Genomic DNA, 60,948 nt, shown 5'->3' with positions numbered 1-60,948 from the left:
CATTATATAAGCTCAATCTGCTCCATACGTTTTCCTGATTGAGCCCATGTGCTCTATGGATCAGTCTTCTGTATCCGCTTTCTGCAGGATTTTGTTCCCCAATATCAACACGAGTCAGTGTGAATAACAGATCAAACCGCAACAAAGAGGGAGTGAAATCCTCACCGCATGAAAATGCAGCTGACAAACAAATGCGTTTGGATGAGGGACAGGAAACGCTGATGAGGATGTCAGAGAGAGTGTTGGATATAAGATCCTTTATCGATCATACTCTGCAGTAAACCAGACAGTGGAAAGTACATTTATGCAACAATTCAGGTATTTAATCGCCCCACTTCACTGTGCAGCTCAGATATTGATTTATCAGAATATTCCTTTCAGGCCCATTTGGTGAAGATAATTATTTTTTCCCGTCCCATTGTGTTTAAAGAATTCTCATTATGTAATTTAGTGTTTGAGCTGGTGTGCTCAAGCTGCAGTCAATGGGAGGAGTTTATAGTTCTGTACATGAAGCAACAATTTGTGTCACAGCTAAACCATTTTAACCCTTACATGAGAGTCAAAAATGACCCGGAGAGATCGTTTTCTTGCAACATCTTTGTAGTTAAAAGTCTTTATCGATTCACATTCCAGCTATTCCTCAAAAAACATGTTTCTGATTTCAGTCCATTTAAAGTTTTAGGTCACCTTTCATACTTTTAAAGAAACTGCAATATTTGTATTCCTACCCCATGCTCTTTATCACTGATAAACACAGGAGGTGATGAAGTGCACAGATTTGTTGGGACAGAGAGCAGCAATCGTTGGAGGAAAAGAGTGGAAAAATGTTAACAAAACGGATACTGACATTCTTTATTCTATTCCTGTTCTGTGTAATCTTCTTCATTTTCAATGATCAAAATCTGTTATAAAGTGAAAAAATAAACATGAAATCAATCTTGTGCGGACAAAAATGTAATGCAAACAATAATCCAAATGATTATTCCTAACCAAATGAGAGAAATGGAATAAAAACACACTGATTCTTATATGGGTCATTTTTGACCCACTTATGGATGACTGTAAGCTCCAGTCAGTCGTGCACCTAAGGGTTAGGACAGGAAGAAAAACCATTAAATTAATATGTAACTTTAATGCACAAGTTTTAAGGAGTTTAATCAGTCATTGGAGACTTTAACCACAGCTTTCATGTGTGGTTTTAAGATTGACTTCAATAGCTAATCTTTCACTGTTTTGAAAGAAGTTTTGCAGAAGTTGTTGTGTCCATTTGAAACATATTTTAACATCTGCAGTTTACGGCTGAAACCTGAGTGTGTCTTACTAACATGTTGTGTTTTAGCCTTTGGTAAATATGATAGGTTATCTACTTGTATTTAAAGGCATTATGGAGGCTGTTTTTTTTTTGTTTGTTTAATTTGTCTGATTCGCATAAAATGAATATACTGACCTTTAGTGGACTTGTATGTATGGTTTCTAAAAAAATAAAAAATTTAAAAAAATAACTGTGGACATGGCAGGACCTGAAAAACATCAGCCAATCAACGCGCTCGGACCGAGGCGTTTGGTTTGCTCCCTTTCCTGTCAATCAAAAATCTTCCAGCTCAGGCCTAGTGACGTAGATTACGTACGCCTTGGACTTACGTGTTTTCTGTATGTGTTGCTTTGGTATAGCTTCGGAGTTAGCTGGCGACTTGTTTTGCTCATCTTTCTTTACATAATGGCAGATAAAGATCCAGGGGGACCCAGCCGTAAAAGACAACTTCACGAGTCCTACGCAAGTTTCTGGAGGGGGGCGTTTCTTTGTAAATGTTAAGAGAGGGGAGGTTAGAGGGGGGTGAGGGAGAGGTTGTACATGCGCATGCGCACGCTACGATCAAAGTCGTAGGAAATTAAATCTCCTCTAATGCCTTTAAATTGAGAGTCATTTTTTTCCACCATGATTTACTGACAATGAGCTTTAACTTTGAAAAACCTGAATTTCATTCTTATGCAGACGCCTTTTTGCAAGAATTTATTTATTCAAAGCTTTGAAAATCATCTTTGCTCTCTGGCAAACCATGCAAACAAAAGACATTTTAGTGTTGGAGGCTGTAAAGTGCTAGACGTGATCACCATGGTTACCGAACAATTACACATTTATAACAAAACAGCTTCACAAGCAATCACACATTGTGGACGTTTATGATTTGTGGCTTTGTAATTGCAGTGCTGTCCATGAACACATCAGTAACCACAATGAGTTTCAGATCCTGACCTCACTGTTACACTTCACTACAATGAATACCGATGAATGTCCATACAATAAGACACAGGTAATAACCGATGTAGTTGTGACTGGGAGTAGAAAAATAGTCCTCTTCATGTTGAAATTGCATTAATTACACTTTACAACAGTCCACAGGTTGTGCAGCAAACTTAAAATGCTACTTCTTTCTCTCTAAATAAAGCACTCAAATGGATTTTCTACAAACCTGAGAGAAAACAATCATTTCCCTTATACAAATGACGATTCATAAAGGTTATCTGTGATTTAACAGAGCTGAGATGTGAGTTTAACTTCTACAACACAGAGTCCTGTTGATCGGGAGCAGCAGTTAGAAGATGGATCTATTTGTCCACGGTGAAAGACTGCAGCCCTGTGATGGCTCTGCCCAGGATCAGGGCGTGGATATCATGAGTACCTGCAGGAGGAGATAAACAAAGTCAGAGACAATAAACCAATAAAAATCTAGAGAAGGTAGAGCTCAGGCGGCTGTTAGCAGGGATGGTATACTGATTTTAGGCCTGAAAACAGCAAAAATGTCAACTATGATACAAAAAGTCCTGCAATTATACATTGACCCTGTTAAAATAAGCATTCTTAACTTAATCTACTCAAACATACCGGTGTCATTTTACTTCATATGTGTGTGAATAAATCTGAACTCTCTTCTGCTCCCTCCGCCTCACCTTCGTACGTGTTGACAGACTCCAGGTTCATGGCGTGGCGGATGATGTGGTACTCGTCTGAGATGCCGTTCCCTCCAAGCATGTCTCTGGCCTGTCTGGCGATGTCCAGAGCTTTACCGCAGTTGTTCCTCTTCAGCATGGAGATCATCTCTGGGGCTGCTCTGTTGGAAAAAAAGGCAGTATATTTGCTTAGCATTATTTTTCAGTGACGAGAGTACAGGGCTGTCTGTGCGTCTGAATTACACCAATCAGGGAAAGCGGGAAACTCTGGCATTCATTCTGAGTGTCACTTAGATCTTTCTCAGCTTCTTGACACCTCTGAGAAAAACTGAAGGAATGTTTTGTCTTGACAACCTGACTGAAAGAAGTGTGAAGTATGGAGCACTCAAGACACTTCACTGAGAAGATCGAGTTCCTTTACTTTTTCTCATCAATCAGTCTGCCCAGCCGCAGACAGGACTGAAGGCCGATGGTGATGTCTGTCAACATGTCTGCCATTTTCTTCTGCATCAGCTGATTCCTCGCCAGCGGGACACCGAACTGGATTCTGGTTTGGAAAAACAACAGCACAACTAAACATATCGCTGCAACAAAAGTAAATTCAGGATAACAGTATAATCTGTACAAAAGTGTCAGAGCAAATGATCCCACGTCAGTTTTCACGTGTTCCATCTGACCTGTCGAGTGTGTACTGACGAGCTGCATGGAAACAGAACTCTGCAGCACCGAGGGAACCCCAGGCGATGCCATAACGAGCGTTGTTCAAGCAGCCAAAAGGACCCTGGAAACAACAAGAGAGGTGGGATGAGCTGTTACTCGCATTTGTAATTTCACATGAGAAACTGTGCAATGACAACTCATTTTATTTTGGAAGAACATTATAAATGTAAGAGGCACAGTGGTTTGGTGGTCAGCACTGTGTAAACGTGGGGCGGCATGGCTCAGTGGGTAGAGTGGCCGTCTTGTAACTGGAAGGTTGCCGGTTCGATCCTCGGCCTGCCGTGCTCGTGTAGAGGTGTCCCTGAGCAGGACACCGAAACCCTAATTGCTCCTGGTGGGTTGTGGTTAGCACCTTGCATGGCAGCTCCTGCCATCAGTGTGTGAATGGGTAAATGTGACATGTCATCATGTAAAGCGCTTTGGATAAAAGCGCTATATAAATACAACCATTTACCATTTAAACGTGCATCAACAATGTCTATCTTCTTACTCTACCCACCCCCAGGCCGGAGACGTTCGGCAGCAAGTTCTCCTCAGGGACCTCCACCTCGTCCATGAGGATCATGCCGGTGGCCGAGGCCCTCAGGGAGAACTTTCCTTCGATCTTGGGTGTGGAGAAGCCCTTCATGCCGCGCTCCAAGATGAAGCCACGGACCTTTCCGTCGTCACATTTGGCCCAGACTACAGCGATATCTGCCAGAGGGGAGTTGGTGATCCTGAGAGTGAAGCAAAGCAGCTGTCAGGCAGAGAACTTCACATTTAATAAAGACTAAAGAAGACTGATTTACTGGTGGGCACCATACTCAATCAGCCAGACACACCTGTATTTACCAGTTTGAGAAAATATACGGGCTTGTTTTAATCTTTCTTGTTTTTACTGGAATTATAGGAGAACTTTTATTGATAGCATTCAGTAAATACAATAAAAAAGGATAATTGTGCCTCTCAAAACATCAAATGTGTAAAGCACTTGTAAACTTAAGCAGGTGCATGGTGTCAAACAGGAATTTGGCTGTAAAGAGCTCCACCTTGTGGACAACTAATGGCAGAGCATAGATGCCAACATTAATACTGTGTGTCCGTTCTGCATTTGGGCTGCACAGTGAAGTAGTGGTTAGCACTTTCACCTTGCAGCAAGAAGATCCCCGGTTCAAATCCCGGGGTGGGCCTGGGATCTTTCTGCATGGAGTTTGCATGTTCTCCCTGTGCATGTGTGGGTTTTCTCCGGGTACTCCGGCTTCCTCCCACAGTCCAAAAATATGCTGAGGTTAATTGATGACTCTAAATTGTCCGTAGGTGTGAATGTGAGTGTGATTGTTTGTCTGTATATGTAGCCCTGTGACAGACTGGTGACCTGTCCAGGGTGTCTCCTGCCTTCACCCGAGTCAGCTGGGATAGGCTCCAGCACCCCCGCAACCCTAGTGAGGATAAAGCGGTGTATAGAGAATGGATGGATGGATGTTCTGCATTTACTCATCAGCTCTGTGTGAGTTGTTTAACTGAACTGTCTGCTATTTTTAAAGTTAACAATGCCCAAAACACAGCCTGGCTTTTTAATGTTTGTGATTCTCTGTCATCCAGGTCATGACAATCCTAAGAGCTCACCTTCACTTGGACAAAATAAGGAAAGCAAGTGAGTAAAATTCAGAACTGCATGGAGGGCGACCAGGGCAGAGCTGTTGTAAATCAGAGAGGTTAAGGCTCAGAGTGACTGGCCTGGACTGAGTATTATTAGATGGAGATCCTGCACCAGCCTCATGTACATCCTGACATTCAGTCCATCAGCTGCTGGGGTGGGATGCTGAGAGTGAGTCACTTAGATGGAGGTGGTGGGTGTCTTAGACCTGCATGGCAGCTGTGGGATAACATTAGAGGGCAATGGGCTCCATTACCATGGTATGATGGACTGTTTCTGAGCCTCAGAGTCTGTTAAACTTTAAACTTTCTATTTTGGTTCTGTTGATTCATGGCAGTCTGAATCATTTATGTGAAACCATTAGACGTTCTATAAAGCAATCTTCTTATTGTACTGATGACGTTTCTTCATTCAGAAAAATATATTTAACATCACGCTGTTTTGCAGACATACAGACGTACCAACTCTTTGAGCCATTCAGAGTGTAGGTGCGACTGGATGGATTGTATTTGGCTCTGGTCTCCATGCCAGCCGGGTCACTGCCGTGGTTCGGCTCCGTCAAGCCAAAGCACCCCAAGATCTCTCCACGAGCTGTGAGAGACAGAGGGAATGACTCAGTAAAGAATACGCCACAGAGCTCAGTCACTCATCTTTAGTTTTTAACAGCTGAAGCATTAATGTGTGACAACAGAATTCTCCATTTATGGTTGATAAGTTAAAACAAATGCGACCGACTGCTGATAGATAAAATGCTGCTGTTTTCTCTTCTTACCCAGCTTGGGGAGGTATTTCTGTTTCTGTTCCTCCGTGCCATAGGCGTTAATGGGGTGCATGACCAGTGACGACTGCACGCTCATAACTGAGCGGTAGCCGCTGTCCACTCTCTCTATTTCTCTGGCAATCAAACCATAGGCCACATAACTGGTCCCAGCACAGCCGTAACCTTAAGATCAAACACAGCAAGAGGAATTACCTGAAGTGTTATTCTAAACAGAATGTAAGGCGCTAAATAAGAATTCAATGAAAGTTACTGGGTGGTATCTGGCCACACATCAGAAATTTCTGAAAACCAAACAGCACACAGGCCCAGAGTGCACAGGGCCAAAGTCCTTCCAATGTCATGTAACTGAAAGATCTGTGGCGGTTATACAGTAGGATAAAAGTTAAACTATAACATAAACAATCAGCTATCATAAACACACATCTGTGGCTGAGAAATGTCCTGACTGACCTTTAATAGTTGGGCCCAGGATACCCAGCTCTCCCATCTCAGAGATAATTTCTCTGTGGAACACTGAAAATAAAAAACAGCTGTTATATTCCAGGAGTTTCTCTGTTTAAACTAAGATTACGCCAAGACGTTAGTTACCCGATATGTGTCAGTATCCCATTAAGAAACTGTGATTAGCATAAACAATCATCTGTTTACTCTCCTTCAGTTCATTTTCTGTTAATGTTTCTAGTTTTTAGTATTAGTATACAGTCACTTTACACACTTAAGACACTTCACACAAACACTTTTAGAAACTTACATTTTGTACTTTACATTATTTGTTATTTTCTATTTTACTACTAACATCTGTGTAATTGTGCATATTCCACTAGCCTTTGCTTTTTGCTTACTCTACTCAAAATAATTTCTTCCAGGATGTATAAAGTAGATCTTATCTTAACAGAACATCACAGATTTGAGTGAAACATGCTAACTCACTTACACTGAACAGAAAATTGAGCTTTGAATTAAGAACTTAAGATCCAGCATGTTAGAAAATAGATACAACTCTCTCACCTTCATGTCTGTTTGCCATCAGGATGCGAGGCATGAGTTTCTCTTGGCAGTAGGTCCGGAAGGAATCTCTGATCATGATCTCTTCCTCTGTCAGCTGGCCCTCCAGATCCAGCGCGTCACGCCAGTTGAACTGGACCTTAGCTGATAGATGTAATGTAAGGCCATTAAAAACATTCTAAAATATATTTACTGATAAGATTTTCAGTTTCAAAAATATGAGAGGTTGTCAATACTTACGTGCTTTAGACTTCTGCTGAGTCTTCTCTGCATCTGTGAATAAAAATTATATTATTATATTGCACAAAATTGAAGGATTTAAGTTGTGCCTATTTAAAATGTTATAAAACATACACAAACAAAATAAAACTCTGCTTGTCCATTGAAAATAGCAAAGGAATATGAAAGTGTCGTTTTGAGTTATAGCACTGTCTAAGACTAAGGTACTTCCTTAAATAATTAAATGCAGTTTTGACCTCTTTTTCAAACTACAGACTGTGCTATAACTAATGCAGTTTGTAGAATGATTCTTCAAGTCAGACACAAAGAAAATATCAACATTCACACTTGTTGACACTTGCTGTAGCGCATCCAATATGCAATTTTATGTAAATTTGTGATAATCAAAATGCCCAACAAATGAATTTTTTTTCATGTCCGCTACCAGTCAAAAATTTGGACACACCTTTTCATTCAATGCTTTTTATTTATTTGTATTATGTTCTACATTGTAGATAAATAGTAAAGATTAACACTTCTTTGTTTACAACATAATTCAATGTGTATTCTTGTATAGTTTTGATGTCTTCAGTATTAATCTACAATGTATAAAATAATAAAATAAAAACCACTGACTGAAAAGGTATGTCCAAACTTTTGACTGGTAGTGTATGTGCAAATATCTTTTTTGCACATGCTGCTGATTGTGTTGTGCTGCTGTAGGCTAATGACGAATGGCATGACGCCACTGATTGTGGTGAAACAACTTCTTAAAACATTCATATCTCTGCAGCTGCTGTCAGTACTAACCGTGTCTGGCAGGCGCTGCAGTTCCCTGCGATCTGGAAGCAGAGACGATGGCACATCTGTGAGGGTTTATCAGGAGACGGCCCACAGCGCTTCTCAATGCCATGATGAAGATCAGTCTATAAAATGATAAGGCAGTTATGATGCACAATCATTAACCTGGTGATGTCGAGTTTAACAATAAGTCACCCATGCAGCTTACAGTAGAAGAACTGGCAGCAACTTTGACAACTGTCTTTCTAAACTGTAAATAAATGCTTTAAGAGTTAAACTGGTGCTATCAGAAGACGTTGTAAGTGTGTTATATGTCAATGCAGGACTGAGTGAGTTAAGAAGTGCTAATATAAGCAATCGTATCTGTCAAAATGTACAATGTAATGACATCTGCTGCTACTGACGCGTTATCTCTTCTCTTCTTCTCAGTGTATTGAAATGAAGCAAGCTGTCAGTGTAAAGAAAAATCCCTGGCCAGCTGAGATAACCTGGGTGGCCTCAGATAACTCCACTGTAGCTACAAGCTAATAGCGCTAGCTCTCGACAGCTAGCTCACAATTTGGTTGTTATTTACATATTTTTGTCATAGCTCTAACACCAGTGTACTGTCCGTAAAACTTGCGTTGAAAATAAGAATTAAAAGCACAGTGATAGCTATGTAAAGTGTAATTACCTGTGATAAAACGCTAGCCCTGCTGCTGGTATCTCTTGGCTCCGGTTCACACTGACGGCCAACGTCAAAACATGAACATACGTCATCACGTAGAGCACGCAAAACTTGGGCGCCATGTTGAGTGTGGAGTCCTCGCTGTCTATGGCTTAAACCAGTCCCCCAAATGAATGAACCGAAGTCAGTTGTTTTTGTACGCCGTTGCTTATTTTCTGTTTGTGAAGGCTGCACTGACACAATCTGAGACTAAGACAGGAAAACTATGAATAAATGCCTTGTTTGTGTTCGTTCATCATCACCAAAAATGGCTGCATGTAGAGGACACTTTAGATGACTCTGATTGGTTCATTAATGGGGGAGTGAAGTTGGCTTTGTTCATGTTTATGTTCTCAGAAAAAAATGATTCCAGTTAGAAGGAAGGATGCCAGTCACTGCCAACTTCTCAACATGTAAGCATCTTATTTCTCGACAGTACAATAAGTACTCAGCCCAAATTGTTCTCATGCTAGTCTAGTGCTTCTGTCTACTGGGTTTTTTGACCATTAACAGACATAATTGAGCTTCATGTCTCAGATTTTCTAAAATTAACTTTTCCTCAGATGTATTTTTTTAAAATTTCAAATATTTTTAAAAAAGCTATACTTTCTTGTTTTTTTCATTTAATTTCAGATGAAAAATATTATACATTTTACTCCAACTATCTAAATAACTGTCAAGTTAAAAATATACGAATGAGCAGGTGTTATTGTTACACAGTCTGTATTGTACACAATTTTACAACATATATACACTACCTATCAAAAGTTTGGACACACCTTCTCTTTCAGTGCTTTTTAAAATTTCGTTGTATATTTTTCTACATTGTAGATTAATACTGAAGATTAACTCATTTTTTGCTTAAAAAAATTCCATATGTATTATTTTATAGCTTTGATGTCTTCAGTATTAATCTACAATGTATAAAATAATGAAAATAAAGCCACTGAATGAGAAAGTGTATCCAAACTTTTGACTGGTGGTGTATAATTAACTTACTTTATATATGAATACTTTTTAAAGTAAATTTTATTATTTTCATTTTTTTGACCAGTGCTTGAAAGTATTTACTTAAGTAAGTACCTAACCAGAAGTGGGTGACGATATATGAATTGATATATTTACGGGGAGTAACTTGTACCAATTCAGCTGCAGACATGTAGTAAGACAACAGTTGACATATGACACTAAAAACAAGAATGCCATACAAACAGTTAATGCTGGTAAACAGTGGTATCTAGTGGTGGAACTGAGCTAGTACATGTACTCAAATACATACTATCGAGCACTACAAGCGACATTATGTTGCTAAAATTAGTTTAATCAGCACCAGCTACATGTTGTTTATATGTTCAAGAGAATTTTCTGTTGCACTTTCATAAAGACATGGTTATAAAAACAGAAAGATTTTTTCCCCCCATAAAACGGTTAAAATCAAAGCACGGACTGTTAAAATCAAAGCATGGAATGTTACCTTTAAATACCTTAAAGCTTAAAAATACCAGCTCCTAAATTCTCCACTAATGCCACCAGACAGTGTTTCTCATTTCACAGTGGACATTAGAAATTCCCTCCAGTGCCACAGAAGCCATTATACATCTGTTTTTATGTGTAGATCTAAAAATAAGTTGAATTTAGTGTGTTCAGAGGGCCTCCATCATGCTACAGTAGTGCATAATATCATTTTATTGCATCTATGCACTCCAATAGGGTTATTCTGTGTGGTGACTTTTTTAATCTTTTGATAATATACTTTACTTTTGTATTTCCACAAATGTGTTTTTTGTTTTTTTTTTACAAAGTATTATGTTTACTTTTATTTGCATGAAGCAGTGATTGTCACCTTACAGCCTGTAGGTTAATTCATGTTTACAATAGGGTGCCAGCTGGCCTGCGGATCATGTTCTGATTCACAATAATGAAGTCACAATGAGACCCATTACTCATCTTTCTGCCTTATTGTACTGTACTGTATTTTTTATTAACAGACCCTTCTCCTCCTGTCATTTTACAGAAGTGGCTCTCAGGCAAACCATCGTCCCTGGGGTAAAGGATCTTCATACCTGGTCCACATGCAGCAGCTGCAGTGACTCAGGGAGTGCAGAGTGAGTCAGACCAGGCCATGTTTTGCCTGTGATCTGAATTATGAATGAATAGATTGCTTTTATAATTAATGTTGTCTTGAATTTCATCAGGCAAATAAAAGTTATGCTATGTCATTGCTTTGATGCATTCTTGGCCATGAAGACATTTTTCCCCCTGGGAATGAGTACTGGTGGCCTAATAAATCATCTAAACCTCGTCATGTTTTAATAAGTACACAGATGAGCTGCATTGCCGTTGCTTATTAGATATAGAGAAATAAACATATATATATAAGTGATGTGATTTTAGAGTGTTAAACAGCTTATTGGACAGTTAAAGTTAACGGTACTCCAATTAATCCAGACTGCAAGATATGGTCCCCGCCTTCGCTCTGTGATTAGCTCCTCACCTTGTCACTCACCGCGTCCCGTATTCTCATTGGTCGGCCCCTTCCTCGAAGGAATACCCCTTTAAATGTTGGCAGGACAGTCAAGATTTTGGAGCGGACTTGTACGAAGTGCACAAACTGACAGAAGTGCCGCACAACAACCCCTGCCAGAGCTGGAAATATGCTGTAAAGTCGTCGCCTGTGAGAAGCTGAGGTCCAGAAGAAACACTCCGTAATCATGGAACTGGAGGAGAAACCTAAATATGGTAATTATTTAAAGCCCAAACGGACACGCTGCACTTCATTTGTTCTGGGACCTTATCGTCGGTTACATCTACAGCTGAGCTGCTAGCTTTGTTTTGACGCACGGTTGTGTCGTTAATCTCTGTGAAAGCGTATATTGAAGTTATTTCAGAGATGTAATTTAATTTTTGTCCTGCCTTTTATTGTTTGAAGTTAGCTGCGACCACTTTCACTCGGACCTCGTGAACTTTTACAGACACCAGCTAGCTAAAACCCACCTCTTCAGTCACAGTTTCAGCGATTTTTAGTATTGTTTTGAAAATTCAGGACGCCTTTAAGTAAGCTGCTGGTCCAAAGTGCCACATTTATTGGGGGTGAACGAAGTCCCAGTTTGTCCTGTGCTTGTCCAGTTGCTGCCACATTCCTCAGACTGGTATGGAAGGCAGCAGGAGCTTAGCTGACGCCCAGCTATGTATAGAGCCCAGCTTATTAGAAAATACCTCAATCAAGTGAAGAGCGTCTCCATTTGTCTCCTAAGTGTGTTCACTCTTAGTGTTCTGTTTCGTTTCATCCACTTTTGCTGAATTGGTCAAAAATGACCACATGTTCAGTTCCTTAATGTGGTTGTAATTACGCATTCCTTCCCCAAAATGCTAGATAAAATATGTTATTATTCAGTGGTGAGACATACAGCTGTGGGATTGTTCACAGGGAAGTGCAATTCATGTCAATAAATGATTAACACATCATAAAGGAGGAGCTTGTTTACTCCCACATGGGCTTGTTTTGCTCAATAACCTAGTCTTTTGTGCCCACTTAATTAGTCTATTTGAGGTATATTTTGCATTATTACTTCACATTTCAGCAGCGTGTGGAGCTTGAAGTAGAGATCCTCTTCGCTGGCTTTCATAGTGTTTTCCTGCACACGGCCTTTTCCACTCTGCTTGCCACATGATGCCTAATTGATTCACTTTACCAACCCTCCGACAAAGGCAGTGCGTACCATGAGTGTGCTTGTTTGTCAGAAAGAAAGCGAGCTTGTCAAGGATTTGGAAATAAAACACGGAGTCAGGAATAAACAGTGGACAAACTAGTCGCTAAACAAGAAACCAACAGTGGTGTATGTACTTAACCCTGTAAAACCCACTATTGCAGAAATACAACATCAGTTTTTTAAAATATAATTTTCTATTTTTGCTCATTTTTTCTTTATATATATATATATATATATATATATATATATATATATATGTATGTATATATTCTTTTTTCTCATTTTCTTCTAATATTATTGCTATTATTATTGTTATCGTGTATATTTTTGTTTCATTTTGGTTTGCAGATATGTATATATATATATATATATATATATATATATATATATATATATATATATACACACACACAAATTTATATATATATAATTTTTGTTTATTATATATTTTTTTTGCTTTTTTATATTTGTTTTATTTACACACATATATGTAGTTTCTTTTTTGTTTTTGTATTTTTTTTCTATATTTCGGTTTATGTATTATTACTATTGTTATTATTTATATTTATATATTTTATTTCAGTTTATGTACATATATATACAGTTTTGTTTTTGCTCATTTTCTTATATATATAGTTTATTTTATTTATTTATTTGTTCATTTTTTCTATATTTGGATTTATATATTGTTACTATTATTATTAGTATTATTCGTATACTTTTTTTAAAAAAAATTCTATATTTATCTATTTTCTATTTTTTTGTTGTTGCTCATTTTCTTCTACATTTGCGTCTTACAGGCTAAAGAAATGCCTGATTTGTTAGCAACAGCCTCTAGAAACCTTTAGTGGAGCACACATGCTAATATTCCTCACTGCGTCTTGAACTTGAGAGCAGCTAAAAGACAGCTATAGGATCTACCACACTTTTACATGTTGGGAGTAATTTCAGGCTGAGATATATGAAGAAACCTAAATGACAGGATCTGGAGCAGCCGTGCAGCCTTGCCCCGGTGCAGATGAGGGGTTATTATAAGCCATATTTAGGAGGGTGTTTCTTCAAACCTTACCCTGAGACCTACTGGGTTTGTTAAAGCTACATTTGCACATTTACTCCTTGTCCTTTTCTGCTAGTTTCCAGCTCAGTTTCTGGACTGTACAGTTTTTCCTGCTTAACAAACAGCCAAAAACATCTGTTACTGCAGCCACTCGTTTCCACTTAAATGTGCCTGATCATACCCTCACAGCCCAAACCGGATCATGTGACTCTGCTAACTTTCTTGTGGTTCTGCCAGTTTGAACACAGTCTGAAATACAGAGACATGTTCAGAGCAGTACAAGCCTGACTGGACCCTACACTCTTCCATAAGTGGGTCAAAAATGGCCTGAATAATGTGTGTTTATGCCATTTCTGTCATTCTAATTAAGAATATGAATCTGTATTATTATTTTTGTCCACACATATGTTTATTTTTGACTTTATAACAGATTTTGATCACTGAAAGAAGAATATTACAGAGAACAATAATAGAAGCTCCGTTTTGTTGCCAATTTTCCACTCTTTTCCTCCAAGTTAGTTCACTGCATCACCTCTTGTATGGTATTATGAGTGAAAAAGAGCTTGCTGTTGTACCACAAATATTACAGTTTCTTTAAAAGTATAAAAAGTGACTTAAAGATTTAAATGCAGTGATATCAAAGACATGTTTTTCGAGGAATAGCTGGAAAATGAAATGATAGAAGCTGTTCATTACAAAGATACAGCAAGAAAACGACCTCACTGGGTCATTTTTGATGCATCTAAGGGTTAAGATGAGACAGTTAGTCTGGAGAGAAGAGGAAATATAAATGGAGAGTCATTACGCAGGTCTGCCACAGTGAGCTCTCCTCTTTATATATCACCAGTGTTAATGGGGTTTCTCTACTAGTCAGCAGCTGTCTTTGTAGGTCAGGTCTAAGCTCACTGGCCTCTACAAAACTACTACTAATTTTTCTCTTCTTAAAGCTTTTTAGAGATAGTAGTCCCGATTATGTCCAAGTAGCGGCGTCATTTACTCTAAAGATTACGTCCAGAAAGTATCTTTGCTTCATTTTTTGCCGGTGTTTGTAAAAAGTTCCTGGAATTTTGCCTCTTTCTCATACTTTATGTGCTTTAATTGGAAAGTTCTTGGTTTCACTTTGTGCCATAATGACAGGAAGAGCTGCTGTGTGTGTAACAGCAGCGATAAGAAGTCAGTGTGTTTTGAGTCGACTTAATATTATTAGAAGTGAAAGCGGAAATTCCCTGAAGAGTACAGATTGTAGAGGGTGGTGTTGTGACAGGAATATCTCAGCGAGGTGGACAGAGGTCATGTTTAGATCAATTCCAGCTGCTGTGTGAAAATATTACATGTTCTTTTCACAGAGAAATCTTTCTTACAGATGTTCACAGACAGATGCATCCAATTTTGAGCACAGATTTCCCCAAAGGATACATACTGTAGTTTTTTTCTTTCTGTGATTGTTGTGCAGCTTCCTTTGTAGCACCAAAAATAGGCTGAACTTGGACTTGAAGCGCTCCACACCCTCCTTCTGTAATGAAAGACATGTGGGAGACGTTCAGGGAGGGCAGCAGCTGTAACCTCCACATGTGATTAGAGTCGGCCTACTGTGCTGCGCTCAAATAATAGTGCAGGTAAAATGCTATTTTTGCGCAATTCCTGAAGCATAGCAGAGGACATAATGTTGCCTGGTCATAAAAAGTACAGTTACATGTATGTTTCTGTTGTAGCAGCATGTCAGAATGTCTCGATGTCTCAAGTAAAACCGAGGCGAGATCCTCATTTCTGGCTAACCGTAGCATGTTCAGAACTACAAAAAGACTCTAAAAGCTGCATCCCTGATCTTTATATTTATCTGTTTCTTGTGGCATTTATTTTAGGGCTGCGACTTTAACGCATTCATTTTGATTAGTTCAATAAAATCCATCAAAATGACACCATTTATCAGACCCAGAAACTATGAAAACAGAATGAATCTGTGGATTTTCAACTCTTTGAAGCTCCTCAAACTACTTATGCTCATGCTGTGTGCTATTCAGTGGGAAAACTGAACTAAATCAAGGCTTAAAATCATCAAAATCACTTTTTTCTTTCTGTCCCATTTTATAAAAATGTATAATTTTTAAATTATAAACACTTCTGTCTATTCATTGATTCATCTGCCAACCAAAATTTATTTGAATTGAAAAACTTTACTTATTGTGTCAAAAAAAAAGCCGTGAATCACAGTTAATTACTTACAAAGCCTCTAATTAATCAGATAAATGTTTTTAATTGGGTCTCACCACTAATTCATTTATTTAATCACTCATTTTGTCACTACATTTGTTTAGTTTGCATGTATATTTACTCATTTCTGTAATTTACGAATGAAAGAACTCGTGTTGTTTCCACATCAACATGTAAACTGAAGCCTAGCTGGATGTGAATCACTTTCCCATGAACAATGATAAACATCAGCATTGCCACACACTCTGTCTTCGCTGAATATGCAGGGTCCTTCGCTAAAGCAGGACTCTGCATATTCACTTTTAAAGGGAATTTCGTGCATCTAAGAGCTCTGCTTCCACTCAAAAAGGACCAATCGTGTGCCGCCTACTTCAGTCAAGAGGAAAAAGCTGTTTTATTGGAGAGCAATACAGAATGTAAACTGTTTATATTGTAAAAAGTGCTGTGACTGCCAATGATCCAAGAGAAAAATGCCGGCAGAAAACTTTTTCTAACGTAGCGGCTGCATGTTGGAGATCTGAAACGATTTTCACAGATTTAAACTTTTTCGTTCACTGTCCCAGAGAGAAGGATATGTGGTTATAATTTTACTTTATTGCCAAATCAAAGTGAAATGAATGTTCCTGATTTAACATTCTACATCATAAACAACCCTAGAGTCATTTATTTTCTAATCTAAGTTCTATTCATTGCGATGGCAGCAGTGTAAAGATTGAGCAGTAAATCAGAACCAAGCATAAGCACTTATTTACAAAGTTTCTGCATCATCCGTTCAATACATGCTGTTTTTAGTGACATGTGCCTGTTGCAGCTCATTTAAATAGGACATAACCACTTCCTAAGCAGGTTAACTGTACAGCATAACTTACCGCAGCTTCAATAAAATGCCACGTCATTGACACTGAAAACTCTGCTGTATGACTCACATACCTTGCTGACACATTAGTTTTGCTTCCTAGTACAGTCCTCTGAAATCTCATTAGACACAAGTTCGAAGCAACTAGTTTACCTGAAGATTAGAGAAAACAAAGGAGGACTTTGGGTTTAGTTTGAAGGACAACGCTGATACAGATTGTTTCTTTGTAAAGTCAGTGTGGCCTTTCATAATTAAATCAAAGCTCTTACACGTGTAGCAAACGTTATTGTATTTACTAATGATGTTGGGAAATGCTCAAGAGTCGTCTGGTTGCACATTGGAATTGGATTAAATTCAGTGGAGAGCTTTTAATAGATTAAAACAAAAATCTGGTGTCACCGCGTTGCCCCGCATGCCGCGCTGTCTGCCATGACATGCTTTTCAAAATACAGGGTCGGGATTAGTTTCACATGAGCGTGCTGTGTTGCATCGTACTGCGCTCTAATACATCCAGTTCCTAAGAAACTACTGTCCTCGGTTTCCCTCGAAGAAGAAGTTTACGGTTTGGAAAGTACAGCAAAGACAAGACTCTCTCTGGTAGTTTCTGTGTGCAGCAAAAAAAAAAAAAAAAAAAAAACGAGAACAGAATGGAAACTTTCAGTCATTCCAGCTCTTTCTTTTTTTTTTATTTTCCAGAGTGTCTGTTGAAAATATTTGCAGCGTTTAGTCTGTCTGTGGACTCTTTGTTAACGCGATGAATTCATTTAGCATGCTCTGATTGCTTCTGGCTGTCGAACAGAAACGGATCCAGAATATTCAGGCGCCAAGAATGAAAGCAGAAAAGAGTTGTGGCGTGCAAGATTTGTAATTTCTCTCGTTGTGTCCCATGCAGCGCTGTGGTGTTGGTCCAGTGTTGTTTGTTGATGATTGCTTACATATTTCACTTCCTGTGCTACAGATACTGTTATAGATAAATAGACAGACAGGCAGACAGATAGATAGATTTTCTCCATTTTGAAGTTGAAGAGTTCATTTGCAAAAACAGATAACTCCGTTTTGATACATTTTCAGAAAACTTTTTTTTTATTGGTTACTTGAAATAATATCAATCAAACTGAAGTTGAGTGGATTTGACTCAGTAGAAAAATACATGACAAAATAGAGAAAAATTAAATTATTAGTGTTCTTATTATGGGCTGTACAGTGCCGTAGTGGTTAGCACTTCCGCCTTGCAGCAAGAAGATCCCCGGTTCAAATCCTGGTCTGGTCCTGGGATCTTTCTGCATGGAGTTTGCATGTTCTCCTTGTGCATGCGTGGGTTTTCTCAGGGTACTCCGGCTTCCTCCCACAGTCCAAAAACATGCTGAGGTTAATTGGTTACTCTAAATTGTCCGTAGGTGTGAATGTGAGTGTGATTGTGTGTCTGTATATGTAGCCCTGTGACAGACTGGTGACCTGTCCAGGGTGTCCCCTGCCTTCACCTGAGTCAGCTGGGATAGACTCCAGCACCCCCCACGACCCTAGTGAGGATAAAGCGGTGTATAGAGAATGAATGGATGTTCTTATTATTATTATCTCAAGTAAACAATTTTTAAAAATGAGTTTTCTGAAAATAGAGTTGCCTGTTTTTGCAAATGAACTCTTCAGTTGTTCCCCCCATTCCCACATAAAATTTTACAGATTTTTTTAAACAAAAGGAGACCTGTATAGATGCATGAATAAATAAACCCATCAATCAATAACCAACCCTTCCTTTTTAACCCTTTGATGCGCAACATGGGTCAAAAGTGACCCAAATCCAGTGGAAAATGGGCATGTCCTGACTCACACTGCACACCAAAGGGCTAAAATAGTGTTTCAGTTGATGTTAACATGCAGAATGGCTTCACTGCAACTGATTTCAAATGTTAAAGTTTTGGATTTACAGGGAGGCCTTCAATGTTGGCTGCTCATTTCCCCTGCATTGTCTTTACTTTATCTACGTATTTAATCATAGTGCTCCAAACAGAGTCAGATTTTTAGTACGACCCCTTCAATCTGCCCTTAGTTTTCTAAGTTTAACAACAGATTTTCTTCAGATTTCCCTCGTTGTCTGCTTTGGTCACCATGATTTTCATGAATCTGCAGAATCAATGCTCTCTGGTGGTCTAGTGGTTTGGATTCGACACTCTCACAGCTGCAGTCAGGGTTTGGTTCCCAGTCAAGGAACTTGCATTTTACAGAATTTCCTTCTAGGAATTAGTAAAGTCAGTCTAAGTCGATTGTCTAATAACATCTGAGGGATGTACTATGAAGCAAGTTCAACACGGCCAGGCTTTCGTTGCATGAGCTGGCTGAACGAAACCTAAAACCCAGATTGATGCTAATGGGATCAGCTTTCTTTGTTAAACCAGGTTTGGATCCCTTTAGAAGATGTGGCGATTGATGCATTATTTGACTCATTAGCAAAACAAAATGGACAGAAATTGTGTTCTGTCTACTTCAGCCTGGTGGAACAGATTTTTATAATAGAAAGCTACGAGGAATGCAATTATTTTTATGACACAAACCACTGAGAACAGAAGAATGCTGTTAGAAGACTGTTAATCATGAAGTTGTGGTATTAATTTTCACTGCTCACTTATTTCTAATATGACAGCTGCACATTCAAGCTTTTAAACTTTAAACCTAAGTTCACTTCAGAGTCAAATTATTCTCATTTACTGAATATTCTCATTGATAAATACCAAGAAAATATTCCATTTTCTAAACTGTGTTCTATTACCTACGTTAAAAGCAGTGTAAAACTGACCTGGCAGCAGATTTGAACCAAACATATAAACAAATTTATGCATTTTCTGCAGCAGAAACGGACTGAATCCATGTATGTAGGTTCCACATACAGTTTGCTGCTCTAACTGCTGATGAACATGTGGCTCCAAGTCAATTTAAATCTCAAACTCTGCACATATCCTACTCCGGTTCAGGTCAGCTCAGCAGCATAAGTCACTGTGGTGGTCCAGCAGGTTAAAAACTCTTGATTTTTTTGCTCAACATACCTCACAAGCTTGTCAGTTTTAAATCAAAACCCCGCTTTGAACCGACATATGATGGAATCAATTCATTTTGAGCCGCTCTACAAGTCTAATTGTACAAAAATAATCGATTTTTATGCCTGATATTGTGAGCCGTCACTTCAAAGTTGATGGAATTTGCGGTGATAAACATCCCACACACCTGAATCCAATCATCCCTCCTCCACAGCAGCTTCACAAAGCACCACCAGAGGCAGAATTCTCCCTTGTTTTCTGCAAACACATGTTTCTCATAACATCTACACAACTTTAGTTTTCCACAGACTTCAGTCTCCACCCTCTTTCACATGCTCACACCTCCTCGTTTTCTTCAGAACCGTCCTGTCGATGACTTTACTTGGGCGATCCGGATGGCTTTTTAGGGACCGAAGCAGAGTACAAAACCAGCGGATCTTTTGGAGGAGGCAGGAAATAGTGGGAGATGCACAGGTGGAGCACAGACTGGAAAGAGGCAGTAGTTTCAGGATAAACACCGGGGGGGAAGTGTGGGGTTAGGTGGAGCTTTCCTGGCTGCACAGGCTATTCAGGGACAGGTTGGACTGGTTTCTCCCTCCACAATACCTGTGTCTCCCTCACTCTCAATCATTTATACCAGCAGAGAGGGAAGAAGACGTGAACCAGATAGGGAGGCTGTGGAAAGAGTAGAGTTCTCCGTGCATTTCAGCGTTTGGCCCAGAAAGGAATTTCAACATGCCCGAGGATGGAGAGTTTTACGGAAAGAACGGTAACTGCTCTGTTTAATCTTCACTCACATCTTGTTTTGTGATTCTCTGTTCACATCAGAAACAGTAAACAGGCCAAGGATTGTTGGTTGACGTCTAGGCTTTGTTTTCCTCACTGCTTGGAGATAAATCTGTCTCGTTAAGCGGGTAAATAGTGAAACTGGAGCGGCAGTATCGGCTTGTCAACACTGCAGAGTTAAAAAAGGTGTGTGTGTTTGTGTGGAACCTTTGCTGATTGTACAGGTGTGTGGGAGCAGGGAGCTCTTATCAAGGTTTCTTTTCAGTGCAAATGTTACTGGGCTGAATGTAGAACATGAAGGACAGGGCTTTCTTTTCCTCTGAAGCTGAATCTGTTGCTACAGTCCCATATTCGTGATCTTCTTGGAGCATGGAGGGTTGTTTGTTTGTTTGTGTGTAATTGTGACAATGTACAGTTGCTATTTATGTGAAATAACAGTCTCTAGATCTCAGAGGTGACAGCACCAAATCACTACATGTCTGTGAAACCCAACGCCCATTCTCTTTCTAACAGGAAGCTGTGACTTCTGTAAAAGCCTGTCTGGTAAATGCTTACTGCAGCATTATCCCACTGACCATATACATAATTAATACGTAAAGACGTCACAGTGAATATCATACATTGGTCAAGACTCTAAGGTGTCAGGATCATGCTACTATAGCACATATTCAAGCTTTGTTGGTAGTGTGGACAGTGGCATCAATGATTTGAGTGATTCAGTGCCATAACGAGGCAGCTGTGTTGCTATTTTGAATATGAAACCACTATTTTTGTGTTTGGGAGGTGTTCATGCTGATCTGTGACTAGGCTAAGATGAATTTGCTTAGATATCAGATGCTCTTTCTTTTTAGCCTAGCCACGCTATACCCATGTTTCTGACGGCACAAGGGTCGAGGGAAGCTCGACAGGGAGGGAGGCGGGCTAAAAGGTTGTCTATCAAATCCCTCTGCAGCAATTGGGTAGGTATACAACCAATCAACGCAACGAATAGGCTGACGTGGTTCCTAGAGCGCCGGCGGATTGTGGCTAAGTCCCATTAGCTTCCCAACCAGCGGAGCCAACTGGTATATTAAGGATTTGCCATATCCCGTCGGCATAAGTCCAAATACGTCTTTCTTCTCAATGAAACACTTCAGTGCCGTCCTTTGTTTATCTTTCAAGTTGAATTTTGGCTTCAAATCTTTAAGGGCTGTGGCCAAAGCCGAGTCGAAAGATAACTGTTTATTGTGCGCCGGTTGTTTCTGTCAGAATCGTCGCGCCTCTGTCATCACTTAGTTACGCCCGCCTTCTGACTCTACACTTCATGGTGATTGGTCCGGCCAGTTTTAGGAGCATCCAACCTCGAGCCTTATGGAGGGTAACTAGACCCACCCTGGCAGAGAATTAAATTCGTTGCCGGGGGTTGTCTAGCGCGGCTAGGCTACTTTCTTTTGCTTCGGACACACTGACCTCAGATAACCTGCAGGAAACCGAACTGTGTGCTTGAGCAAAATCCACTGGAAGAAAAGCATTCCTTATTAGTCAGAATTCACCTTTCATGCTGATGCCAGGCAGAGACTGCAGGAGTTATGATTTGATTTACCCACGTTTCACCTTGAACCCAATAGTTGGCCCAGATTATTTTATAATGTGAGAGATTCACAGATCCAATAATAAACATTCCAACTTGCTCACATTCACTGGGTCCACCCCGAGTAATATCAACCATGTTTGATGTTTTGGAGGTAAAATCTGGATGGTTTGGATTATGATTCTACTGAACGGAGCTGTGGCCCTTGAGGCTAATGATAGCTACAGATAATACAAGTGATAGTTACAATCTCACCGTCACATCTAGCCGAATAACAAAACATGTGCTGATCAAAATGATTTTCCACATCTTTTTACATTTCCTGACTTGTCTGGCCTTCTGCTTTTGTTTTTTCTCGCTGCAAATGATTAATAGTATCACGGCAAGTTGTTACACCACAGTCTGCATTTCGTTTCCATCTGTTTTCCCATGAGATCACGTGAGGTGGTGCTCTGCTCCCTGACTGCTCCTTCTGGCACGATAACCTTTACTGTATCCTGAAGTGTGTGATGTGCCACTAGAGTCAATATATAGTTGTGGGACTTTATCTAGCATAGATGACGGGTATCATAGTTGACATTTTTGCTGTTTTCTGACCTAAAATCAACATGGCCGCCTATAACCAAACACCACATGACATTTTTACACAAAGATTCTTCTAAATATTAGATATACAATTCAGTAAAATTGAAAAAGAAAGTTATTTTATAAAGATATTGTCGTAAACCTGGTGACTTCTTTATATTAAATAAGTCAGAAAGCCTTGGAGTCTGGCCAGTCTTTTCTTCAGGAGGAAATGACATCATGTGGAGCAGGTCATGTGATCTGGAATTAACACATTCATTGAGAGGGGTTTTTGTAATGGGGAACTTAGTTGAAAGTGACTTATCAGACACAGATACAATCAGCTATTTTCCATATAAAATTTGATATATTGCCAAAAAAGAAATATCTGTCATGATTATCTCAACGTAATAAAAAGAACACAATCCAAACTATTTTTGAATAATCTCATTTTGTTTTTATTTAGCTCATTAGAAAGTGGTTGTTGTTAAATTGGGACGGTTATTTAGTTGACATTTTAGTGATATCCAGTCATTTTTTTATTAATAAGTGATTGTTTCCATCCTAAATAATTATGGAATTTGTAAAGACGTGATCATAATGAACTTAAAAAGCATTGGGTTTTTAAACGCATTGTAATAAAAATGTATCCAAGAGATATCCCATGGGCTTCAAAAGTCCCTCAGTTATAGATTGACCCACTATTTTTCTGTCTTGTAGTGTGTGAATGTCTGAATTTACAGAGAAGATTTATGATCGTGATGCATGCTCATTTCAAAATCTGAATTATAATCTCCTGTCGCCTGAACCCACCGTGAGGCTCACCAGTCCTCAGCATCCCCTTATGTTTTGACTTCATGCAGTGCAAACCACAGAGTGTGTTTAACAATAATAATCAGACAAATGAATTTGCTCCTTCACTGATAAATTATTTCAATCCACAGAATTGTAGAACATTTCCTTTGACATTGGCTTGTCAGAGTAAATGTACTACAGTAAATGATTTAGAGCTCCTCTGGTGGGTTTCCTCAGTTGTGCTGGCTCCTTCTTCCTCATGGGTCTGCTCCTGCTTAGTCACGAGAGAGGAATTTGTTGGACTGCCAGGCGTGTCTCGCCCGAAGGGAAAAGTCATCTGACAGAAGAATGAGAGGAAGACGGTGGCGCTCTGCTCCCTAACCATAAAACAGCCTCCCCCTTTTTTAAAACTTAATCCTGGTACACGGTGCATCTCCATTTTAGACATGAATTAATGAGCAGTTAACATGAACATGTCACCTTGAACCTCTCACCAGGCACAATGCTGAGAGCTCAGAGAGTGATAAATGCACTTCTTCCTTCTTTGTAGGCGAGCCGAGGAAGTATGATCCAACCTTCAAGGGTCCAATCCAGAACAGGTGAGGCAGAGATGCAGTTTTACTCCAGGTAGCTGACTAAAAAAGGACGTCTTTTAACCCTTCAAACTTTCTCTGTCTGTGTTTCTAGGGGCTGCACAGACATCGTGTGCTGCATCCTCTTCATTGTTGCCATTCTGGGTTACATTGCGGTGGGGATACTCGGTAAGGAAACACTTTGCTATTTGGATCACCATAACGAAACCAAAAGCTATCTAAAATAGACATGTAACCTTTACCCTTTATTTCTTTTCTCCCAGCCTGGTCCCAGGGCGACCCCAGGAAGGTGATCTATCCTACAGACAGCCGGGGGCAGTTCTGTGGGCAGGCTGGCACGCCGCTAGAGTGAGTAGCTGTCCGGGTATAGATGGAACTGTGACTCTGTTGGAAAGCTGGAAACTCGGTTACACAGTTCCGCTTAGTGCATCAGAATGTTAACTGTGTTGCGTTTGTCAGAGTGGAGTCTGACGCAGATAAATAGTCTAATCATGTGTCATGTGACCGATTAATCACCATTAATCGAAAATATTAGGGCTGGCCCGAATAGTGGTTTCTGGCCTCCGAATATTCGGGCCCTATTAAAGACGAATATTCGAATATTCGTTCCGCTCCCTAACGTCCGAAGGGGGGGGGGGGGCTTGTGGCGGAGACGGCCCGAATATTCGGATCCGTTCGTCTGGTCTCCCGGGTCCAAATTTTGCCTTCATTTTGTCTTCAGTTAAACTGAAGAATTCCCAAACAGCGGAGGTCTTCAGCGTCTTGTCCTGTGTTTATGCAACGAAGTGAAGCGTGACGTCAGAGTCAGCAGCAACCCGGCCATTCTGGTGGTAACAAACACGAATGGAGGAGCCGAGATGAGCCGAACACGACGGGATGAGCCGATGTGGGCCGAATGCGAAGGGAAGAGACGAGCTCCGAATATTTTTGTCTGAGGGGGAGGAAGGGGTGGTCACATAGACATATGTGTATATGTTTATGTGATCACAGGTCGGGATGAGCCGATATGAGCCGATGTGGGCCGAAGACAGTAACGCCACATATTCTTTCCGCCCGGTAACGTCCGACCAGGGGGGCGAACGAATATTCGGGATATTCGGGTCCAGCCCTACAAAATATGAAGAGAAAGAATATCAAATAAAATGAAATGCTGTTTGCAAAATACCTTCTGCAGTTGATACAAAAAAAAATAATGAGCGGTCTACTTTCATCCTTGTTTTTCAAGCACAAACAGTTAAATCTCCTACACCTCCTGGTCATTAAAAGAGTCCACACTTCATACTGATGTTCACAAGAACGTTTTAATCTTTACAGAAGCTTTATCACTTGGTGGTACGCCCTGAAAACTATGAACACAAACATGATAATATCACATTTGAACCATGAAATGTCAATAAAACAAATACCTTCGTCTCTCGCTTCTGTCTAAACAAAGTATAGAGCTATCTAAAAGCTTATCAAAATTAATAATTACCGTGTTCGCCAGCAGAAAACGAATAAAAGCGGATGGAATGGAAAATTGACAGCTTAATCCACCCAATCTCTCTCCGCGAGTCACATGACATGCAATGCAACTTTATCAACCAGGACACATAAATCAAACAAAAACTCGACTAAAAATAATTGGTTTTACTGGAACTAAATGACCAGAACTACTGACAGGCCTGCAGACTAACTTTTTAGACCGGCCTTTTTCTACTTTCTCATTTAGGTGCACATACATGTATTAAAGATCTACCAAATATATACCATTCGGTGCTGCAACAGCAACTGGTGAGCTTCTGCACTGTGTTATGAGAAGGATGTTCACGTACAAAATGTTTGATGGTGTGCATGGACAGAGGGTGTGGAGTTAGAAGCAGAGACTAATAGTGGATTAAAGTCCTGACTGGGATTACTGGTCTACCACTTCCAACTCAAACAATCTGCTGACCGCTCCCAAAACCAGAAATGATCTGATGTCTCCCATAATTTCCTTCGTGATATCTGCAGCTTCATCTGTATGTAATACTGTGTGACAGCAGGAAGCAGCCAGAGCACTGCAAGTTATCAACTACCAGTAAACACCATTACCCCAATGTAATTATGTGTGTAAAGGACGCAAAAAGACAAAGCAGACGCGCTTTTCAATTCACGAATGAATCCGAGACTAAAGAAACAAAAAAATCTGGCTTAACCAGCATGAGCAGATGTCGCTAATAAATGCAGTCCTCAGCTTGAACACCAAATATCATGAAATACAAGAGCAGAATGCAATGATTTGATCAGCAAACTGTAGAAACACCTGTGAGGTAAAATGTAGAGTAGCAGATAAGAAGAAGAAAGGGCTGCAGAAAAACAGTGCAAGTGAGGAAAAACAGCATTTTCATGCACACAGACACAGTCCTGCTAAATGTTAGCCACACCTGTGCAACCAATGAAAATGTTTGTTGCGTTTGACAGATTTTCAGTCGTACTTTGTAGCCACAAATCAAATGAAATCTGCTGTTGGCCTGAACACATCCATCCTTTATTGAAGCTTCCTTTTGGTATCCACATAGTAACGATGCTTTGTAAGTGCTAAAAAACTACATAATGACTGCATTTGTTCTGAATTCTGGTGATTTATGAGCCTCAGACTGATCGTATGGAAAGCAACGAGCACACCTGATGAGGGCAAAACAGTCAAAAATGTCAGCGAACGGTTTGCTGAAGAAGGGCTGTGTGCCGTGCTTCAATTTTGACCGGCTCTGTCTGACGCTCACATGTCGCTTCTCTCATTTATGTGACCGCTTTCTGTGTCGTTCCTTTGTTCCGCTTTCAACAGAAAGAAGCCATTTTTGTTCTACTTCAACATCATGAAGTGTGCCAGCCCCATGGTGCTGCTGGAGTTCCAGTGTCCCACCACACAGGTGTGAGCTCCACTCTGCTCCCATTCATTTTCCTTTTTGTTCCCAGTGAATGCTTTGCTTGCACTTGATATAACTTTACCTACCTGTAAATATTCATCCTCAGATGTGTGTGGACAAGTGCCCTGACAAATTCATGACGTTAATTAAAGCCTACTCCAACCAAAAAGACTTTGACTACTACAGAAACTTCTGCAAGGAAGGGGTGACTAATTCGATGGTAAGATGCAGTTTAGACGTTGTTTGTTTACCTCAATTATTACGCTCTCTTAGTGTTTCTTTTCTAGACTTTCACATCTATTTTGGATGTACTGTCTTTCAGGGTATACCAGAAATCCTCAAGCAGGGTCTTTGTCCTGCCATGCTGACACCCAGCAAGCCCTGTGAGTTCAATCCCTATTTTTAAAATATCCTCCTTGAAAAGATAGATTGTATGTGTATTTATTCAATGCCTGATCATTCACAACATTAAAACCACTGACAGGCGAAGTGAAGGACATTGATATTCATGCTACAGTTGCACCTGTCAATGAAAATAAATAGTAAAAATGACAATAAATCAAATGACTAATTAGCTGGATTCGCGCACAATAAAAAAGGGGACGAGGCAGTTTGAAAATTAAAGAAAAAGACTGAGCGTTAGGGCTGCACAGTGGCGTAGTGGTTAGCACTTTCGCCTTGCAGCAAGAAGATCCCCGGTTCAAATCCCTGGGATCTTTCTGCATGGAGTTTGCATGTTCTCTCTGTCCATGTGTGGGTTTTCTCCGGGTACTCCGGCTTCCTCCCACAGTCCAAAAACACGCTGAGGTTAATTGGTTACTCTAAATTGCCCGTAGGTGTGAGTGTGATTGTGATTGTTTGTCTGTATATGTGGCCCTGTGACAGACTGGTGACCTGTCCAGGGTGTCCCCTGCCTTCACCCGAGTCAGCTGGGATAGACTCCAGCACCCCCCATGACCCTAGTGAGGATAAAGCGGTGTATAGAGGATGGATGGACTGAGCGTTAAAATTAAAAGTCAAAAAATGAGATAATTGAAGAATTAGACAGACGACGCCACAGCAAAGAACCAGGCAGGATTTTATAAGTAGTGTAATGTTTTCACATCTCTTAGTCCTGGTTAAAACTCTAGCAGCAGCGTTCTGGATGAGCTGAAGTTCTGTTGAAATACCACTACAGTAATCCAATCTACTAGCCTAGCCGTGCTAGACCCAGGTCTGAAGACACAAGGGTCTAGGAACTCTCGACAGGGAGGGAGGCGGGCTAAAAGGTTGTCTTTCAAGTCACTCTGCAGCAATTGGGTAGGTATACAACCAATCAGCGCAACAAATAGGCTCCTAGAGCGCTGGAAATCAGAGGATGCAGGAGTTCGGTGAAGCCTCATTTATACAGTCAATGGGTGAAGCTCAAGTATATTACAGACATGTTAACAGAAAGATTATTCAGAGTCGGTGCTAATGGAGCTCAACGACTGTTGTCGTTTTTGATGTCGACCCTGGCAGAGAATTAAATTTGTTGCCGTGTGTTGTCTAGCGCGGCTAGGCTAGTTGTTTCCGGTTGTTTCTGTCAGAATCGTCGCGCCTCTGTCGTCACTTAGTTACGCCCGCCTTCTGACTCTACACTTCATGGTGATTCGTCGGCCAGTTTTAGGAGCATCCAACCTCGAGCCTTATGGAGGGTAACTAGACCCACCCTGGCAGAGAATTAAATTCGTTGCCGTGGGTTGTCTAGCGCGGCTAGGCTACCAGTCTACTGGAGATGAATGCATTTATGAGTTTCTCCTGGTCTTTCTGGGAGATAAAACTTTCAAGCTTTTTACGGCAGGAGACCTTCAGAGGCCTTATCAGAGCTCTTTTATTGTCACAGGGCAGCCTGCATAATATTGGACTGGTGGCTTTAATGATGTGGCTCATCTGTGATTTACATTGATGCTTATCTAACAAGTTTGGGATTAAAATGTGTTTTGTGAAATTATGTGTAATTCTACTTTTTTATGACATTCTTGACATTCTCTTCCACTTTCCTTCAGTCACCCGTAGGTGCTTCCCTGCTCTGGGTCTAAAAGGAGGCGTGATAACTGTCGGAAACAGCTCTCACTTTGACGATGGATCCGGAAAAATGAGGGACGCCAAGGATCTGGTGGATGGAGTGAAGTGAGTACACGGGTGGAATTATTGTGACGAGTGAGGCTGTTCTGTCACAGCTAGAAAATAGCTGTGGCCTCGCCTGTCACAACCCGCCAAGTCAGATTTCACCAACAGCTTACGTGACAAGAAAATTCCACTGTGATGAAATGGCTCAACACTCGGGCGTCTCTCTGCAGGAATGCCACTGTGGTTCTCGAGGCTCGTCAGGTGGTGATGAAAATCTTTGAGGATTACACGCAGTCCTGGTACTGGATCCTCCTGTAAGTCACTGACTTTTGAATTCACGGCAAAGAATAAACTGTCAGCTGGTTTCTCTGCTCGCTCACTCTGTGCTTCCACTCTGTAGGGGACTGGTTATCGCCATGCTCGTCAGCCTGCTCTTCATCATCCTCCTGCGCTTCCTGGCAGGGATCATGGTCTGGGTCATGATCGCATTGGTGATACTGGTGTTAGGATATGGTAAGGGCCAAACAACATGAGCAGCATCTTTATTTCTGTTGTACTCTCCTCAGGGGCTCAGTGGAAAAAACAAGAGAGGCAGTTCAGTACACTCTGAACATGTTAGGACTGAGCTTTTATGGTGAATTACAGTAGAAATACCAGAGCAGAAATAGCTAGTGAGCTAGCTAGCTAGAAATATAACTGCAAGGTTTCCAACTTGACTGGAATTTCCACAGATATGTGAGCGGTTTTCAAGAAGGTTTCTTCAAAAGAAAATAGTCCACATGAAAGCTGGAGAACATGTGTTCAATGTCCGTCCACAAATGTCTCTAGAGTAGGAAAACTGAAACCAAAGCAACGTGCAAAATACCTCGAGTACATGAGCGTCGAACTCATCTTGGCATCTTTGTGCAGTTATACCTCTCTGCAGTGAATAAGACAACACCGTAGTTGGTGTTGCCAGATTCTGCTGCTCTGTCAAGAGATTTAAGTAATTAATGAAGCTACATGTATCATTTCTGATGCTCTGTGATGACTTGCAGTATTTGACAAAGTTCAAAGAAAGAACTCTTGTGCAAACAGTTAGCTGTATTTTGAAAGAAACTTGTTTTTGTTGAGAAAGCATGAGATGAACTTTGAAAGCGCATTTAATGCCGACAGCATAGGAGTTGGCAAACAGGATTTTGCATGTGTATGCAAATATGTATGAAAGAAGCAGAGTTAGTATGAGAAAAGTCCATACAATTTGATGTTCTGTTGACCCCAGATGCTGAACCCTTAATGTGTGCTGCCTTTGTTGCAATTTTTAAGCAAATAGTCATTTTTCTTTACATTTTTAGTTTCTGTTGTGCTGCACTCTACTTCCTCTTTTCTATTAAAAAGAATTACATTGCTGTTTAAACAATGTTCTTGTTGTGCTGTGTGTTTGCTGATTAGGTATCTTCCACTGCTACATGGAATATGCTGCTCTGAAGGGAGAGCCGGGCTCTAATGTGACTCTCCAGGAACTGGGCTTCCAGACAGACTTCACAGTGTACCTGCAGATTAGACAGACCTGGCTGGCCTTCAGTCAGTACACGCCACAACATCTCCATATTTCTACACTCCAATATGTTGCTGTGAAACCAGGACACTCATTGGATCTTTCTCTCTGCCGCATTCCTCCTTTTAGTGATCATCTTGGCCATTGTGGAAGTCATCATCATCCTGCTGCTCATCTTCCTCAGGAAGAGGATCCTCATCGCCGTTGCTCTCATTAAAGAAGCGAGCAGGTCAGACTTCACATTAGAGGCACTTTGAGAGGAGATGATGGAGGAGGAGTGGAAAAACAGATCAATATAAGCTAGATGTTATATTGTTCTGACTTAAAATTCATTTTAGCGTCGCTCACAGTAATGGATTTAAGTGTCAGACTAATGGCACAGATAAAGTAATGGAAGCAGAACTCGCTGTGAAGATAAGATGTGTGATTTTTAGCTTTAGTGTGTGTAACCACTATTATCCTGTTTACAGAGCCATAGGACATGTCATGTGCTCCCTCTTCTACCCGCTGTTCACCTTCCTCCTCCTGGCCATGGTCATCGCCTACTGGGCCGTTACTGCGGTGTATCCTTTCAAGTTCCAGTCAGTGTTGGTTATATTTAAGGCTGACTGTGTTAAATGACCCGGGAACACAACTGAACCGAACCGTCATGGTGAAGAGGGAACTGAGCCTCTCGATTTACCAGTCCATCTTAGTTCCAACCCTCACCTACGGTCCTGAGCTCTGGGTAGTGACCGCGAGAATAAGATCACGGATACAAGCGACCGAAATGAGCTTCCTCCGCAGAGTGTCTGGGATCAGCCTTAGAGATAAGGGGAGAAGCTCAGACATGCAGAGGAAGCGTGGAGTAGAGTCGTTGCTAGTAGTGTCGAAAGGAGCCAGTTGAGGTGGTTTGGCCATCTAATTCGGATGCCTCCGGAGAGACTTCCATTTTTGGAGGTTTTTTGGAACACATCCGCTTTGAGGAGACCCCGGGGTAGACCCAGAACCTGCTGGAGGGATTGTGTATCTCATCTCGCCTGGGAACACCTCGGGATCCACCAGGAAGAGCTGGAAAGTGTTGCTGGATGGAAGGACAAGCGGAAGAAGATGGATGGATGGATGGATGGATGGGAACACAACTGGAGACGATTAATTCTCAACCCATGAGTCATGAGACTGTCAAGGAAACTAACACTCTCGCTCATTACAGATAAAGTAACGGCTCTGACCTTGATATTTGGGCCTGTTTTATGAGGAAACACAACAGCATTGCCTTGGAAATTAGCAGTGTGGTTGTTATTTTTCAAAGGGTCTCATCTAGTTCATGCTGAAGACCATAATCAGACACTAGAGGGCGACACAGTAAATGCAGAAGGATGAATCTAACCATCCCCTGCTTCAAACCTGCACCCTTAAGACTGATCCATTGTAGACTGTGACCTGAAATATCCTCACGTGTTCATTATAATCACAAGGATTCTACACCACTGTGGCTTGAAATGCACTAAAATAGGACATCAGCTGTTCCCATGGACATGAACTGAAACTCTCAAGGGCATGATTTTCATCAGATCTCAGTAGTACGGTACATTGGAAATTCATGCAGGAGATGTGCGAAGTCTGTTGCTATGTATAGATGCTGCAGATGTTACATTTAAATCAAGGTTTGATGTGTAGGAGGATGAAAACCAACCTTTGCCTCACTGCAAATTCAAAGTCAGATCCATTTATTATGCAGATGTATCCACTGCAGCACACCTAATCTAAAAACTAAAGACGAAAACAACCTAAAATACAGGTGTTGTACATAGTAATATTTATTTTTCCATTGCTGTAATAGATTATCGGCAGATTGTTGAACATAGCTTGACAAAGTCTGCTGCCCAAACTGATTCTTCCAGATGTAACTGTATGAAGCAGAAATGAGCTCATAAAGCCAGTAATTAAGTCATTAAGCTTTCATGGTAGGGCAGATCAGCCACTGAAGGTGTTATAATAATCCATTTTTATTGTGTCTTGTCAAGTTATAAACCTGGAAGTATAAAATGAGAGCAGTTAAGACGTTAAAATGCTTACTTCTGCTGTTCCTCAAGGCCTCCCAAAACTGGTCAGCCTTTCAGCTTTACAGGCTCGTTAGAATTTGACCCAGCTGTTATGTAACACCCCGACTAACCATTAATCCTCAAGATGGATTGATTGACAGCTCTGACTGCTGATCACAGACACAAACAGGATCATCAAAAGACAAGTTGTTCTTCCTGAAAGGGGGCAAGAAAAGCAGCAGTTAAGTGATTTTCAGAGCTGAACAACCCATTTAAAACATGAGTTGTACAGTCTTCAGGAAATGCAATGTTCACTGAAAAACTAAAAGACACACTGTGGGGACAAGTGAGACTTTGACAAATTTGCTGAAAAGGGGCAGAGTATGGGACGGTTGATGTTGCTGGTTTGTTGAATGAAGTTGGCATTTAGTCGTCATTTAAGTCTGAACCATTGTTGTCCTTAATGAACTGATCAGTTTCTTGTCTACCTCCAATGAGCCGATCTACAAGGTTTTTAACGAGACAGACTGCGAACACTCAAGAAAAACGTGCGACCCAGCTGTAAGTTTTCTTCCTTTTCAGTTTGTTTTGGATCATATTTATCTAACTATAATATACAGGAGGCCCTCTGTTTACGACATCCTCGACCTACAGCGTTGCGTTGTTACATGGGACTAGTTGATGAGCGGATGAATACGTCATCACGCAGCGCTATAAGACGGCTTTGTTTACATTCACCGGTTGGATTTTGCTAAATTCAGTAACTTTTTGCCCTTTACGATGACTTGGCGGCATAGCTCAGTGGGTAGAGTGGCCGTCTCGTAACCGGAGGGTTACCGGTTCGATCCCCCGGCCCGTCGTGCTCATGTCGACGTGTCCCTGAGCAAGACACATTGCTCCTGATGGGTTGTGGTTAGCGCCTTGCATGGCAGCTTCCGCCATCAGTGTGTGAATGTGACATATCATGTAAAGCGCTTTGGATAAAAGCCTGTGTATAAATACAACCATTTTACTCCCAAATGTAAGCTTCAAAGAGAAGGAAAGCCATCTCCATTGAAGTGAAATTAGATATAGTAAAATGCTCAGAACAGGGCGAAACACCGGCAAAAATGATTCAAGTTGTAAAAACAGGTCAACATATTGTAGCGACCCTCTGTGATGAATGAGTTCTGACTTATGGTGAAAATCGACTTACATCAATCTATAGGAACGGAACTCTGTCCAGGACCCTCTATATAATACATGGTGAAGTAGCTTAGTTCTGTGCGTCTTTAAATAAGATTTCGGTTGTTTTTAAAATGATTTAATTTCCCATTAATGTGGAAATTGTGGCTCTAAGTGTCTGACTTTGCACTCTTTACCTCCATTATAGGAAACAGCATTTGTAACAATTAGTATGAGCTCCTTGCAGCTGTCCAAGGGAAGCAGATATTCCCAGTTTCTTTTTAATTCTCTGGTCTTTTCTATTAAATTAGGTCAGATTGAATCATAGGAATTTAAAATGATTCATGTAAAAATCACTTTTCTGTGGAAAGCTCCAGAGAAGTCAGCTAACTTCCCTCATTAAATGTGGTTTACAAGCTGTGTTATGCAACTTCTCATTTCCCTGAGTCTCTGCAGAGAAAATGAAGAATGTAAAGTTAGCATGAACACGGAGCCGCTACGGCTACTTTAAGGGGAAATTGATGACGGGGTGATCAAGCAGAAATCCATTTGAAAGCTTATTTGGTTTTTCACACATCGAAAGTGAAATCTTCTGGACTTCTAAAATGTGCATGCTGTGTGTGTTCTCAGAACTACACGACGAGTTCCATGAAAGCACAGTGTCCTGACTCGGAGTGCCTTTTTGCCTTCTACGGAGGAGAGACCGTTTACCACAAATACCTGATCGGCCTGCAGTTCTACAACGTCTTCCTCTTCTTCTGGTGCGCCAACTTCGTCACGGCTCTGGGACAGATGACGTTAGCCGGGGCCTTCGCTTCTTACTACTGGGCCTTTGTCAAGCCAGACGACATGCCGGCCTTCCCAGTGTTTTCCTCCCTGGGGAGATCTCTCAGGTGTGTAGGGCGGAAAGTTTTGGCGCATCTCTCTACAGACTTTTGTTGTTTTTGTCAACATTTTACACACTTTCTTGTTCTTTAATTCGAGTCACTCGTACCGTCACTCGTACCTTGTTTCAGGTACCACACAGGGACTCTGGCATTTGGCTCCCTTATCCTCTCCATCATTCAGATCATCAGGGTTCTGTTGGAATATCTGGACCACAAGCTGAAAGGTCTGGTACTTCCTGGAGCCCAGTATTATGCAGATCCCTCGTTTGCATAGCATACAGCCTGGGATAAAAATATTTGGCTGGCCCATGTAGTGCTAGATCACAGAAGACAATGCAAATAATATCTGCAAAAGTGCAAGTCAGAAAGTATTAGTTTAACGGCGCAGTATTTGCCCTTGATAGCTTGATTCGTGCAAAAATAGATGACAGAAATGAATGTATTAATCAATCCTGGTGTCATTCACAGGAGCCCAAAATAAGTTTGCAAAGTTCCTGCTGTGCTGTCTGAAGTGCTGCTTCTGGTGTCTGGAGAAATTCATCAAGTTCCTCAACAGAAACGCCTACATTATGGTGTGTGGCTTATTTATTTCACTGAAAACCGATGCAGTGTTGATAAAAGATCACGTTGACTTTGGTTGTAATGAGTGCATTTGGCCTCCAGGTGGCGATTTATGGCAAGAACTTTTGCACATCAGCCAGAGATGCCTTCTTACTCCTCATGAGGAACATGATCAGGTACCTGTGAATATTATTCACTGTTGCACAAATGTCCGAAACATTTATTTAAGGATAGATTTTATAAAATTGGGTAAATGATTCTTTTTTTCCCCCAGAGTTGCTGTCTTGGATAAAGTTACAGATTTCCTGTTATTCTTGGGCAAACTGCTCATTGTGGGGCTTGTGGGTGAGTTTTAATTTCTTCTTTATTTTTCAATAGGAAACTGTGTGTGATCTTTGTGCACATTGATGCTTACTGTCATTTCTTTTCTCCTGATATTGCAGCTTCACTGTTCTACAGATATAAATATAGATTTGGTTACATGGATATATTGCACTGTTGTTGCTAAGGAGGTAAATTTGAGCTTTAAAACAGTTAACTCATAATCATCATCATAATAAACTTACGTAAAGTCACTTCACGATCAGCATAGAGCATTTTAAAGCCTGGTTGCACTGCTGCTGTGTCATAAAAGCAATAAGACTGAAATGCCACCATAGACCATAATGTGTTATGAAACTTGTGATAACTGCAACATAAACTGTACATGTCATCATAATGTCAAACATTTGAAATATCAGTGGAGTTTGTGATGTATATTTTGATATTGTATTTTATATTTTTTGGCAATAGATCAAATTTTATATGGAAAACGACAGATTGTATCTGTGTCTGAGGAATCACTTTCAGCTAAGCTCCCCGTTACAAAAACATCTCTCAAGGAAGTGTGCTTATTCCAGATCACATGACCTGCTCATTTTGTTTCTTTTTTGGTCATTTTCAGCCCGTTTGTGTTCATTTTAGGTCTTTTTGTGGTCATTTTGTGCCTTTTTGTGGCCGTTTTCATTCTGTTTTTTTAGGTGTTTTTGTGATCATTTTGCAATTTTTTGGAGTTCGTCATTTTGTGTCTTTATATAAGTATCTGCCTCACTGAGTCGTTTTGTGTTTTTCCTGTGGTAGTTTTATTTCAATTTTTTGTCATTTTGTGCATTTTTGTGGTCATATTGTGTCTTTTTATGGTTGTTTTGTGTGTCTTTTTGGTCATTTTCAGACGGCTTTGTGGGCGTTTTAGGTCTTTTTGTGGTCATTTTGTGCCTCTTTGTGGCCGTTTTCAGTCTGCTTGTGATCATTATCGGTGTTTTTGTGGTCATTTTGTGGTTATTTTGTGTGTCTCATCATTTTGTGTATTTATAGGATAATTATTTGTCTCACGGAGTCATTTGATTGTTGCTTTTAGGCCTGAAAATAGCAAAAATGTCAATTACATATTGACCCAAGAGCAATTTCTAGCAGCTGTCTACCAGTAGTTACTTACATTTGACATATAAACCGTGACTTTTCTTCTCCAGGGATCTTTGCCTTCTTCTTCTTCTCTGGGAGAGTGAAGGCCTTTGAGGATACAGCTCCTCACCTCCACTACTACTGGGTGCCCATCCTGGTGAGTCTGGTCTTCCCTTTTTATTCAGAAAAACAGCATTAAACAGTCTGATTAAGGACAGAGTTAATGTGTCATTCTGTTTTCATAGGTTTGATACCTGTGTTTGTGTGGTTTTTGTTGTCCTCAGACTTTAGTTGTTGGCTCGTACCTCATCGCTCACGGATTCTTCAGCGTGTACGCCATGTGTGTGGACACTCTGTTCCTCTGTTTCTGTAAGTGACACGTCCTCAGTCTCTCTTTACGTCCATGTATTTATTGTAAACCCTGGGGTCAGATGAATGGTACCTAAAAGAAACAAACACTGCAGATATGTTGAAGACTAATGAAAGACGAAGCTGAAACCAAACTCCTCTCACTTTGCTTTTGGTGTTGGGCTGTCACTAATTCTAAATCGCATGAATATGGCGTGAATATTTCTCTACCATTTCAGAATAATAGTCTGACTTACTGTTTGTTAACCTGACATTTGTTTCTGCTTGGTGATAAATTGTGACTTTCACAATCTGAATTGCCTGTGGGTGCTTTTGCTTGCTTGCTATTTGACTTTCTTTCTCTTTTTGTCTCTCCTTTCCCTTATCTCTCTTCCCACAATTCACCACCTTCCCTTCCTGCTGGCCCTGTAACACCTGAATTTTTACCCTGATTTCTATACTAATTTTCTCCACCACCACCCATTAACACATACAAACACACACAAACACATGAAGGTGAAGACCTGGAACGCAATGACGGTTCAGCTGCACGGCCTTATTACATGTCGTCGACTCTCCATGAGATTCTGTGGAAGAACAAGGCCGAGGATCCGTCTGCGTCCGATGAAGATGTCCGACTAAAACAGCAGCAGGAGGAAGATGCTACTTAAAGAGGACGAGTTTTGCGGGCAAAGATTTGTCCCTGAATGACAGGCACAATAAAATCCTGAGTCATTTTTTAACCATTTGAAATTATGACCTAAAAGAACTGGAACTTTGTTGTTGCCAAGTAGGAAACTGATCATTCACTGTGTCTCAGAGACGGATTGCAGTAAAACTACACGACACTAAGCCCTGAAGTGGCAGGCATTCATTGTTTTGCTTCTTGAGCAACCCTGTGATTGACAAACTGAATGAAAGACTTTTTTTAGAGTAGTAAATATTGTTTTCTTTCAGCTTTTTTTATGTCTTACAACAAAAGGAAACATGGGACAGAAGATGTTGACCGTTTGCTAAACCCCTGCCCCTAAGTTGTTTTAAATCTCTCTACATGAAAGACTACACTGCATCTGAAGAATTTGGAATTTGGTACAATTTCAGGTTATTTTAACGAGCAAATCCACTGTGTTGTTTGGTCCCAGCCCCAGGTAAAGCTAATGTTGAAGTGACTTAAACAGCCAGCAGAGGGCGACTGTTCTGGATGCAGTTCTGCAGACATCTATGAGGAAATGACCTGACTTCTCGCTGCTTTTATTCCCTCAGTAAACGTGTTTCTAATGGGTTTATAGTCTCAATCACTAGCTTCAAGTCTCCTTCAATACAACATGATGCTCATTTCATAAATTGTGGGCAAAAGTGGAGCACGTTTTACAGCAGCGCGACCTAGCAATTCACAAGTCATAGCCATATGGGTATGTGTAGCGTTGTTGAGTTCTTAGTCAGATCTAGCGCTTGTTTGTTACTTCTGTTTTCAAGACTAAGATGGCAACGACCCATTTCCAAACTTCAGAACAGTGACCCACAAACTAAATGGAGGCTTTGCCATATTTTATATTCAGCCTGTTGGAGACACGTTTCTCCTTCTTTTAAAAGCTGTTTCTCTTGTGTTTCAGAAATACCTGAATTATTTTTCAGGCATCTCACAAGGCTAACATTAGCTGAATTAGCTAGTAAGTTACAGCTAATAATAGCTAAGCAACAGCTAACATTAGCTGAATTAGCTAGTAAGTTACAGCTAATAATAGCTAAGCAACAGCTAACATTAGCTGAATTAGCTAGCAGGTTACAGCTAATAGCAACAGTTGTAACATTAGCTGAACTAGCTAACAAGCTACAGCTAAGAATATCAAAGCAACAATTGTAATGTTAGCTGAAATAGCTAGCAAGCCACAGCTAATAATATCAAAGCAACAGTCGTAACATTAGCTGAATTAGCTAGCAAGCTACAGCTAATAATATCAAAGCAACAGTTGTAATGTTAGCTGAATTAGCTAGCAAGCTACAGCTAATAATATCAAAGCAACAGTTGTAACGTTAGCTGAATTAGCTAGCAAGCTACAGCTAATAATATCAAAGCAACAGTTGTAATTTCAGATGGAAAAACAGAGGTAGCCAGCTAATAATGTTTCGCCTGCTTTATGTCTTCCTCAGTCTACAAACAGTGACCCAGTGTTTCTGAATTCCTATTATTTAACCTCAAAAGGGGCGGTGCTTAGCAAAGGTCAACAGAAGCATGTGTCTTGGAATGAGCGCTTTAAAACGTACACAGGAAAGTGGTATCATTTGTTGCATGATTAATGTGATGAAATCTGTACTTGGAGGTGGTGAGTTTAGTTTCTCAGCCAGATCTGCCTTCACCTTCCAGTGACTTGTGTTTGGAATGAATGGTCTGAAACGTGATCTGCAATGTGTTGGCGTTGGATGAATGCTTTACTCTGAGCTGAATGGACGTTTCTAATCTCGGTTGTTGCCTTTTTTTGTAATAGTTCCTCCCACTGCCACAAACCAATAGAAACTTGAAGCCAATCATGTGCCTGATTTAACATCTTTTTGCACCTTAAAGTTTTAAGGGAACCTAAACCGTTTACAGTTGTATGTTCAGTAAAGCACTTTAATTTGTCTTCACACTAAGCCAGAACAGGTTCTTATCTCTATGATTTACTGCTGTTTTTTTTCTCAACTAGTTGCTTTGTTGTATTTTCTGTTGAAGTTTTGCCTGTAAATTGATGTAGATTTTGCATTTAGTAGCTTTTTAGAGGACAGGGCACTTGGATTATTAAACTGCATTTGAGGCAACTGAGAAAATGAAAGAAATGAAACTCTTTAGCTTGATATTTGTTGTTCATAATTGTCTGAACTACTGATTAAAGCTGCTGCCTTTTTTCTACTCGACTGGAAAGTTTTGAGTTTTTGAGATTTTTACCTTGACGGTTCTGGCTCGCTGGAACTGTCAAGGTAAAATTCAACATCTATGTTTTCACCTTATGTCTGTACAAAACTACTCAAAACTGCTGCATTAATAAGAAGACATGATGATCATTTTTGAGCTGAAATTGAACACAGTGACTTTAATGCGTTTGTCGTTTAATCTCTCTCCAGTGGAGGACCTAGAGAGGAACGATGGGAGTCCAGAGCGGCCATACCTGATGCCTGAGAGCCTCCGCAAAGTCCTGAACAAGAAGAACAAGGCTGAGCCGGCCGAGTAGAGCCGAGACCGCGGCTTAAAATGGACTTAATGCTGAGTGAAAACTCTAATCTGATGCCATCGGTCACCAGGAGCCTCCAGGTGACCTCCATATTTTGTTACCAGGATCTAAAAACGGTTCCACATTCCCTCGTCTGGTTTTTTGAGTGATGGTTTTCCATCATGTCTGGAGTTTTATGGATTTATGAATTCAGCAAAACATCCAAACTCGCTTTTAGTTTGTTGTAAATGTTTTTAAATCAAATATTTAATTTGAGCATGTTTTTTATTGTTAATATTTGAGTTTTCATGAAGGTGCACATGAACATTATCTGTTAACTTGTTTATGTCCCTTTTACAATAATCTCTTGTTATATTTGAATGAATATTTAACCGTGTTGTTACCAAAGCCGTTCCACTGCCACTCAGGCATGGCTGAGGCCTTTTTGTACATTTATAGACTTTTACATTAAGCATCTGAGACGCCTTTTATCAACCGCTATAATTATAAATAGGAACAAAAGCAGAAACTGTATGTTGGAACTGATGTGTAGGATTATGTTTGGGTGCTTGTGTCATATTTGTGGAGCTGAACTGTTCTTCGATTAAAACATAGTTTTCTAAGACGTTGTGTGGGAGTCATCGTTCTATTCAAAATGCTTCAATATCCTCTTTTGGTTGATTTTTAGTGTTGTTATTCCATATGCAGTATTTTTTTTCTGTAAATCTTTCCATACAAGGGTCTGTAGGTAACAGAACAACAAAGACAAAAACAAGACACAAAAAACAAACGCAAAAAATGAAGACAAGACACAAAATGACAATAGCAAGACACATGTTAAAAATGACACAAAATGCCAAAAACGAGACAAAATTACAAGAAATAAAAACAGAAACGCAAAACAACGAAGACACAGAATGACAGAAACGAGACAAAGCGACAATAAGACACAAACTGACAAAAGCGTCATCAACTGGGTTACTGTGGAACACATGCATAATAATCATGTCATTATTTCAAATATGTTTATTAAAAGTTCCCACAATTACAAGAGACATCAATGAAAACAATAATACAAAAAAAATTAGATTTAAATTTCATTCTAATCGTTTTATGTGAGATTCAGTTGTTGTCATCAGGGGGGTGGAACAAGAGAGACATGGCATTTTTGGTGGAACTCCAGACTTATTTGGCATTTAAAAAATATTTTCAAACATGTTTTTATCCTACATTTTATTAGATTTGGTCTCAGGACAAGAGCATGTACACAACTACTGCATGTTTTAGTCTTTTGGATTGTTTGAAATTTGTAAAATGTCCTCCAGTTCTGAAACGACCCCCAACTTGCTCCTTACATCAGTCCTGAGGTGTAAAATGTCAACCCGGTCTCACGGGGATTCGTGAAACTGTCACGTAAGTTTTAGTTTCGGTTTCGTGCGCACCAACACGATTTCGTCATGTTTTTCGTGCCGCTCACCACGAAATGTTTTTCGCTGTGGTAATCACATCTGAAAGTGGTTTATACCGGCGGATTCATGACGATCTAAGCTGTCCATCGGCGTATACTGCTTGTGTGATCGCGTTTGCGGCCGCCGGCCGCCGGACATTCTTGAAATTCCTATGCAAATTGGTAAGTGTACCACCGGCTTATGGTTAGGTTATGGTTATGGTTAGGGTTATGTTTAGGGACGATGTCATGCAAAATATAGCGTTGGATTCGCCACGGTTTTACATTAAAAATATAATACACACATTCTTTTGAAATACGTTCTGAGTGGCACGAAAAGTCCGCCGTTTAAAATACATTGGTGCGCATTTCGTGGTGAGCAGCACGAAAAACATGACAAAATCGTGTTGGTGCGCACGAAACCGAAACTAAAACTTACGTGACAGTTTCACGAATCCTTGTGAGATCGGGCTGAAAATGTAGCACACTGTCAAGTTATTTCTCTACAGCCTGCTCTTCCTAACTTGAAAAGGAAGCTTTGTTTTAAAGGTCCGGGGTCATGCAGGAATTCACTCAGGCCAGGCAGTCTTTTCCATTTTTTTTTTATTGGAATTAAAAATGTTTCACGTCGTTTAGTTATGGCTGCTTATCGGCCGCTCAGGTGAAAAACCTGAAGAAACACAAAGCACATGTGTAAACAACAAACCAACAGAATAAAACATGCAGATAATACAACATTTCACCGTGTTAAATACACTAATTTCATTTTAAATAAAGGTAATCATCTTAGCAAAAATATTTTAAATCCTACCATCCAAGCACATGCACACGCGACTTCCACAGCGATCAAATAACATTTAAATTTACATCTGCGCATAAACCCCGTCAATCTGACTCAGTCCATCCACTGTGCATAACAAGAACTACGGGACAAAACCACAAATCCATTCATTCAAAGACAGACGCCGTGCGGCAAACAATCAGAAACCCAACACACACCAACCTCAGCTTCACACCGCAAACCCGACTTGCTAAAAGAGAGTGATTAAACTCTTACCGGCTGCCTCTCCGGACTCTCAGCAGGCTACGCGATTCTGTGAGTGCTGTTTCTTTGTGTGCCGCCTGTGAAACGAAGCCGCGCTGTGAGGTGATCAACCCACCTGTGCCCATGAGTGCCGTCAATCACCACCAACACCGACAGCCACACCCACTGACCTGCAACACACCATAAAGTGTTTATTGCTGGTCTCCTTATGACCAGGAGAAGGTGTGTGCTGTGTGATGTTTTCACTTCGTCCCAGTAGATGTTGATGTGGGTCAGTCAGAGCAGCAGAGAAACTCTTATCTATAGTGTCTGCAGTTAACAGACTCGTGATTATCCCAGAAAAGTCTGTCCTATTTGGAGAGAGACCAACTTTATAGGAGAAATGTTGAACAACAAACGGCCAGAGGTGGAAAGTAACGAAGTGCTTTTAAAGTACTGCTCCACTTTAAGGAAATATTAAACTATCCTTTGTATTCTGCTGCAGTTATTTGACTTTCTGACACGAGGCCCTACATTGTAGTCCAAAATATTTTGATAGTCTCCAGATTTCACGATTTCTTCCACACCGTCAACAAAACAACCCCAAAGCACCTTTGAACCTCCGTCACGTTTGACTGTAGGTTCTGTGTTCTTTTCTTTGTCGGCCTCATTCCGTTTTCTGGAAACAATAGAATGACGTGCTTTTCCAAAAAGCTCTACCGTAGTCTCATCTGTCCACAAGACGTTCTCCCAGAAGGATTGAGGCTTATTCAGGTGCATTTTTGCAAACTCAAATGTGGCTTTTTTACACCCCCTGTCAAAAGTTTTTGGACACTTTCTCATTCAAATAAATTATAACCTGTCCTAAAACCTTTGACAGGGGGTGTATGTCTCTTTGTCAGCAGTGGGGGTCTCCTGGGTCTCCTGCCGTAGTGCTTCTTCTCACACTTGTGAGATAGCGTCACAGCATCACTGCAACCATGACAACAAGTGAACACTACATCAGCTGCCTGCTGACGATCACATGGTTGTGATCCTACTACAGACTTATCGGGACTTATCCGTTGGAAATGATACGACTGAGCAGCCTTAGAGGAGGACTGAGCTCTCTGAGTGCTTTTCTTGTTAAATGTGTAACAATTTCCTCATTAAAAATATAATTCCTGTCTCTACTGTTGCTTAGCCATAAATTAAAGTCAATTATAAACCCACTTTCAGTTTTATTGCAACCAAGTGCACCATTTTTACAAGAACAAACCTGCTTATATGTGGTTTGAAGTCCCCATATTGTTTCACTTTTCGGCAAATTAATCAAAGTCTCACAGTGTGTCTTAAATCAGCCCAATTCTATGATTTCTTTCTGACATGTTACTCAACTTTTTCACATCAGAGGCCACATTTCAGACGTCCTAATAACCCACAGCCTCTCTTCTAATACCTCCTCAGCTGTTTGATGTCTTTTGGTTTTTGCAACAGTATATTTCAGAGTGAACTTTCACGGACTGTGTGGCTGCAAAGTTTATGGCTACCTTATGTAACATGGGGCCTCCCACCTCTTATTTTAAAGCTAAGGTAAAGCCTTGACACAGAGACCCAGTATAACAAAAGATTAGTGCTAATCGAGCAACTGTCTGAAGAAACAAAACGGGATTCTTTTTATGGCTTGTTTTTGCTCTGTGAGGAACTTTGTGTTCGATTCCATTTGCCTGAAAAGTGATATCTAAATAAAGTACTTGAATATTTCCATTTTATGATACTTTAGTCTTCTACTTCACTACATTTTTTTGTTAAATATTGTACTGTCTGCTCCACTACATTTATCTGACGGCTTTAGTTACTTGTCTCTGAGCTGGTAATAGCTTCAATAAATAGTGATTTTCCCTCTAAGGTCCTCACTAGATTTCACTAGAAAATGATCAAATAATACCAAACCTCAGCAAAAATCAGATTAGTGAAAAAGTCCAAAATTGAGAACAAAATATACTTGTAATTGAGTATTTTTTCATCCCTGTATTGATATTTTTAGTTCAGTAAAGGATCTAAATGTTTCTCCAACCACTGACCATTTGTGCCATAAAGTCTTAAAACAGCAACACAGAAACTGAAAACCATTTACAAGACACTCAAAACTGACATTAGCCACAAGACCAAGCCTGGAAAACCATCTGCCACTTTAAAAGGCGCCATCATTGTTTTTTCCCAAAACACACAGATAATATGACAGGTTTCTACCAAGAGCTTGAGTTCCCTTGTGTAGCAATAACTCACAGTTATTGTGTTTTGTTTGGTGTGGATTCAGTCTTCCTGTGGTTTTTATAGTCAGACTCCATTGATTCAACAACCACACCTCAACATCGCTGCTGTTCTCCGTGAATCTGACCTCATTCCGTGATGCCTGCATGCTAAACTGCTCCGTACAGCTAAACGGGCTCTGCTGAATTGTTCAGTAATGTTTTGTGTCTTTGTCACTGTAAACTCCACCTTTAACACTACATGTAGTCATATAATAGATTCCTAATCGATTAGATCATCTATAACAAATCATCCTGCGTGTTTGCCAAGACAGTAAAGTAATGTGTTAAAAAACACAAAAATGACAGCAGCTTTAGATCAAATCTAAATGTGCTAAAGGGATGAACATGCTGTCGATAAACATGCTGTTTATTCACTCATACAAGTCCTTGTCATGAGGGTCAAGAATGCTAAGACTTTCTGCAGGTATTTGTGTCTGTGCAGGGCTGATAAAGAGCCGTCTGTCTGCATTCTTTACCACCGCTGTAACCTTTGTGCGTCAGTCTACCTTCGAACTCTTCGAATCCTGAGACCAAATGCTTCAATTGCAGTCTTTGATTTTTCATCAGTATTTTGGTATGATGGAGAAACTGTAACTTCTGCTGACCGCTGACGATGTGCGATTCCAGAAAACCGCTGAGATATCAAGTAATAGACGCCACTTTTTGGCTCAATCGTTTTAAGCGTCAGAGGCGCAGATTGTGATCCCTGACATGACAAACATCAGACATGAAAACATTCAGGTGACTGCTGCTTAACAGCCTCACACAGTTTGAAGGGCTCTTGATGGACGGAATGCAGATGTGAGTGTGTTTAGCAGACGGTGCTGGAATTCAAAAAAGGACATTTAGTCAACCACTGCATCCCAGTACAAACGGAATCGAATCTACTCAAGTATTTCTCTATTGTGGTTCTTTCTTCTTCTACTCCATTATATTCTGGAGTCAAATATTGTGCTTCTGCATACATTTAAAAACTTCAGTTATTCATTATTTTGTACATTATTAATATAGATCAACCACTACATGCTATATTATTGTAGCTTATGCTGCACTCCACTAAAGGTCATTTAAATTAGCTCCAGCTGCAACACTGAAGTGATGTAGACATGAATAATACATCACATATGCTATTTTGCGTATCGAGTGCTTTCCCTTGTGGCACTTTTAAGTACACCCCTTGTCAAAAGTTTTGAGACACTTTCTCATTCAAATAAATTAGAAACCGTCTCAAAACTTTTGACAGGGGGTGTATATTTTGATGCTAACACATCTGTACCTTCAGAGACAGACCTACATAAATAAAAAGTTGAAATACTTCTTCCACCAGTGCTTACAGACTGTTATACTGGTTGAATGGCTCTCAGCAGTCAGTTAGTTCTCCAGTTTGATCCACAAAGACTTTTGTTAAAGTCTTTCAAGGATCATTCCTGCGGACATCACCCCTTGATTTTCCTCAAACATCACCGTGAGTTGCAATTATTCAACCTTGATCTCGACTAGCCTCGAATTTTTTTTAGTTTGGCCACAAAATCGAGAAAGCTTCTCATGAAAATGTGTAATATTTTGAGTTACTGGGTTATGTTGGAATACGTTACTGGACTAATATGTCTACCCTTAATTCACTTACTAGAATCCATCAGCAAATATTTGCAAAATACAGTTAAGCTTTCGTGAACTTTAGAACGATGCTGGATGTGCTTTAGGTGTGACACAGATATAAATACTGCCTATCAAGTATTTAAGATATGAAAAAGAGAAAAGAAAATATTTAATTTCAAAGTTAAAGGTAAGTAAAAGTAACAGACAGCTCCTGAGTGTAAAAAAACTTAATTTTACTGCCAAAGACTTGCAGGATGACTTGATCTAAAGAAAAACACCAAACAACAAATGACTTCATGCCTAGAAAACTCAACTCCTTTCTTCACTAGAATGACTTCAAACACGTGAGTAAAAAATGCGGGTCGACCTGCAGAGCTCTGGGAGTCTGTTTTGTGAAGCGACAAGACTAAACTGGAAACGTTTGCGCCCACTGATCGGCAGTATTTTACACACAACGACACAAATGACAGCATCCCAGAAAAAGGATGTCAGGAATGAGGTGGGTCCATGCTGCTGTGGGGAAGAAAACTGGTGAAGTTGACTGGATGACATCATGGGTTGTTGAAATATCACTGTGGAAAACAATGAGATGCGGCTCATTGTTGCTTGGTAGTCATTGGTCCTTCCAGCCAGACAGTGTTGTGAACATACATCCAGGTCAGCCTTGATTTAGGGGTTCCCGTTTATGTCCCTGCATTAGAAACCCACTGAAAACCTTTAGTGGGATTTTAAGAAAGAAGACACCACAGAAACCAAAGTTGGAAACATTTGTACATGAGGAATGAGGTAAAATTCCAAAAGAGAGGCGACAGAAACATATGCTGGATGTCATATAGGTCAAAGGATGCTCTCTACATGGCATTAACTTCATGTTTGACTCATATTGAGTATGGGCCTTTCGTGAGCCATTTGCTACTTTCAGTAAACTTCACATTATTCTCTCAATAGATGCTCACATGCAAATTAATTAGTTTTTTTGACTGTTTACCAAGACTTATTGCCACAAATCACACGATTATGATAACTTGGTGAACACTTCCATTAGCGTAATCCATTTGTCCAGTACTTAGCTTTATGACCCACAAAGCTCTTTACATTCCCGTCAGCCACATTTATTTTTTTGTATTTACTTCTGATTAGCAAATATTAACACGCTAACTCAGTCTGTGAACACTTTGAACGATATACCTGCTAAGTATTAACATCTTCATATTGCCACTATGAGCATTTTAGCATGCTAATGTTAGCATTAAGCTCAAAGCAACACTGTGCCGAGTGAACAATAGCGCTTTTGCTGTAGATCATCTGATGGGTCAATATATAATTGAGGGACTTTTGTAGTCCATAGGATATATCTTTTAATTGTCCCCTGGGGACAATTAAGTTTTCTGAATCTGAATCTGAATCTTGCAAATCTTGATTCCAGATCACATGACCTGCTCCACATGATGTCATTTCCTTCTGACGAAAAGACTGAAAAGACTCCAAGGCTTTCTAGGTTATTTAATATAAAGTGGTCAACAGGTTTGCTACAATATCTTTAGAAATAACTTTTAATTTCAATTTTACTCAACTGTATAATATTTAGAAGATTCTTTCTGTAAAAAGGTCATGTGGTGTTTGGTGATAGGCGGCCATGTTGATTTTAGACCTGAAAACAGCAAAAATGTGAACTATGTTACAAAAAGTCTTGCAATTACTGTATATAGCTGTTGACTCTGATGCTAATTTGTTCACAGCTGAACAGAAAAATGTTCAACCTCACAAGAAAAACCTGGATATATGCAAAGATTTCATAAATACCACAATCAAAATAAGCAAAGTTTCTTCATAAATGCCCATCTTCTAAACTTATATAACGCATTCAAACAGATGACACGTTAATTACAGGGCTTTTTCTTTGTGACATCGTGTTTGTGTCTAGTGAGGTCTAGGATAATCCACGATGCCTACTCCGTCAGCAATGAAAGGGATTTAGTGAACCACACCTAAAGGCATCGGAGGATTCAATGCAGGGATGTAACTGTTCTGGCTGCAGAATGGAAACCAGATCTGCACCACAATTCTGGACAAAGAGGACACATGAACGTCATTTGTGTCAGCTGTTGCGCTGCTTTTGTTAATACAAAAGACTTCAATATGACCCCGGTGAAGAATCACGCATGAGCTCTGGTAACACGAACCAACTGGCGCCGGTGTGAGTCTCAGTAAGTCAGTGGGTGACACAAGCATATCCAGGTATTGTTGTCTGTTTCTTTAGGAAGAGAAGAGGATTATGCATCAGTTATGGGGATGACGCAGGGGAAAATGCCAAACAGCAACAACGCCAAAGTGCATTTTTCACAGAAAACTGAAGTGCTTCTTCACATTCTTGGAAAGGCGCCATTTAGATCAGGCCATTGTCTGTTCCGTAAACAAAGCTATTCACACAATACTGCAGGTGACCTGAAACAGGATTCACTGAATTGTGATTTTCAGAGTGTGAATAGCAAAAATAAAAGCAAATGGGATTAGAAGCATGGACCACCAAGTGTAAAAGTACTCTATCAAGATCTGATCAGTCTGTGTACATAATAAAACAACGTTTACACCAATAAGTTGTAATTTAAAACAGCAGTAAGATGAAAAATGTAAGACAACAAAGAGACTTGAAAACCTAAAACTGAAGCTATCAAGCCAAATTCACATTTCAATCAGACACAATATTGTGTTATTGCATTTACCAACATTATTAAAGCAGCCCAACCCTCCGGAATAATGCTACAATGTCTGTCACAATCACGAAATTAGATATTTTTTTAAAGTTAAATGGTGGAAAAAGGTCAGACTGTTAATCACTGAACTCCACTACCTACTGATCTGAGATTCTGTCAGGTTTATCTGAATTTTGCAGATTGTTGATACAGTTACAGCTTGATGATGTAAGGCTTTGACGTCAACAATATGTATTTAAAAAATGACTTTGGCATGCTGTTATTTAAGTTTTATGATCTTGTTTGTGGCTTCTGTCTCGCCTAAATCCTGCTGACAAAAACGAATCTACAAATCTACAAATTGAATGTATATATTTTTTAAACATCTCCCCTGTCTTTGAGCAACAACACAGCAGTGGAATCACGAGTAAGAGATAGAAATCTGCTGTCAGTGTGATCCCACTTATGCACCGCTGTCATCTTATCAGTGTGATATATCACTACAGGGGACAGTCATGAGATCCTGAAAATCACTATGAACTTGCTGTTGCATAAAGAAACCCTTGGGCCAATCGCCAATAAGTTAAAAGTCCTACACAGACGTTTTAACGTCACTATACAGAATGGTGAATGTGCAGAGTTACATTAGAAGACTGTGTTGACGTTCATGAAGCAGAGAGGCCAGTATGTCGCTGCTACTCACCTTAAATCTGACTTTAAAATATGTACTTATGAGTGGTCACATTGCATTGTTTTGAAATCTCAGTTTACTGATGTGCCCTAATTAAATTAGCATTGCCACAATATAACAATAATAAGGCAAAATGCAACACAATTAAAGCATCACAAGTAAAACTACTCAGCATGTAGAATTATTATTGAATTGAATTATGAAGACAAAAAATAAAATAATAAAAAATAAATAATGAAGCTATTTTATTTAAAACTTTATATTTCTACTTTTATTAGCCTTTTATTTTATGGATTAAATTTTTGGTGAATATTTCTTTGTATAGCAACATTATTTGTTTTTTTATTTTATATTTCCACTTTTATTTGCTTATTCTTTCATGGATTTATTTTTGTAATTTGGCACTCTCAGTACTCCATATAACCAGTCTACGCCTGTAAATATAAAGTGAAAGCTAGGATTTTATTTTGAAAATTATTAAATAATCATCTTTTTTTTAAGAAAGAAAGAAAGAACAAATACATGTAAATTAAAGAAATAAATGAGAAAAAATATAGAATTAAATTATTGTATAATTACAAAATTCTAAATCTTTTTTTGGTGAACAGAATCAAGACTTTTTTGATTTTTTTTTTTAACTCCGCAACTTCAGAATAACAGATTTCAAGATTTGTTTCATATGAATCTTCATTTGTTTGGCAGTAATATTTATTCGTGTATGTGTTTCTTTCTTCAGACACACCTCCTCCCAGTGCCTCTCCAGTCGCCTCCCACTATAAAGCTGAGGGAGTTCCAGTCCGTCCCTGCACTGAGGCGGAGGGAAGCGACCGGCGGGTTTCAGTGGATCCACACCACTTCTCTGCACTGGGGGAAGAAAACAAGTCGGAACAGTTTCAGATCTGTCTACTTTCTGCTCTGATTCAGATCGTCTCATGGGAACAAACCTGCACTTTGCTATACAGGCGTGAAATGTAGCGAAGACTCTGCGGGGTGAAATCGAGTTTTCCGATTATTATACAGACGCGTGAATGTAGCTCCAGACCAGAGAATCAAACAGTTTTTAATTTAATCAAGATGCAGCCTTAAACTCACCGCTTCACACCGTGGGAAATTAATTTTCAGTGCAACTCCTGTCAACATGGAAAGCTACACTCCGTAAACCAGCAGACGAGATGGGGAAATGGGAGTTAACCATGGTGAGTTTGATATTAACTGAGATTAAATAAGTTACTTATGGGAGACAGGTTTGTTTGTATTGAAGCTGCACGCTCAGTTTGTGCCTTATTTTACTTTAACTCGCGCAGATATGCATTTTTTTCTAGAAAATAAGCACTGCTTGTGCCAAACAGTATGCTGATCAAGTGGTTTTCTCATTTGGGTAAAAATATGTCACCCAACAAAGGGACATAAATCAACATATCAGTGTAATTAAAGTTTCAATCATGTACAGTCTTTATTAGTCAGGCCTCTGCATGTTTGTGTGACTCCAATGTGATGTTAATACATGAGAAGCCACATCAAGTATGGAATAGGATTTGAAGTATTTGCATCCTTGTGTCTAAGTCAAGCCAAGTTGAGTAATCGCTACTTATACAGCAGACACTGTGGAGAAAGTGTAAATTTAACTAAAAGGGTTAACATCTATCATATTTGTTATGAAAATATACCTGATTAATCTGAATACTGCTGTTAAGATCCCATCCAATGCTATTTATAACACAAATTCACCCCACAAATGTTGATATAAACATTACAGCAGTGCAGATTTACATATATATTGGAGACATTTATGTCTAAATGTTGAGACTTGACCTCCAGCAGAACCAGGTTCAGGGAGGAAGACTTTCTGCATGGACCGCTTTGACTCTCTGGGGATGGATGATGCCCCATAATCTGTTTAACTGAATCCACTGTATAATCATCCAGTTAGCCGATGAAACATTTTCCCTATTCTGATTTACATTCGGCTGTTATCGGTGCTTAGTACCATGTCTGAGCAGCACACAATGCTCACCACTTTTCTGTTTGTGCAGCCACTACATGATTGCACTTTCTATGGAAAACAATGGGTGTTTGTGCGACGCTGATGGGCAGACAAAAAGGCTAAATGTTGTGCTTTACACGGTTTGAATAATCATTTGCATAATAGCATGAGACGCCCACTGCTCAGATTAGAAATGATTGTTCAGGAGAGGTTTCCTCAGAAAATGTGCAGCTGTGTGGAGCAATTCAGATGTAAAAGCTGATAACATTAGTTGTTTTCTCTGGCGAGGAGGACTTAATTAAGTTATTGATTTCATTCAAGGGTAGTGGTATGGATTTTTGTGCCGGTTGCATTCATATCACCCAAATGGATTCAACAGGAGTCATGCAAGGGCTGGTGTTGACGCCTGGGGTTGTTGTGTGCTGCATTTGGCATTTAAAGGGGCAGTCCACAAATGTTCGTGAAGTTTGAGGAAATCAGTCTGATATCTGATTGCGTGTGGACTCTTTAAATGTCCGGATTTTAAAGTGGGTCATGGAGTTTGGGTGGCATGGTAATTTAGCATTCAGGAGGAAGTAAAATCAAGGATGCAATTAAGTTGCAATGCTGGATCCACTATATTTTATACCTTTATAGAGGCTAAAAGACTGGATATTAGGCCTCATTTGGGTCAGTTGTGATGATAAAAAAGTGTTTTTTGTAGAAGTGCAGTGCCTAATGACTTCAGCAGCCCTTTAACCCTGGTGTTGTCCTACGGGTCAAAATTGACCCGGTTAAAAGTTTGAAAATGTGAAAAAAAAAAAAGTTTTCACAGTGAAACTTCTGATGTCCACATTTTCAACAGTTTTGGGGGAAAAAAAATGTTAAAGGTGTTTCTTAAGAACATTCACAAAAAAATCTATTGATTTTTATGTGAATGTTCTTAAAGAAAATATTACAAGTTTTACTGCTATATATGTAATCACTTAAGATGTTTTTAGGATTTTTTGGAAGATTTTTACTCATTTTTTGAAAATATTTTCAAGAATTTTCTTGCCAAATTTGGGGATTTTAAAAAAAAAAAAGAAACTTTTACGGGAGCCGTTAAAGGAATTATTGGAATTTTATTCCTGAACGTTTTGCAAATTTTCAGAAATTTGGGGAATTTTTCTTGCTGAATTTTTGGATTTTTTTTCAGACAAGGAAAATAAGGAAACAATATTTTTGGTGCCTATAAATGAAGACAACAGGAGGGTTACTGGTAGATAAAGAGAGAAGCTATTGATGTCTGTAGCGACGAATGAACTGAATCTTTTCCACTGGCAATGGATATGCTCAGTGAACAGGTAGAGGAGATCCACCTGAATTTGATTTTGATAAAGAAAAGATGAATTCATTTGTTGATTTAAACAAGTGTCCTCCGATCTCAAATTAATGTTCAGCCTTCATAGAAAAAAGATTTGCATCATATGTATTGTCTTTATAATTTATTAGGCCTCTGAAGTGCGACACAGCTGTTGTGTTTTTGTAGTACAGATGATCTGAGAGCCTGAAGCGACACACTCGGTATTCACATCTGATAAATCCCTGAGTACATTGTGTCAAGGGCTGTTGAACCCTGTCGGTATAAAAATGACTGATGGCTCTCGATGAGATCAAACAAGGTCTGATCTCTCGTGTGAATATTTAATGACAAACCAATGGGTTTAATAAATTCCTGATGCCAGCTGCTCAACTAACAACCTCTAGTGTCCTATTCTTTTACTGGTCATTGGATGGAACTCTGTGACATTTTACATTTGTTTTGCTGTTTTGCTTTCATGTAGTGTCAGATGTACTAACCTTTTGATAGTCCTGTATTTGCCTATAAACACTTCCCTGTATCTACAAAATTCCTTGGAAATTTCTGCCTCCTGTCGTGTGGGAGGTAAAATGAAAATTACATAACCTCAACAATGATTGTTATTGCTCACCAACCTGTTTGGGCAGTTGTTGTAGACTTGGACTAATGATGATGATGATGAGCATGAGTAAATATTACGTATTTGTTGTGGTTCGTATGGGATCAGTGGGATGTTGTGTCACCTGTTTGTCTGCAGGTTCATGTGGCCACAAAGGTTAGCTGGTATTTTTTACCTCCTCATGGCTCCACTTCTAATGTTTTGACCAGATACATTATGATGCATATGTGCATGTGACCCGTATCTGTGTAATCTCAACATATATGATGGTTGCTCTCTCAGTGTGTGTCCTTGCATAAACCTCAAACATTTGCCTTTTCCAGAACCCAGTGCAGGAGTGGGGCGAGGAGGTTGAGGATGGTGCAGTTTATGGGGTCACTCTACGTCGTGAGCCCGTCCCATCTTCCCCCAAACCCAATGAGATGAGTCCATGCTCTGGGTTCGTCCAGTACCGAACCTGCAAGGTGCGGCGTCTGAAGGCCGCCAGCCTGGACCTGCTGGTGAATCACCTCTTCGACTGTCGCTGTCAGGAGCAGGATTACAGCAGGATCTTCCTGTCCACGTACAGAACCTTCACCAGCACCACAAAACTCATTGAGATGCTCTTCCAGAGGTACGACCATTTACATTTATACAACTCTATGCCTATTTCTGTCCCTCTCTAGTCACTGAATAAACACCTTAAAGATCATTTTTGTGTACCCTACTATATTTAGATGGTGTTTTCCATTAAATTAATCCCATCCTACTTTAAAATGCCTTCCTCAAGAGAATGCACCTTTCCACTTGCCGCAGCTCAAGCACACAGCTCACTTATGATTCAAACTAAAACCTACTCTTTATTTATATCATGTTTGAGTAATTCACTGAAGCATGTTTAAACTAGAGGCGTAATGATACAAAGGCCTGATACTGTGTTTTTGAGGCTGTCATTGTTACATTGCCTGGAAACATGGCTGACATTGACAGCATATTTTGCTAATGTTGTGTCGGCTAGCCTATTAAAAAACACCATATGGCCAATTTAATGAGTAGAAAAGTTTATTTTTTTATACTAGAAGACCTCTTTAATGGAATTGTTTGACAGCTTGGGTGTGAAATGGCAGCACTCACACGTCTGTTTGGTAAATCTAAAGCCACCGCCAGCAGACGGCTACGCTTAGCTTAGCATGAAGAGTGACAACAGGGAGAAGCAGCTAACATAGCCACTGTCTGAAAGTTAAAAAAAACAAAAAACTCTGTCAGCACATTTAAAACTCACTAATTAAAATGCCATAGGCCATTATTTTCTTAAAAGTATTCAAGTAGAAAAAATCAGCTTTCAGGCTAGCTTGTTTCCTTATTTCCAATTTTAATACTTTACTAGCTAAGATGGCTTCTGGATAAGGTGCATTGCTGAAAATGCAAGTAGCATTATCTGCCCACTCGCACTTTTAAAGTTCACAAATTAACGACTTGCATCTCATTTGTTTATTTCAACAGAAAGCTAACTGTAAAAACAATGTATTGTGACTTTAGGAGGGGTTAGTGTTGGACTATTCCTTAGCCAAGCACAATGACCAGCATAGAGTAGCTTTAATGACTAACAGTGTTATCTGGCTGCTAGCTTTCCATTTAGCACACAGATATGGGAGTTGTATGAATGTACCTCTCAGCAAGAAAGTCGGTTTAATAAAATGTTAGATTAATGATACAGGCAGGGGTAAAGTGCCAGGCTAGCCGGTTTCCTTATTTCCAGCCTGAATACTTTGTTGAAGTTAAGCTAGGCTAAAATGGCTGCTGGATGTAGCCGTCTGAAACAACAACAACAACAAAAAACCTGTTGTGTGTTGAGAGTATTCTTTCACACTTCATCAGTTTCTCTCTCAGTGCAGACATTGCTTCATAGTTTAGCCCCTTTCTCTGTTATTTTCTCCAGATAAGAAGGTACAGTACACCAAGAAGAACCTCTAATTTCTTCTTGATTCTCGGAAAACAACTTTTGCAGAGTCACCATGTTGTGTAAGGATTCCTTCATTAGCTGTTTCCCTGACAAAGCAACCGTCTCCTGCCAGCTTTGATGTAATAATAAGTACCTGGCAGGTGCTCATTATCTACAGGCTTCCAACAACAACAATTATGCACAGAGAGGTTTTAGACTGTGGTTAGCGGGATTGGAGGTCAGGCTTAGGACGGCTGCTAAGCAGGGGCAAATAATGATTAACAAATATACACAGAAAAAAATGCATGAGGAGTATGACTGTGTGCATTGTGACTTTGTAATTTTCATTACATGCACGATTTTGTTCTTGTTTTTGTGTTGACAGAGACAGTGTTTCCTCAGATCTGGATAACAGTGAATCCTACAGGAGGTAGGTGGATGAATAAAATAAATCTGTTGACGAAATAGAATGCCTACATGTTTCATATCTGGTTTAAAGTGTTTTGTAAATGTTTCAAACATTTCCATTGCCTCCCCAGCCCCCTGTTGGCCTTTGTCCAGTTATGGTTGGATGAGTACAGCGAGGACTTCAGGGACCCTCCCATCCACCCGGCGCTCAGGCTGCTCTTGGATCACCTGAGGATCAGCTCCGCGGTGCATGACAACATGCGCAGCCAACCCAACTTCTGTTCGCTGGCCGGGCAAGCTGAGGTGCTGCTCAAGAGTTTGCAGAAAGAAGGTGATCCTCCACCACTTAACACAACCTGTAGCAATAAGGCCTTTGTCCACATATCATCGTATCACCATGAGGCCAAAATCAGAAGGAAGCATTTTCATGATTTCCATTTGTGTTTCTGCAGCAATTGCATCAAATTCTGCTTCGACAGATCTTGAGCAAGATGAGGAGTTGTCCGGTGACGAGGATTCAGGATGTGAAAGCTCTTTGGATCAAGGTGGTCTAATGGATTTCGTTGCTGCAGCCATTGCTGAAGAGTTCACCCGAATAGACTCTGTATGTTCAATGTTATATTTACTATCCTCTTTTCCATGTTTGTATTGTATGACATGGATAATTAAAGACGAATGTTTGGTTTTCTTGACATTTCAGGCTCTGTTTGTCAAAGTGGTACCGTACCAGTGTCTGGGTTGTGTGTGGTCGCAAAGGGACAAGAAAGAAAACATGTCTCCCACCATCCGAGCCACAATTGCGCAGTTCAACGCCGTCACCAACCAGGTCATCATGTCCCTGCTCTGCCAGCCTGCAGACGCAAGTCCCACCTCCTCCAGGATGCCTCCCACCTCACCACAACAAAGGGCTCGAATCATAGAGAAGTGGATCAAAGTAGCGCAGGTCAGTTGATACCGTAGTATGGTAGAATGATTAGTTTGCATCCATGTTCTGGACAATGTTTAGGTGTTTCAACATTCCCAAAATAAGACTTCCTAGATGTATTTATTAACACAAAGCATGCACACTGTAATATTTTAAAATGATCCAAATCCACTGACTGCATGTTGTTTCTCCTGCAGGACTGTCGTCGGCTGAAGAACTTCTCCTCTCTCAAGGCCATCCTGTCGGCCCTTCAGTCTAATGCCGTTTACAGGCTGAGGAAGACCTGGGCTGCCGTCAGCAGGTAGGGTTGATTATAGCAGTTTAAAGGTCACATTTTACTTTCTGTCTCTAAGGTTGCAGCTATGTGATTTTCTACATAATCATGTTTTAACGAGAGCGTTGAACCCCCATAAAGTGCAATTCAATGACACTGACGTGGCAAGTCAGCAAATATCTCACTTTTGGTTGACCCAGATTCTGTGTCATGTCAGAAAGATTGCAGGGAGTCATCAAAAATTCAAGGATAAGTGAAGGATCACTTCATGTTGTTCTCTTTATGGTGTAAGATTTTCGCAATAAAACAGTAATATGTGAAATTTTAACACCAGTTGTTGTGTATAATGGGAGTTAATGATTAAAACATCTGGCATTGGATTAAACAGCTGTGTCTTTACTCCGCATTGTTTGTGTCCTTTTTGCAGGGATAGCATGGCCACGTTTGATAACCTCTGTGAGACCTTCCCTGATGAGAACTGTGTTCTGACTAACAGAGAGCTTCTGGTAGAGGTGAGAAAAGGACTACCAACATTTACCTAAGAGCTTCCTGTATTAACGCTAAGATGCACAGACATTTTGATTGTACACTTTCCTCAACAGGATAGAATCAATGGTCTGTATTGACACTATAGACACTACTCAGACAGTTCCATGTTTTCCATGAAAACTCCCACTTTTATCCATGTGCTAACATAACTGCACAAAGGCTCTCTAATCATCAGTTAGCCTTTCAACACCATTAGCTAACACAATGTAGCATTAGAACACAGGAGTGATGTTTGCTAGAAATGCTCCTCTGTACCCCTATGGAGATATTCCATTAAAAGTTCCAGCTAGAATAGTCATTTACCACATTAGCAATGTCTAGGCCATATTTCTGATTAATTTAATGTCATCTTCACTGAAAGAAACTGCATTTCTTTCAAAAGTAAGGACATTTCTAGGTGACCCAAAACTTTTGAACGGTAGTGCACATGCCATCTTTGATCTTATGCGATAGCTTCCATAGTTTTGGCAAACAAAAATGACCCATGTGTCAATAAATAGCTGTTACACAATGGACAGCTTCAGGAGAAAGTGACAGAGACTTTATTATCACTGCATACACTGCAAAATACCACAAAAGCCCAGTTTGCACAAATCTAGTACTACCTTTGGACCTCTTGTATATTGTAAGAATTGAGGAAGTCGTACGTGATCTTAGTCCAGTGAAAAATCAGCCATAAAAGTAAAAGTTTTTACTGCAAAGTACCCTCCATATTTTACTTAACACACAAGTCCTGTGATCATATTAACCCCATGTGAAGTGCCAGCTTGGTCATCTGGGGTCAATTTTTTTGTTGTGTTTGTTGGTTTTCTCCCCGCCTCCCTTGTTTCTTTCCCGCTCTATAATTTTAAAGGCTGTGTTGGCACCAACAAATGAAAATTTGAAGGATTTTTGTTGCACATTCAGGAGGCTCATGTTGCTACACAGTATCAAGACTCATTCACGTTTATCTCAGATCCATTAGAAGACGGAAATCTCAATCACAAACATAAGGTGGTCATGTTTAAATCATGCCAGTCCTCTGCAAATAAACATTAACACCACAAATGAAACCAGTTGCTTGGTGAGAAATGTGGGCATGTTTATGCCGATATGATTTGCCACTGGGTGGAAAAAGTGCTGTGTAAGGGTGTTTCCAGCATCGATTCTAATCTGAAAATCTTGTTTCTGTGGCTGACGTTAATGCCCAGATGAATCATGTTACGTACACAGTGCTTTACTCACATAAGTCAGCTGAACAGTGGTGGAAAACAGTTTTTGGACAGCCCTTAAAAATGTACACAATCTCATGAAATATTTGTGGAAAAATCTTCATTGTGTTTCTAAAGGTGTGTCTGCTTTAGACAGACACAAACAAACATTAATGATGGTTTTTTTGTTTGCTGTTTACAAATTAACAAAACTAAATTCTACCAAAATACTGAAAATTTCTTATGTATTTTTATGGAACCACTCAATTGTAAGTTTTTCATGGCTTTTTTAAAGATTTGTTTAGTATTATGGCTGTGATTGTACAAAAAGAAATTGCCCTTGAAGACCTAAAAGTGATTCTCAATGTAATATTTCACAAATGCACGAGGTGTCTGAAAACTTTTTTCCACCACTGATGACATTAGATTTAGTTTGAAGAGATCTTTATCATCAATCGCACAAACCTGACAAGGTGCAAACGTTCCTGTAAATTTCCACAGGAAGGGCATGTTGCTCATTTTGACCCAAATGATGCATCTAAGGGTTAATGTTTACCACTGCAGACCAGTCCACCCACTGCAGTGAAAGCTAAATCACAAATAAAACATCAATTATGCCGTCCATATCCTGAATTCCAGCATTATATGTAGTTTATACTCAGAAAAAAAGTCCAAAGGTTGCACCACATGCTTCTGAACTGGAATTCCTTTTTAATTATTAAAAAGATTGGTTTTAAAGTTAATGTTTACAGAGATGTTTAACAGAGTGTTAATGCGAAACGAGAGGCCTCCAGTACATTGTGTTCCCTTCTTCTTCTTCTTCTTCTTCTTCTTCTTCTGTGCGACCTCCTTTAGGCAACTGCGTCAGAGGCGTCTTGTGTCTAGTTACAGTGAAAGGACTCGAGTCAATAGATCACCAGCGCTTCACGACACCCAGTCAGCTTACATGAGCGTTTTCTGCTCGACAGCAGTCAGAGATTCTTCTCTGGGAAAGATTTTCTCGCGTTTCACTTTTCAGTGCCGTGTTCAGCCGCTGCCTTTTTATGATTGAAGTTTTTATCTGTGTAAACACAATCACTCATACATGTACAGTACCTCAGCCTGTTTGCTATCCCTGTAGACACATAGTCCGTACAAAGACTTAAAGGCTCGGATGTGGCCTCCCTTCCTTTGAAAATATAACTATTACCAGGATATTCAAGTTAATGTGTAATTGGATGAAAAGGTGGAGGTTGTATTTTGCTTTATAAGTCAGTTTACAGTTTGCACACGTGCTTCATTTAACCTTCATGTCGTCCTGTGGGTCAAAATTGACCCGTTTTAAAGTTTGAAAATGTGGAAAAAATCTATATTTTCACAGTGAAACTTCTGATGTCCACATTTTCAACATTTTTGGAAAATTTTTGAACATTTTTTTGATTAAAAAAAAAAAAGAAATGTAAAAAATGTTTAAGAACATTCACAAAAAATCAACCATAATCCAGCGAGTTTTTCTGGATTTTAGTTAGTATTTTTTAATATTCTTAAAGAAAATATTACAAATTTTACTGATATGCATGTAATCACTTTAGATATTTTTGGGAAGATTTTTACTGATTTTTTTGAAAATATTTGACAAATTTGGGGGATTTTTTTACAAATTAAACTTTAAATGGAAACTTAAGGAATTATTGGAATTTTCTTCCTGGAGCTTGGCAAATTTTCAAGAATTTGGGGAATTTTTTTGCAGAATTTTTGGATTTTTTTTTTTCCAGACAAGGAAACAATATTTTTGGTGCCCATAAAGGAGGACTACAGGAGGGTTAAAGCAAACACAAGAGAAAATCCTGTTATTCTGAGATGTTTTTTCAATAACAGACTAGTGTATGCGCCTAAAACCTTTTAACCGACTTGACT

General features: G+C 39.8%; 3 protein-coding genes across 5 annotated transcripts in view; 2 read left to right on the top strand and 1 right to left on the bottom strand.

Moving 5' to 3' along the window:
• Positions 1-1,996: 1,996 nt before the first annotated feature.
• LOC110952759 (glutaryl-CoA dehydrogenase, mitochondrial-like) lies at positions 1,997-8,929 on the bottom strand. The gene is made up of 12 exons (XM_022196468.2): positions 8,785-8,929; positions 8,121-8,236; positions 7,332-7,364; positions 7,095-7,235; positions 6,537-6,599; positions 6,078-6,248; positions 5,767-5,896; positions 4,169-4,385; positions 3,627-3,730; positions 3,371-3,496; positions 2,950-3,110; positions 1,997-2,681 (listed from the first exon to the last, which is right to left on the bottom strand). The coding sequence occupies exons 1-12, from the start codon at positions 8,898-8,900 to the stop codon at positions 2,608-2,610; spliced, it is 1,452 nt and encodes a 483-aa protein (XP_022052160.2). The 5' UTR covers positions 8,901-8,929; the 3' UTR covers positions 1,997-2,607.
• A 2,342-nt stretch (positions 8,930-11,271) lies between these two features.
• LOC110952757 (choline transporter-like protein 2) lies at positions 11,272-40,738 on the top strand. 3 transcript variants are annotated; one of them, XM_051941269.1, is made up of 22 exons: positions 11,272-11,556; positions 23,946-23,994; positions 24,083-24,156; positions 24,252-24,336; positions 26,795-26,879; positions 26,983-27,096; positions 27,199-27,259; positions 28,904-29,027; positions 29,198-29,281; positions 29,368-29,480; positions 30,399-30,530; positions 30,634-30,733; positions 30,975-31,067; positions 33,005-33,089; positions 34,323-34,585; positions 34,709-34,803; positions 35,048-35,151; positions 35,243-35,316; positions 35,415-35,485; positions 36,649-36,737; positions 36,865-36,949; positions 37,445-39,815. In XM_051941269.1, exons 1-22 carry the CDS (start codon positions 11,529-11,531, stop codon positions 37,597-37,599), a joined length of 2,163 nt encoding a protein of 720 aa, XP_051797229.1. In that variant the 5' UTR covers positions 11,272-11,528; the 3' UTR covers positions 37,600-39,815. The 3 variants fall into 3 exon arrangements, with proteins under 3 accessions (XP_051797229.1, XP_051797228.1, XP_051797230.1); XM_051941268.1 differs by lacking the exon at positions 11,272-11,556 and adding an exon at positions 20,027-20,449; XM_051941270.1 differs by lacking the exons at positions 11,272-11,556; positions 37,445-39,815 and adding exons at positions 20,028-20,449; positions 40,028-40,738.
• Positions 40,739-50,662: 9,924 nt separating this feature from the next.
• LOC110952756 (ral guanine nucleotide dissociation stimulator-like 1) overlaps positions 50,663-60,948 on the top strand; it is a 17,117-nt gene continuing 6,831 nt past the window's right edge. Inside the window, 8 exon segments of the mRNA XM_022196461.2 lie at positions 50,663-51,057; positions 54,109-54,398; positions 56,092-56,136; positions 56,246-56,445; positions 56,567-56,718; positions 56,815-57,057; positions 57,237-57,340; positions 57,741-57,825. Of these exon segments, the coding sequence (XP_022052153.2) occupies positions 51,034-51,057; positions 54,109-54,398; positions 56,092-56,136; positions 56,246-56,445; positions 56,567-56,718; positions 56,815-57,057; positions 57,237-57,340; positions 57,741-57,825 (1,143 nt within the window). The 5' untranslated portion in view covers positions 50,663-51,033.

This window comes from Acanthochromis polyacanthus, chromosome 21 (genome assembly GCF_021347895.1).
Source record: "Acanthochromis polyacanthus isolate Apoly-LR-REF ecotype Palm Island chromosome 21, KAUST_Apoly_ChrSc, whole genome shotgun sequence".
NCBI classification, from domain to species: Eukaryota; Metazoa; Chordata; class Actinopteri; family Pomacentridae; genus Acanthochromis; species Acanthochromis polyacanthus.
Note: the sequence above shows the minus strand (reverse complement) of the source record. Positions and strands in the feature narration are given on the sequence as shown.

What these genes read in the sequence shown, in the direction of transcription:
- LOC110952759 (XM_022196468.2), bottom strand. Translation starts at nt 8,900, where the DNA reads ATGGCGCCCAAGTTTTGCGTGCTCTACGTGATGACGTATGTTCATGTT. An exon ending in GAAATACCTCCCCAAGCTGG is followed by an intron (nt 5,897 to 6,077) that starts GTAAGAAGAGAA and finishes TGTCTCTCACAG; the next exon opens with CTCGTGGAGAGATCTTGGGG. An exon ending in AGACTGATTGATGAGAAAAA is followed by an intron (nt 3,111 to 3,370) that starts GTAAAGGAACTC and finishes TTTTTCCAACAG; the next exon opens with AGCAGCCCCAGAGATGATCT.
- LOC110952757 (XM_051941268.1), top strand. Translation starts at nt 20,416, where the DNA reads ATGCCCGAGGATGGAGAGTTTTACGGAAAGAACG. An exon ending in CAGGCTGGCACGCCGCTAGA is followed by an intron (nt 24,337 to 26,794) that starts GTGAGTAGCTGT and finishes CGCTTTCAACAG; the next exon opens with AAAGAAGCCATTTTTGTTCT. An exon ending in GCTGACACCCAGCAAGCCCT is followed by an intron (nt 27,260 to 28,903) that starts GTGAGTTCAATC and finishes ACTTTCCTTCAG; the next exon opens with TCACCCGTAGGTGCTTCCCT.